This window comes from Carcharodon carcharias (assembly GCF_017639515.1).
Source record: "Carcharodon carcharias isolate sCarCar2 chromosome 35 unlocalized genomic scaffold, sCarCar2.pri SUPER_35_unloc_3, whole genome shotgun sequence".
NCBI lineage: Eukaryota > Metazoa > Chordata > Chondrichthyes > Lamniformes > Lamnidae > Carcharodon > Carcharodon carcharias.
Genome location: NW_024470719.1, coordinates 1,737,419 through 1,809,507, shown reverse-complemented (window position 1 = coordinate 1,809,507; position 72,089 = coordinate 1,737,419).

Below are 72,089 nucleotides of genomic sequence, written 5' to 3'. Positions count from 1 at the left end.
AACTAATTACATCCATCAGACACTATCCATTCAATCAGAATCTAACTAACCCCTTTCATCAGACCAAATCCAGTCAAACAGAATCTAACTAAAACCATCCATCGGACACAATCCATTCAATCAGTATCTAACTGATCTCATCCATCAGATACAATTCATTCAATCAGCATCTAACTAACCCCATCCATCAGAAACAATCCATTCAGTCAGAATCTAACCAAGCACATCCATCAGACACAATCCATTCAATCAGCATCTATCAAATCCCATCCATCAGAGAAAATCTGTTCAATCACAGTCTATCAAATCGGATCCATCAGACACAATCCATTCAATTACAATCTATCAAAAACCATCCATCAGACACAATCCATTAAATGAGAATCTAACTAATTCCATCCATCAGACACAATCCCCTCAATCAGAATATGACTAATTCCATCCATCAGACACTATCCATTCAATCAGAATCTAACTAACCCCTTTCATCAGACCCAATCCATTCAAACAGAAACTAACTAATTCCTTCCATCGGACACAATCCATTCAATCGGAATATATCTAATCCCATCTATCAGACACAATTCATTCAATCAGCATCTAACTAACCCCATCCATCAGAAACAATCCATTCAATCAGAATCTAACTAAGCACATCCATCAGGCACAATCCATTCAATCAGCACATAACTAACCCCATCCATCAGAAACAATCCATTCAATCAGAATCTAACTAAGCACATCCATCAGACACAATCCATTCAATCAGCATCTAACTAACCCGATCCATCAGACACAATCCATTCAATCAGTATCTAGCTAAACCCATCCATCGGACACATTTCATTCAATCAGCATCTAACGAACCCCATCCAACAGAAACAATCTATTCAATCAGAATCTAACTAAGCACATCCATCAGAGACTATCCATTCAATCAGAATCTAATGAACCCCATCCATTAGACACAATCTTACCCATCAAAATCTAACTAACACCATCCATCAGAAACAATCCATTCAATCAGAATCTAATTAACCCCCTTCCATTGGCCACAATCCATTCAATCGGCAATTAACTAATGCCATCCATGAGACATAATCCATGCAGCCAGAATCTATCAATTCCCATCCACTGGACACAAGCCAATCATTCAGAATCTAACTAAAACCATCCATCAGACATATTCAATGCAAAGATAATCTAACTAACACCATCCATCAGATACAATCCATGCAATCAGAATATATTAAATCCCATCCATCAGACACAATCCATTCAACCAGAAACTATCAAACCACATCCATCAGACGCAATCCATTCAATCAGAAAACATTAAATCCCATCCATCAGAAACAATCCACTCAATCAGAAACTAACTAACGCCTTCCATCAGACACAATCTATTCAATCAGCATCTAACTAATTCCATCCATCAGACATAATCCATTCAAACATAATCCATTAATTCCCATCCAACAAATGCAATCCATTCTATCTGAATCAATCAAATACCATCCATCAGACACAATCCATTCAATCAGGATCTAACTAATCCCATCCATGAGGCATAACCTAAATAATCAGTATCTAACTAATCCCATCCACCAGGTACAACCCATCCAATCAGAATCTAACTAATACCATCCATCAGACATTATCCATTCAATCACAATCTAACTAAACCCATCAATTAGACACAATCCATTCAATCAGAATCTAACAAATCCCATCCATCAGACATAATCCATTCAAACATAATCCATTAATTCCCATCCAACAAATGCAATCCATTCAATCTGAATCAATCAAATCCCATCCATCAGACACAATCCATTCAATCAGGATCTAACTAATCCCATCCATCAGGCATAACCAAAATAATCAGTATCTAACTAATCCCATCCATCAGGTACAACCCATCCAATCAGAAACTAACTAAGGCCATCCATCTGACACAATACATTCAATCACAATCTCTCAAATCCCATCCATGACACACAATCGATTCAATCAAAATCTAACTAATAACATCCATCAGACACAATCCATCCAATCAGAATCTATCAAGTCCCATCCATCAGTCACAATCCCTTCAATCAAAATCTAACTAATACCATCCATCAGACACAATACATCCAATCAGAAACTATCAATACCATCCATCAGTCACAATCCCTTCAGTCAGAATCTAACTAATGCCATCCAATCCGTTCAATCAGAATATCTCAAATCCCTTACATCAGACACATTCTACTCAATAAGAATCTATCATGTCCAATCAAACAAACACAATCCATTCATCAGAATCTATCAAATCCCTTCCATCAGACACATTCCATTCAATCAGAAACTATCAAATCCCAAGCTAGAGACACAATCCATTAAATCAGAATATAACAAATCCCTTCCATCAGACACAATCCATTCAATCAGAATCTACCAAATTCCATCATTCAGACACAATCCATTCAATCGAAATCAATCAAATCCCCTCCATCTGAAGCAATCCAGTCAATGACAATCTATCAAATCCCTTCCATCAGACACATTCTATTCAATCAGAATCTATCAAATCCATTCCATCAGACACATTCTATTCAATCAGAATCTATCAAATCCCTTCCATCAAACATAATCTATTAAATCAGAGTCTATCAAATCCCTTCCATCAGACACATGCTATTCAATCAGAATCTATCAAATGCCCTCCATCTGAGACAATCCATTCAATGACAATCTATCAAATCACTTCCCTCAGACACATTCTATTCAATCAGAATCTATCAAATCCCTTCCATCAGACACAATCCAATAAATCAGAATCTATCAAATCCCTTCCATCAGACACAATCCATTCAATCAGAATCTATCAAATCCCTTCCATCAGACACATTCTATTCAATCAGAATCTATCAAACCCCACCCTTCAGACACAATCCATTCAATCAGAATCAATCAAATCCCCTCCATCAGACACAATCCATTCAATGACAATTGATCAAATCCGTTCCATCAGACACATTCTTTTCAATCAGAATCTATCAAATCCCTTCCATCAGATACAATCCATTAAATCAGAATATATCAAATCCCTTCCATCAGACACAGTCCATTCAATCAGAATCTACCAAGTCCCTTCCATCAGTCACAATCAATAAAATCAGAATCTAACTAACCCCATCCATCAGACTCAAGCCATTCTATCAGAATCTAACTGATCCCATACATCAGACAGAATCCATTCAGTCACAATCTATCAAATCCCATTCGTCAGAAACAATACATTCAATCTGAATCTATCAAACCCTAAACATCAGACACAATCCATTCAAACAGAATTCATCAAATCCCAACCATCCGACACCATCAATTCAAACAAAATCCATCAAATCACACACATCTGACACAATCCATTCAATCAGAATCGAGCTAATCACAACCATCAGACAGAATCCATTCAATCAGAATCTATCAAATCCCATCCTTCAGGAACAATCCATTCAATCAGAATCTAACTAATCCCACCCATCAGGCTCAACGCATTTAATCAGAATCTAACTAATCCCATCCATCAGGCATAACCCAAATAATCAGTATCTAACTAATCCCATCCATCAGGTACAACCCATCCAATCAGAATCTAACTAACCCCATCTATCTAATACAATACATTCAATCACAATCTCACAAATCCCATCCATGACACACAATCAATTCAATCAAAGTCTAAATAATACCATCCATCAGACACAATCCATCCAATCAGAATCTATCAAGTCCCATCCATCAGACACAATCCATGCAAACAAAATCCATCAAATCACACGCATCTGACACAATCCATTCAATCCGAATCTAACTAATCACAACCATCAGACACAATCCATTCAGTTAGAATCTATCAAACCCCATCCTTCAGAAACAATCCATCCAATCAGAATCTAACTAATCCCATCCATCAGGTACAACCCATCCAATCAGAATCTAACTAATCCCATCCATCAGACATTATCGATTCAATCACAATCTAACTAAACCCATCAATTAGACACAATCCATTCAATCAGAATCTAACAAATCCCATCCATCAGACACAATCCATTCAAACATAATCCATCAATTCCCATCCATCAAATGCAATCCATTCAATCTGAATCAATCAAATACCATCCATCAGACACAATCCATTCAATCAGGATCTAACTAATCCCATCCATCAGGTACAACCCATCCAATCAGAATCTAACTAATCCCATCCATCAGGTACAACCCATCCAATCAGAATCTAACTAATCCCATCCATCAGACATTATCCATTCAATCACAATCTAACTAAACCCATCAATTAGACACAATCCATTCAATCAGAATCTAACAAATCCCATCCATCAGACACAACACATTCAAACATAATCCATCAATTCCCATCCAACAAATGCAATCCAGTCAAACTGAATCAATCAAATCCCATCCATCAGACACAATCCATTCAATCAGGATCTAAGTAATCCCATCCATCAGGCATAACCAAAATAATCAGTATCTAACTAATCCCATCCATCAGGTAGAACACATCCAATCAGAATCTAACTAACGCCATCCATCTGACACAATACATTCAATCACAATCTCTCAAATCCCATCCATGACACACAATCCATTCAATCAAAATCTAACTAATAACATCCATCAGACACAATCCATCCAATCAGAATCTATCAAGTCCCATCCATCAGTCACAATCCCTTCAATCAAAATCTAACTAATACCATCCATTAGACACAATACATCCAATCAGAATCTATCAATCCCATCCATCAGTCACAATCCCTTCAATCAGAATCTAACTAATGCCATCCAATCCGTTCAATCAGAATATCTCAAATCCCTTACATCAGACACATTCTACTCAATAAGAATCTATCATGTCCCATCAAACAAACACGATGCATTCAATCAGAATCTATCAAATCCCTTCCATCAGACACATTCCATTCAATCAGAAACTATCAAATCCCATGCTAGAGACACAATCCATTAAATCAGAATATAACAAATCCCTTCCATCAGACACAATCCATTCAATCAGAATCTACCAAATTCCATCATTCAGACACAATCCATTCAATCAAAATCAATCAAATCCCCTCCATCTGAAGCAATCCATTCAATGACAATCTATCAAATCCCTTCCATCAGACACATTCGATTCAATCAGAAAATATCAAATCCCATCCTTCAGACAAAGTTCATTAAATCAGAATCTATCAAATCCCTTCCACCAGACACAATCCAATCAATCAGAATCTATCAAATCCCTTCCTTCAGACACATTCTATTCAGTCAGAATCTATCAAATCCCTTCCATCAGACACAATCCAATAAATCAGAATCTATCAAATCCCTTCCACCAGACACAATCCAATCAATCAGAATCTATCAAATCCCTTCCTTCAGACACATTCTATTCAGTCAGAATCTATCAAATCCCTTCCATCAGACACAATCCAATAAATCAGAATCTATCAAATCCCTTCCATCAGACACATTCTATTCAATCAGAATCTATCAAACCCCACCCTTCAGACACAATCCATTCAATCAGAATCAATCAAATCCCCTCCATCAGACACAATCCATTCAATGACAATTGATCAAATCCGTTCCATCAGACACATTCTTTTCAATCAGAATCTATCAAATCCCTTCCATCAGATACAATCCATTAAATCAGAATATATCAAATCCCTTCCATCAGACACAATCCATTCAATCAGAATCTATCAAGTCCCTTCCATCAGACACAATCAATAAAATCAGAATCTAACTAGCCCCATCCATCAGACACAAGCCATTCAATCAGAATCTAACTGATCCCATACATCAGACAGAAACCATTCAATCACAATCTATCAAATCCCATTCGTCAGAAACAATACATTCAATCTGAATCTATCAAACCCTAAACATTAGACACAATCCATTCAATCAGAACATATCAAATCCCAACCATCCGACACCATCAATTCAAACAAAATCCATCAAATCACACACATCTGACACAATCCATTCAATCAGAATCGAACTAATCACAACCATCAGACAGAATCCATCCAATCAGAATCTATCAAATCCCATCCTTCAGGAACAATCCATTCAATCAGAATCTAACTAATCCCACCCATCAGGCACAACGCATTTAGTCAGATTCTTTCTAATCCCATCCATCAGGCATAACCCAAATAATCAGTATCTAACTAATCCCATCCATCAGGTACAACCCATCCAATCAGAATCTAACTAACCCCATCTATCTAATACAATACATTCAATCACAATCTCACAAATCCCATCCATGACACACAATCAATTCAATCAAAATCTAAATAATACCATCAATCAGACACAATGCATCCAATCAGAATCTATCAAGTCCCATCCATCAGACACAATCCATTAAAACAAAATCCATCAAATCACACGCATCTGACACAATCCATTCAATCAGAATCTAACTAATCACAACCATCAGACACAATCCATTCAATTAGAATCTATCAAACCCCATCCTTCGGAAACAATCCATTCAATCAGAATCTAATTAATCCAAACCATCAGGCACAACGCATTTAAACAGAATCTAACTAATCCCATCCATCAGGTACAACCCATCCAATCAGAATCTAACTAATCCCATCCATCAGGTACAACCCATCCGATCAGAATCTAACTAATCCCATCCATCAGACATTATCAATTCAATGACAATCTAACTAAACCCATCAATTAGACACAATCCATTCAATCAGAATCTAACAAATCCCATCCATCAGACACAATCCATTCAAACATAATCCATCAATTCCCATCCATCAGATGCAATCCATTCAAACTAAATCAATCAAATCCCATCCATCAGACACAATCCATTCAATCAGGATCTAACTAATCCCATCCATCAGGCATAACCCAAATAATCAGTATCTAACTAATCCCATCCACGAGGTAAAACCCATCCAATCAGAATCTAACTAATCCCATCTATCAGACATTATCCATTCAATTACAATCTAACTAAACCCATCAATTAGACACAATCCATTCTAGCAGAATCCAACAAATCCCATCCATGAGACACAAACCATTCAAACATAATCCATCAATTCCCATCCATCAAATGCAATCCATTCAATCTGAATCAATCAAATCCCATCCATCAGACACAATCCATTCAATCAGGATCTAACTAATCCCATCTATCAGGAATAACGCAAATAATCAGTATCTAACTAATCCTATCCACGAGGTACAACCCATCCAATCAGAATCTAACTAATCCCATCCATCAGACATTATCCATTCAATCACAATCTAACTAAACCCATCAATTAGACACAATCCATTCAATCAGAATCTAACAAATCCCATCCATCAGACACAATTCATTCAAACATAATCCATCAATTCCCATCCAACAAATGCAATCCATTCAATCTGAATCAAGCAAATCCCATCCATCAGACACAATCCAATCAATCAGGATCTAACTAATCCCATCCATCAGGCATAACCCAAATAATCAGTATTTAACTAATCCCATCCATCAGGTACAACCCATCCAATCAGAATCTAACTAACGCCATCCATCTGAAACAATACATTCAATCACAATCTCTCAAATCCCATCCATGACACACAATCCATTCAATCAAAATCTAACTAATAACATCCATCAGACACAAGCCATCCAATCAGAATCTATCAAGTTCCATCCATCAGTCACAATCCCTTCAATCAAAATCAAACTAATACCATCCATCAGACACAATACATCCAATCAGAATCTATCAATCCCATCCAGCAGTCACAATCCCTTCAATCGGAATCTAACTAATGTCATCCAATCCGTTCAATCAGAATATCTCAAATCACTTACATCAGACACATTCTACTCAATAAGAATCTATCAAATTCCATCAATCAGACACAATGCATTGAATCAAAATCAATCAAATCCCTACCATCTGAAACAATCTATTCAATGACAACCTATCAAATCCGTTCCATCAGACACATTCTATTCAATCAGAATCTATCAAGTCCCTTCCATCAGACACAATCCATTAAATCAGATTATATCAAATCCCTTCCATTAGACACATTCGATTCAATGAGAAACTATCAAATCCCATCCTTCAGACACAATCCATTAAATCAGAATCTATCAAATCCCTTCCATCAGACACATTCTATTCAATCAGAATCTATCAAATGCCCTCCATCTGACCCATTCCATTCAATGACAATGTATTAAATCCCTTCCATCAGACACATTCTATTCAATCAGAATCTATCAAACCCCACCCTTCAGACACAATCCATTCAATCAGAATCTATCAAATCCCCTCCATCAGACACATTCTATTCAATCACAATCTGTCAAATCCATTCCATCAGACACAATCCATTCAATCAGAATCTATCAAATCCCTTCCATCAGACACAATCAATTCAATCAGAATCTATCAAATCCCTTCCATCAGACACAATCAATTCAATCAGAATCTAACTAACCCCATCCATCAGACACAATCCATTCAGTCGGAATCTAACTGAGCCAATACATCAGACAGAATCCATTCAATCACAATCTATCAAATCCCATTCGTCAGAAACTATACATTCAATCGGAATCTATCGAATCCTAAACATGAGACACAATCCATTCACTCAGAATCAATAAAATCACATATTTCAGATACAATCCATTCAATCAGAATCTAACTGATCCCATACATCAGGCACAATCCATTCAATCACAATCTATCGAATACCATTAGTCAGAAACAATACAGTCAATCTGAATCTATCAAATCCTATCTATCAGACACAATCCATTCAATTAGAATCTATCAAACCCCATCCTTCAGAAAAAATCCATTCAGTCAGAATCTAATTATGCCCACCCATCAGGCACAATGCATTTAATCAGAATCTAACTAATCCCATCCATCAGGTACAACCCATCCAATCAGAATCTAACTAATCCCATGCATCAGGTACAACCCATCCAATCAGAATCTAACTAATCCTATCCATCAGACATTATCCATTCAATCACAATCTAACTAAACCCATCAATTAGACACAATCCATTCAATCAGAATCTAACAAATCCCATCCATCAGACACAATCCATTCAAACATAATCCATCAATTCCCATCCATAAAATGCAATCCATTCAATCTGAATCAATCACATCCCATCCATCAGAAACAATCCATTCAATCAGGATCTAACTAATCCCATCCATCAGGCATAACCCAAATAATCAGTATATAATTATTCACATCCACCAGGTACAACCCATCCAATCAGAATCTAACTAATCCCATCCATCAGACATTATCCATTCCATCAGAATTTATCAAATCCCAACCATCAGACACAATCCATTCAATTAGAAACTATCAAATCTCATCCTTCAGGCACAATCCATTAAATCAGAATCTATCAAATCCCTTCCATCAGACACAATCCATTCAATCACAATCTATCAAATTCCTTCCATCAGACACAATCCATCCAATCAGAATCTATCAAGAACCATCCATCAGACACAATCCATTAAATCAGAATCTATCAAATCCAATCCTTCAGGAACAATCCATTCAATCAGAATCTAACTAATCACAACCATCAGACACAATCCATTCAATCAGAATCTATCAAATCCCATCCTTCAGGAACAATCCATTCAATCAGACTCTAACTAATCCCATCCATCAGGTACAACCCATCCAATCAGAATCTAACTAATCCCATCCATCAGGTACAACCCATCCAATCAGATCTAACTAATCCCATCCATCAGACATTATCCATTCACTGACAATCTAACTAAACCCATCAATTAGACACAATCCATTCAATCAGAATCTAACAAGTCCCATCCATCAGACACAATCCAATCAAACATAATCCATCAATTCCCATCCATCAAATGCAATCCATTCACTCTGAATCAATCAAATCCCATCCATCAGACACAATCCATTCAATCAGGATCTAAATAATCCCATCCATCAGGCATAACCAAAATAATCAGTATCTAACTAATCCCATCCACCAGGTACAACCCATCCAATCAGAAGCTAACTAATCCCATCCATCAGACATTATCCATTCAATCACAATCTAACTAAACCCATCAATTAGACACAATCCATTCAATCAGAATCCAAGAAATCCTATCCATCAGACACAAACCATTCAAACATAATCCATGAATTCGCATCCATCAAATGCAATCCATTCAATCTGAATCAATCAAATCCCATCCATCAGACACAATCCATTCAATCAGGATCTAACTAATCCCATCCATCATGCATAACCCAAATAATCAGTATCTAACTAATCCCATCCATCAGGTACAACCCATCCAATCAGAATCTAACTAACGCCATCCATCCGACACAATACATTCAATCACAATCTCTCAAATCCTATCCGTGACACACAATCCATTCAATCAAAATCTAACTAATAACATCCATCAGACACAATCCATTCAATGACAATCTATCAAATCCCTTCCATCAGACACATTCTATTCAATCACAATTTATCAAATCCCTTCCTTCAAACACAATCCATTCAATCAGAATCTATCAAATCCCTTCAATCAGACACAATCAATTCAATCAGAATCTAACTAACCCCATGCATCAGACACAATCCATTCAATCAGAATCTAACTGATCCCATGCATCAGACAGAATCCATTAAATCACAATCTATCAAATCTCATTCAGCAGAAACAATACATTCAATCTGAATCTATCAAATCCTAAACATCAGACACAATCCATTCACTCAGAATCAATCAAATCACATTCTTCAGACACAATCCATTCAATCAGAATTTATCAAATCCCAACCATCAGACACAATCAATTCAAACAAAATCCATCAAATCACACGCATCGGACGCAATCCATTCAATCAGAATCTAACTAATCACAACCATCAGAAACGATCCATTCAATCAGAATCTAACTAATGCCATCCATCAGACACAATCCGTTCAATCAGAATATCTCAAATCCCTTCCATCAGACACATTCTACTCAAACAGAATCTATAAAATCCCTTCCATCAGACACATTCTACTCAATCAGAATCTATCAAATCCCCTCCATCAGACACATTCTATTCAATCACAATCTGTCAAATCCATTCCATCAGACAGAATCCATTCAATCAGAATCTATCAAATCCCTTCCATCAGACACAATCAATTCAATCAGAATCTATCAAAACCCTTCCATCAGACACAATCAATTCAATCAGAATCTAACTAACCCCATCCATCAGACACAATCCATTCAATCGGAATCTAACTGAGCCAATACATCAGACAGAATCCATTCAATCACAATCTATCAAATCCCATTCGTCAGAAACTATACATTCAATCTGAATCTATTGAATACTAAACATGAGACACAATCCATTCACTCAGAATCAATCAAATCACATATTTCAGATACAATCCATTCAATCAGAATCTAACTGATCCCATACATCAGGCACAATCCATTCAATCACAATCTATCAAATACCATTAGTCAGAAACAATACAGTCAATCTGAATCTATCAAATCCTATCTATCAGACACAATCCATTCACTCAGAATCTAACTGATCCCATACATCAGACACAATCCATTCAATCAGAATCTAAGTAATGCAATCCTTCAGACACAATACATCCAATCAGAATCTATCAATCCCATCCATCAGACACAATCCCTTCAATCAGAATCTAACTAATGCCATCCAATCCGTTCATTCAGAATATCTCAAATCCCTTACATCAGACACATTCTACTCAATAAGAATCTATCATTTTCCATCAAACAAACACAATCCATTCAATCAGAATCTATAAAATCCCTTCCATCAGACACATTCCATTCAATCAGAAACTATCAAATCCCATGCTAGAGACACAATCCATTAAATCGGAATATAACAAATCCCTTCCATCAGACACAATCCATTCAGAGTCTACCAAATTCCATCATTCAGACACAATCCATTCAATCAAAATCAATCAAATCCCCTCCATCTGAAGCAATCCATTCAATGACAATCTATCAAATCCCTTCCATCAGACACATTCTATTCAATCAGAATCTATCAAATCCGTTCCATCAGACACATTCTATTCAATCATAATCTACCAAATCCCTTCCATCAGACATAATCCCTTAAATCATAATATATCAAATCCCTTCCATCAGACACATTCGATTCAATCAGAAACTATCAAATCCCATCCTTCAGACAAAATCCATTAAATCAGAATCTATCAAATCCCTTCCACCAGACACAATCCAATCAATCAGAATCTATCAAATCCATTCCATCAGACACTTTCTATTCAATCAGAATCTATCAAATGCCCTCCATCTGAGACAATCCATTCAATGACAATCTATCAAATCCCTTCCATCAGACACATTCTATTCAATCAGAATCCATCAAATCCCTTCCATCAGACACAATCCAATAAATCAGAATCTATCAAATCCCTTCCATCAGACACAATCCATTCAATCAGAATCTATCAAATCCCTTCCATCAGACACATTCTATTCAATCAGAATCTATCAAACCCCACCCTTCAGACACAATCCATTCAATCAGAATCAATCAAATCCCCTCCATCAGACACAATCCATTCAATGACAATCAATAAAATCCCTTTCTTCAGAAACATTCTATTCAATCAGAATCTATCAAATCCCTTCCACCAGACACAATCCAATCAATCAGAATCTATCAAATCCATTCCATCAGACACTTTCTATTCAATCAGAATCTATCAAATGCCCTCCATCTGAGACAATCCATTCAATGACAATTTATCAAATCCCTTCCATCAGACACATTCTATTCAATCAGAATCCATCAAATCCCTTCCATCAGACACAATCCAATAAATCAGAATCTATCAAATCCCTTCCATCAGACACAATCCATTCAATCAGAATCTATCAAATCCCTTCCATCAGACACATTCTATTCAATCAGAATCTATCAAACCCCACCCTTCAGAGACAATCCATTCAATCAGAATCAATCAAATCCCCTCCATCAGACACAATCCATTCAATGACAATCGATCAAATCCCTTTCTTCAGAAACATTCTATTCAATCAGAATCTATCAAATCCCTTCCATCAGATACAATCCATTAAATCAGAATATATCAAATCCCTTCCATCAGACACATTCCATTCAATCAGAATCTACCAAGTCCCTTCCATCAGTCACAATCAATAAAATCAGAATCTAACTAACCCCATCCATCAGACTCAAGCCATTCTATCAGAATCTAACTGATCCCATACATCAGACAGAATCCATTCAGTCACAATCTATCAAATCCCATTCGTCAGAAACAATACATTCAATCTGAATCTATCAAACCATAAACATCAGACACAATCCACTCAATCAGAATTTATCAAATCCCAACCATCAGACACAATCAGTTCAAACAAAATACATCAAATCACACACATCTGACACAATCCATTCAATCAGAATCGAACTAATCACAACCATCAGACACAATCCATTCAATCAGAATCTATCAAATCCCATCCATCAGGAACAATCCATTCAATCAGAATCTAACTAATCCCACCCATCAGGCACAACGCATTTAATCAGAATCTAACTAATCCCATCCATCAGGCATAACCCAAATAATCAGTATCTAACTAATCCCATCCATCAGGTACAACCCATCCAATCAGAATCTAACTAACCCCATCCATCTAATACAATACATTCAATCACAATCTCTCAAATCCCATCCATGGCACACAATCGATTCAATCAAAATCTAAATAATACCATCCAGCAGAAACAATCCATTCAATCAGAATCTATCAAGTCCCATCCATCAGACACAATCCATTCAAACAAAATCCATCAAATCACACGCATCTGACACAATCCATTCAATCAGAATCTAACTAACCACAACCATCAGACACAATCCATTCAATCAGAATCTATCAAATCCCATCCTTCAGAAACAATCCATTCAATCAGAATCTAATTAATCCCACCCATCAGGCACAATGCATTTAATGAGAATCTAACTGATCCCATCCATCAGACATTATCGATTAAATCAGAATCTATCAAATCCCTTCCATCAGACACATTCTATTCAATCAGAATCTATCAAATCCCGTCCATCAGACACAATCCATTAAATCAGAATCTATGAAATCCCTTCCATCAGACACAATTCATTCAATCAGAATCTATCAAATCCCTTCCATCAGACACATTCTATTCAATCAGAATCTATCAAACCCCACCCTTCAGACACAATCCATTCAATCAGAATCTATCAAATCCCCTCCATCAGACACAATCCATTCAATGACAATCTATCAAATCCCTTCCATCAGACATATTCTATTCAATCAGAATCTATCAAACCTTTTCCATCAGACACATTCTATTCAATCACAATTTATCAAATCCCTTCCATCAGACACAATCCATTCAATCAGAATCTCTCAAATCCCTTCAATCAGACACAATCAATTCAATCAGATTCTAACTAACCCCATGCATCAGACACAATCCATTCAATCAGAATCTAACTGATCCCATACAGCAGACAGAATCCATTCAATCAGAATTCATCAAATCCCAACCATCAGACACAATCAATTCAAACAAAATCCATCAAATCACATGCATCTGATGCAGTCCATTCAATCAGAATCTAACGAATCACAACCATCAGAAACAATCCATTCAATCAGAATCTAACAAATCCCACCCATCAGGCACAATGCATTTAATCAGAATCTAACTAATCCCATCCATCAGGTACAACCCATCCAATCAGAATCTAACTAATCCTATCCAACAGGTACAACCCATCCCATCAGAATCTAACTAATCCCATCCATCAGACATTATCCATTCTATCACAATCTAACTGAACCCATCAATTAGACACAATCCATTCAATCAGAATCTATCAAATTCCATCCAGCAGACACAATCCATTCAAACATAATCCATCAATTCCCATCCATCAAATGCAATCCATTCAATCTGAATCAATCAAATCACATCCATCAGGCACAATCCATTCAATCAAAATCTAACTAATACCATCCATCAGGCATAACCCAAGTAATCTGCATCGAACTAATCCCATCCATCAGGCATAAACCAAGTAATCAGTATCTAACTAATCCCATTAATCAGGTACAACCCATCCAATCAGAATCTAACACCATCCATCAGACACAATACAGTCAATCACAATCTCTCAAATCCCATCCATGACACAGAATCCATTCAATCAAAATCTAACTAATACCATCCATCAGACGCAATCCATTAAATCAGAATCTATCAAGTCCCATCCATCGGTCACTATCCCATCAATCAGAATCTAACTAATGCCATCCATCAGACACAATCCGTTCAATCAGAATATCTCAAATCCCTTCCATCAGACACATTCTACTCAATCGAAATCTATCAAATCCCTTCCATCAGACACATTCTACTCAATCAGAATCTATCAAATCCCTTCCATCAGACACATTCTATTCAATCAGAATCTATTAAACCCCACCCTTCAGACACAATCCATTCAATCAGAATCTATCAAATCCCTCCATCAGACACATTGTATTCAATCACAATCTATCAAATCCATTCCATCAGACACAATCCATTCAATCAGAATCCATCAAATCCCTTCCATCAGACACAATCAATTCAATCAGAATCTAACTAACCCCATCCATCAGACAGAATCCATTCAATCACAATCTATCAAATCCCATTCGTCAGAAACTATACATTCAATCTGAATCTATCAAATCCAAAACATCAGACACAATCCATTCACTCAGAATCAATCAAATCACATATTTCAGATACAATCCATTCAATCAGAATCTAACTGATCCCATACATCAGGCACAATCCATTCAATCACAATCTATCAAATCCCATTAGTCAGAAACAATACAGTCAATCTGAATCTATCAAATCCTATCTATCAGACACAATCCATTCAATTAGAACCTATCAAACCCCATCCTTCAGAAAAAATCCATTCAGTCAGAATCACATTAATCCCACGCATCAGGCACAATGCATTTAATCAGAATCTAACTAATCCCATCCATCAGGTACAACCCATCCAATCAGAATCTAAAAAATCCTATCCAACAGGTACAACCCATCCCATCAGAATCTAACAAATCCCATCCATCAGACACAATCCATTCAAACATAATCCATCAACTCCCATCCATCAAATGCAATCCATTCAATCTGAATCAATCAAATCCCATCCATCAGACACAATCCATTCAATCAGGATCTAACTAATCCCATCCATCAGGCATAACCCAAATAATCAGTATCTAACTACTCCCATCCACCAGGTACAACCCATCCAATCAGAATCTAACTAATCCCATCCATCAGACATTATCCATTCAATCACAATCTAACTAAACCCATCAATTAGACACAATCCATTCAATCAGAATCCAACAAATCCCATCCATCAGACACAATCCATTCAAACATAATCCATCAATTCCCATCCATCAAATGCAATCCATTCAATCTGAATCAATCAAATCCCATCCATCAGACACAATCCATTCAATCAGGATCTAACTAATCCCATCTATCAGGCATAACGCAAATAATCAGTATCTAACTAATCCCATCCACCAGGTACAACCCATCCAATCAGAATCTAACTAATCCCATCCATCAGACATTATCCATTCAATCACAATCTAACTAAACCCATCAATTAGACACAATCCATTCAATCAGAATCTAACAAATCCCATCCATCAGACACAATCCATTCAAACATAATCCATCAATTCCCATCCAACAAATGCAATCCATTCAAACTGAATCAATCAAATCCCATCCATCAGACACAATCCATTCAATCAGGATCTAACTAATCCCATCCATCAGGCATAACCCAAATAATCAGTATCTAACTAATCCCATCCATCAGGTACAACCCATCCAAGCAGAATCTAACTAACGCCATCCATCTGACACAATACATTCAATCACAATCTCTCAAATCCCATCCATGACACACAATCCATTCAATCAAAATCTAACTAATAACATCCATCAGACACAATCCATCCAATCAGAATCTATCAAGTCCCATCCATCAGTCACAATCCCTTCAATCAGAATATAACTAATTCCATCCATCAGTCACAATCCCTTCAATCAGAATTTAACTAATACCATCCAATCCGTTGAATCAGAATATCTCAAATCCCTTACATCAGACACATTCTACTCAATAAGAATCTATCATGTCCCATCAAACAAACACAATCCATTCAATCAGAATCTATCAAATCCCTTCCATCAGACACATTCGATTCAATCAGAAACTATCAAATCCCATGCTAGAGACAAAATCTATTAAATCAGATTATAACAAATCCCTTCCATCAGACACAATCCATTCAATCAGAGTCTACCAAATTCTATCATTCAGACACATTCCATTCAATCAAAATCAGTCAAATCCCCTCCATCTGATGCAATCCATTCAATGACAATCTATCAAATCCCTTCCATCAGACACATTCTATTCAATCAGAATCTCTCAAATCCGTTCCATCAGACACATTCAATTCAATCAGAATCTATCAAATCCCTTCCATCAGACATAAACCATTAAATCAGAATATATCAAATCCCTTCCATCAGACACATTCGATTCAATCAGCAACTATCAAATCCCATCCTTCAGACAAAATCCATTAAATCAGAATCTGTCAAATCCCTTCCACCAGACACAATCCAATCAATCAGAATCTATCAAATCCCTTCCATCAGACACATTCTATTCAATCAGAATCTATCAAACCCCACCCTTCAGACACAAACCTTCAATCAGAATCAATCAAATCCCCTCCATCAGACACAATCCATTCAATGACAATCGATGATCAAATCCCTTCCATCAGACACATTCTATTCAATCAGAATCTATCAAATCCCTTCCATCAGATACAATCCATTAAATCAGAATATATCAAATCCCTTCCATCAGACACAATCCATTCAATCAGAATCTACCAAGTCCCTTCCATCAGACACAATCAATAAAATCAGAATCTAACTGATCCCATATATCAGACAGAATCCATTCAATCACAATCTATCAAATCCCATTCATCAGAAACAATACATTCAATCTGAATCTATCAAACCCTAAACATCAGACACAATCCATTCAGTCAGAATTTATCAAATCACAACCATCAGACACAATCAGTTCAAACAAAATCCATCAAATCACACACATCAGAAACAATCCATTCAATCAGAATCTATCAAAACCCATCCTTCAGGAACAATCCATTCAATCAGAATCTAACTAATCCCATCCATCAGGTACAACCCATCCAATCAGAATCTAACTAACCCCATCCATCTAATACAATACATTCAATCACAATCTCTCAAATCCCATCCATGACACACAATCAATTCAATCAAAATCTAAATAATACCATCCATCAGAAACAATCCATTCAATCAGAATCCATCAAGTCCCATCCATCAGACACAATCCATTCAATCAGAATCTAACTAATCACAACCATCAGACACAATCCATTCAATTAGAATCTATCGAAACCCCATCCTTCAGAAACAATCCATTCAATCAGAATCTAATTAATCCAACCCATCAGGCACAACACATTTAATCAGTATCTAACTAATCCCATCCATCAGGTACAACCCATCCAATCAGAATCTAACTAATCCAATCCATCAGGTACAACCCATCCAATCAGAATCTAACTAATCCCAAACATCAGACATTATCCATTCAATGACAATCTAACTAAACCCATGAATTAGACACAATCCATTCAATCAGGATCTAACTAATCCCATCTATCAGGCATACCGCAAATAATCAGTACCTAACTAATCCCATCCCCCAGGTACAACCCATCCAAACAGAACCTAACTAACCCCATCCATCTAATACAATACATTCAATCACAATCTCTCAAATTCCATCCATGACATACAATCGATTCAATCAAAATCTAAATAATACCATCCATCAGAAACAATCCATTCAATTAGAATCTATCAAACCCCATCCTTCAGAAACAATCCATTCAATCAGAATCTAATTAATCCAACCCATCAGGCACAACGCATTTAATCAGAATCTAACTAATCCCATCCTCAGGTACAACCCATCCAATCAGAATCGAACTAATCCCATCCATCAGGTACAACCCATCCAATCAGAATCTAACTAATCCCAACCATCAGACATTATCCATTCAATGACAATCTAACTAAACCCATCAATTAGACACAATCCATTCATTCAGGATCTAACTAATCCCATCTATCAGGCATAACGCAAATAATCAGTATCTAACTAATCCCATCCACCAGGTACAACCCATCCAATCAGAATGTAACTAATCCCATCCATCAGACATTATCCATTCAATCACAATCTAACTAAACCCATCAATTAGACACAATCCATTCAATCAGAATCTAACAAATTCCATCCATCAGACACAATGCATTCAAACATAATCCATCAATTCCCATCCAACAAATGCAATCCATTCAATCTGAATCAATCAAATCCCGTCCATCAGACACAATCCATTAAATCAGAATCTATCAAATCCCTTCCATCAGACACATTCTATTCAATCAGAATCTATCAAACCCCACCCTTCAGACACAATCCATTCAATCAGAATCTATCAAATCCCCTCCATCAGACACATACCATTCAATGACAATCTGTCAAATCCCTTCCATCAGACACATTCTATTCAATCACAATTTATCAAATCCCTTCCATCAGACACAATCCATTCAATCAGAATCTATCAAATCCCTTCAATCAGACACAATCAATTCAATCAGAATCTAACTAACCCCATGCATCAGACACAATCCATTCAATCAGAATCTAACTGATCCCATACATCAGAAAGTTTCCATTAAATCACAATCTATCAAATCTCATTCGTCAGAAACAATACATTCAATCTGAATCTATCAAATCCTAAACATCAGACACAATCCATTCACTCAGAATCAATCAAATCACATTCTTCAGACACAATCCATTCAATCAGGATCTAACTAATCCCATCCATCAGGCATAACCCAAATAATCAGTATCTAACTAATCCCATCCATCAGGTACAACCCATCCAATCAGAATCTATCAAACCCCACCCTTCTGACACAATCCATCCAATCAGAATCTATCAAGTCCCATCCATTAGTCACAATCCCTTCAATCAGAATCTAACTAATACCATCCTTCACACACAATACATTCAATCAAAATCTATCAATCCCATCCATCAGTCACAATCCCTTCAATCAGAATCTAACTAATGTCATCCAATCCGTTCAATCAGAATATCTCAAATCCCTTACCTCAGACACATTCTACTCAATAAGAATCTATCATGTCCAATCAAACAAACACAAACCATTAAATCAGAATAAATCAAATCCCTTCCATCAGACACAATCCATTCAATCAGAGTCTATCAAATTCCATCATTCAGACACAATGCATTGAATCAAAATCAATCAAATCCCCTCCATCTAAAACAATCCATTCAATGACAATCTATCAAATCCCTTCCATCAGAGACATTCTATTCAATCAGAAACTATCAAATCCATTCCATCAGACACATTCTATTCAATCAGAATCAATCAAATCCCTTCCATCAGACACAAACCATTAAATCAGAATATATCAAACCCCACTCTTCAGACACAATCCATTCAATCAGAATCTATCAAATCCCCTCCATCAGACACAATACATTCAATGACAATCTATCAAATCCCTTCCATCTGACACATTCTATTCAATCACAATTTATCAAATCCCTTCCATCAGACACAATCAGTTCAATCAGAATCTAACTAAACCCATGCATCAGACAGAATCCATTCAATCAGAATCTAACTGATCCCATACATCAGACAGAATCCATTAAAGCACAATCTATCAAATCTCATTCGTCAGAAACAATACATACAATCTGAATCTATGAAATCCTAAACATCAGACACAATCCATTCACTCAGAATCAATCAAATCACATTCTTCAGACACAATCCATTCAATCAGGATCTAACTAATCACATCCATCAGGCATAACCCAAATAATCAGTATCTAACTAATCCCATCCATCAGGTACAACCCATCCAATCAGAATCTAACTAACGCTATCCATCTGACACAATACATTCAATCACAATCTCTCAAATCGCATCCATGACACACAATCCATTCAATCAAAATCTAACTAATAACATTCATCAGACACAATCCATCCAATCAGAATCTATCAAGTCCCATCCATCAGTCACAATCCCTTCAATCAAAATCTAACTAATACCATCCATCAGACACAATACATCCAATCAGAATCTATCAATCCCATCCATCAGTCACAATCCCTTCAATCAGAATCTAACTAATGCCATCCAGTCCGTTCAATCAGAATATCTCAAATCCCTTACATCAGACACATTCTACTCAATAAGAATCTATCATGTCCCATCAAACAAAAACAATCCATTCAATCAGAATCTATCAAATCCCTTCCATCAGACACATTCCATTCAATCAGAAACTATCAAATCCCATGCTTCAGGCACAAACCATTAAATCAGAATATATCAAATCCCTTCCATCAGACACATTCTATTCAATCAGAACCTATCAAATCCCTTCCATCAGACACAATCCATTAAATCAGAATCTATCAAATCCCTTCCATCAGACACAATCCAATCAACCAAAATCTATCAAATCCCTTCCATCAGACACATTCTATTCAATCAGAATCTATCAAATCCCTTCCATCAGACATAATCCATTCAATCAGAATCTATCAAATCCCCTCCATCAGACACAATCCACTAAATCAGAATATATCAAATCCCATCCATCAGACACATTCGATTCAATCAGAAACGATCAAATCCCTTCCATCAGACACAATCCAATCAATCAAAATCTATCAAATCCCTTCTATCAGACACGTTCTATTCAATCAGAATCTATCAAATGCCCTCCATCTGACACAATCCATTCAATGACAATCTATCAAATCCCTTCCATCAGAGACATTCTATTCAATCAGCATCTATCAAATCCCTTCCATCAGAGACATTCTATTCAATCAGAATCTATCAAAACCCTTCCATCAGACACAATCCATTCAATCAGAATCTATCAAATCCCCTCCATCAGACACAATCCATTAAATCAGAATATATCAAATCGCTTCCATCAGACACATTCGATTCAATCAGAATCTATCAAATCCCGTCCATCAGTCACAATCCATTAAATGAGAATCTATCAAATACCATCCTTCAGACACAATCCATCCAATCAGAATCTATCAATCCCATCCATCAGTCACAATCCCTTCAATCAGAATCTAACTAATGTCATCCAATCCGTTCAATCAGAATATCTCAAATCCCTTACCTCAGACACATTCTACTCAATAAGAATCTATCATGTCCCATCAAACAAACACAAACCATTAAATCAGAATAAATCAAATCCCTTCCATCAGACACAATCCATTCAATCAGAGTCTATCAAATTCCATCATTCAGACACAATGCATTGAATCAAAATCAATCAAATCCCCTCCATCAGAAACAATCCATTCAATGACAATCTATCAAATCCCTTCCATCAGACACATTCTATTCAATCAGAATCAATCAAATTCCTTCCATCAGACACAATCCATTAAATCAGAATATATCAAATCCCTTCCAACAGACACATTCGATTCAATCAGAAACGATCAAATCCCATCCTTCAGACACAATCCATTAAATCAGAATCTATCAAATCCCTTCCATCAGACACAATCCATTCAATGACAATCTATCAAATCCCTTCCATCAGACACATTCTATTCAATCAGAATCTATCAAATCCCTTCCATCAGACACATTCTATTCAATCAGAATCTATCAAATCCCATCCATCAGACACAATCCATTAAATCAGAATCTATCAAATCCCTTCCATCAGACACAAACCATTCAATCAGAATCTATCAAATCCCTTCCATCAGACACATTCTATTCAGTCAGAATCTATCAAACCCCACCCTTCAGACACATTCCATTCAATCAGAATCAATCAAATCCCCTCCATCAGACACAATCCATTCAATGACAATCTATCAAATCCCTTCCATCAGACACATTCTATTCAATCACAATTTATCAAATCCCTTCCATCAGACACAATCCATTCAATCAGAATCTATCAAATCCCTTCAATCAGACACAATCAATTCAATCAGAATCTAGCTAACCCCATGCATCAGACACAATCCATTCAATCGGAATCTAATTGATCCCATACATCAGACAGAATCCATTAAATCACAATCTTTCAAATCTCATTCGTCAGAAACAATATGTTCAATCTGAATCTATCAAATCCTAAACATCAGACACAATCCATTCACTCAGAATCAATCAAATCACATTCTTCAGACACAATCCATTCAATCAGGATCTAACTAATCCCATCCATCAGGCATAACCCAAATAATCAGTATCTAACTAATCCCATCCATCAGGTACAACCAATCCAATCAGAATCTAACTAACGCCATCCATCTGAAACAAAACATTCAATCACAATCTCTCAAATCCCATCCATGACACACAATCGATTCAATCAAAATCTAACTAATAACATCCATCAGACACAATCCATCCAATCAGAATCTATCAAGTCCCATCCATCAGTCACAATCCCTTCAATCAGAATCTAACTAATGCCAACAAGTCCGTTCAATCAGAATATCTCAAATCTCTTACATCAGACACATTCTACTCAAAAAGAATCTATCATGTCCCATCAAACAAAAACAATCCATTCAATCAGAATCTATCAAATCCCTTCCATCAGACACATTCTATTCAAGCAGAATTTATCATATCCCATGCTTCGGACACAAACCATTAAATCAGAATATATCAAATCCCTTCCATCAGACACAATCCATTCAATCAGAGTCTATCAAATTCCATCATTCAGGCACAATGCATTGAATCAAAATCAATCAAATCCCCTCCATCTGACACAATCCATTCAATGACAATCTATCAAATCCCTTCCATCAGACACATTCTATTCAATCAGAATCTATCAAATCCGTTCCATCAGACAAACTCTATTCAATCAGAATCTATCAAATCCCTTTCATCAGACACAATCCATTAAATCAAAATATATCAAATCCCTTCCATCAGACACAATCCAAACAATCAAAATCTATCAAATCCCTTCCATCAGACACATTCTATTAAATCAGTATCTATCAAATGCCCCCCATCTGACACAATCCATTCAATGACAATCTATCAAATCCTTTCCATCAGACACATTCTATTCAATCAGAATCTATCAAACCCCACCCTTCAGACACAATCCATTCAATCAGAATCTATAAAAACCCCTCCATCAGACACAATCCATTAAATCAGAATATATCAAAGCCCTTCCATCAGACACATTCGATTCAATCAGAATCTATCAAATCCCGTCCATCAGACACAATCCATTAAATCAGAATCTATCAAATCCCTTCCATCAGACACAAGCCATTCAATCACAATCTATCAAATCCCTTCCATCAGACACATTCTATTCAATCAGAATCTATCAAATGCCCTCCATCTGACACAATCCATTCAATGACAATCTATCAAATTCCTTCCATCAGACACATTCCATTCAATCACAATCTATCAAATCCCTTCCATCAGACACAATCCATTCAAAGACAATCTATCAATTTCCTTCCATCTGACACATTCTATTCAATCAGAACCTATCAAATCCGTTCCATCAGACACATTCGATTCAATCAGAATCAATCAAATCCCTTCCATCAGACACAATCCATTAAATCAGAATATATCAAATCCCTTCCATCAGACACAATCCATTCAATCAGAATCTATCAAATCCCTTCCATCAGACACAATCCATTCAATCAGAATCTATCAAATCCCTTCCATCAGACACAATCCATTCAAAGACAATCTATCAATTTCCTTCCATCTGACACATTCTATTCAATCAGAACCTATCAAATCCGTTCCATCAGACACATTCGATTCAATCAGAAACTATCAAATCCCTTCCATAAGACACAATCCATTCAATCACAATCTATCAAATCCCTTCCATCAGACACAATCCATTCAATCAGAATCTATCAAATCCCCTCCATCAGACACAATCCATTCAATGACAATCTATCAAATCCCTTCCATCAGACACATTCTATTCAATCACAATTTATCGAATCCTTTCCATCAGACACATTCTATTCAATCACAATTTATCAAATCCCTTCCATCAGACACAATCCATTCAATCAGAATCTATCAAATCCCTTCAATCAGACACAATCAATTCAATCAGAATCTAACTAACCCCATGCATCAGACACAATCCATTCATTCAGAATCTTACTGATCCCATACATTAGACAGAATCCATTAAATCACAATCTATCAAATCTCATTCTTCAGAAACAATACATTCAATCTGAATCAATCAAATCCTAAACATCAGACACAATCCATTCACTCAGAATCAATCAAATCACATTCTTCAGACACAATCCATTCAATCAGAATTTATCAAATCCCAACCATCAGACACAATCAATTCAAACAAAATCCATCAAATCACATGCATCTGACGCAATCCATTCATTCAGAATCTAACTAATCACAGCCATCAGAAACAATCCATTCAATCAGAATCTAACTAATTCCACCCATCAGGCACAATGCATTTAATCAGAATCTACCTAATCACATCCATCAGGTACAACCCACCCAATCAGAGTCTAACTAATACTATCCAACAGGTACAACACATCCCATCAGAATCTAACTAATCCCATCCATCAGACATTATCCATTCTATCACAATCTAACTGAACCCATCAATTAGACACAATCCATTCAGTCAGAATCTATCAAATCCCATCCATCAGACACAATCCATTCAAACATAATCCATCAATTCCCATTCATCAAATGCAATCCATTCAATCAGAATCTAACTAATTCCACCCATCAGGCACAATCCATTCAATCAGAATCTAACTAATACCATCCATCAGGTACAACCTATCCAATAAGAATCTACCTAAACCCATCCATCAGACACAATCCATTCAATCAGAACCAAACTGATCCCATACTTCAGGCACAATCCATTCAATCACAATCTATCAAATCCCATTAGTCAGAAACAATACAGTCAATCAGAATCGATCAAATCCTATCTATCAGACACAATCCATTCCATCAGTATCTATCAAAACCCTTCCATCAGACACATTCGATTCAATCAGAAACTATCAAATCCCATCCTTCAGACACAATCCATTCAATCAGAATCTATTAAATCCCTTCCATCAGACAAAATCCATTCAATTAGAGTCAATCAAATTCCGTCACTCAGACACAACCCATTCAATCAAAATCAATCAAATCCCCTCCATCTGACACAATCCATTCAATGACAATCTATCAAATCCTTTCCATCAGACACATTCTATTCAATCAGAATCTATCAAATCCCTTCCATCAGACACAATCCATTCAATCAGTATCTATCAAATTGCTTCCATCAGAAACATTCAATTCAATCAGAATCTATCAAATCCCGTCCATCAGACACAATCCATTCAATCACAATCTATCAAATCCCTTCCATCAGACACATTCTATTCAATCAGAATCTATCAAACCCCACCTTCAGACGCATTCCTTTCAATCAGAATCAATCAAATCCCCTCCATCAGACACAATCCATTCAATGACAATCTATCAAACCCCTTCCATCAGACACATTCTATTCAATCACAATTTATCAAATCCCTTCTATCAGACACAATCCATTCAATCAGAATCTATCAAATCCCTTCAATCAGACACAATCAATTCAATCAGAATCTAACTAACCCCATGCATCAGACACAATCCATTCAATCAGAACCTAACTGATCCCATACATCAGACAGAATCCATTCAATCACAATCTTTCAAATCTCATTCATCAGAAACAATACATTCAATCTGAATCTATCAAATCCTAAACATCAGACACAATCCATTCACTCAGAATCAATCAAATCACATTCTTCAGACACAATCCATTCAATCAGGATCTAACTAATCCCATCCATCAGGCATAACACAAATAATCAGAATCTAACTAACGCCATCCATCTGACACAAAACATTCAAACACAATCTCTCAAATCCCATCCATGACACACAATCCATTCAATCAAAATCTAACTAATACCATCCATCAGACACAATACATCCAATCAGAATCTATCAATCGCATCCATCAGTCACAATCCCTTCAATCAGAATCTAACTAATGCCAACCAGTCCGTTCAATCAGAATATCTCAAATCTCTAACATCAGACACATTCTACTCAAAAAGAATCTATCATGTCCCATCAAACAAACACAATCCATTCAATCAGAATCTATCAAATCCCTTCCATCAGACACATTCTATTCAAGCAGAATTTATCAAATCCCATGCTTCGGACACAAACCATTAAATCAGAATATATCAAATTCCTTCCATCAGACACAATACATTCAATCAGAGTCTATCAAATTCCATCATTCAGACACAATGCATTGAATCAAAATCAATCAAATCCCCTCCATCTGACACAATCCATTCAATGACAATCTATCAAATCCCTTCCATCAGACACATTCTATTCAAACAGAATCTATCAAATCCGTTCCATCAGACACATTCTATTCAATCAGAATCTATCAAATCCCTTCCATCAGACACAATCCAATCAATCAAAATCTATCAAATCCCTTCCATCAGACACATTCTATTAAATCAGAATCTATCAAATGCCCTCCATCTGACACAATCCATTCAATGACAATCTATCAAATCCTTTCCATCAGATACATTCTATTCAATCAGAATCTATGAAATCCCTTCCATCAGACACATTCTATTCAATAAGAATCTATCAAACCCCACCCTTCAGACACAATCTATTCAATCAGAATCTATCAAATGCCCTCCATCTGACACAATCCATTCAATGACAATCTATCAAATTCCTTCCATCTGACATATTCTATTCAATCAGAACCTATCAAATCCGGTCCATCAGACACATTCGATTCAATCAGAATCAATCAAATCCCTTCCATCAGACACAATCCATTAAATCAGAAGATATCAAATCCCTTCCATCAGACACATTCGATTCAATCAGAAACTATCAAATCCCTTCCATCAGACACAATCCATTCAATCACAATCTATCAAATCCCTTCCATCAGACACAATCCAAAAAATCAGAATCTATCAAATCCCCTCCATCAGACACAATCCATTCAATGACAATCTATCAAATCCCTTCCATCAGACACATTCTATTCAATCACAATTTATCGAATCCCTTCCATCAGACACAATCCATTCAATCAGAATCTATCAAATCCCTTCAATCAGACACAATCAATTCAATCAAAATCTAACTAACCCCATACATCAGACACAATCCATTCATTCAGAATCTAACTGATCCCATACATTAGACAGAATCCATTAAATCACAATCCATCAAATCTCATTCTTCAGAAACAATACATTCAATCTGAATCAATCAAATCCTAAACATCAGACACAATCCATTCACTCAGAATCAATCAAATCACATTCTTCAGACACAATCCATTCAATCAGAATTTATCAAATCCCAACCATCAGACACAATCAATTCAAACAAAATCCATCAAATCACATGCATCTGACGCAATCCATTCAATCAGAAGCTAACTAATCACAACCAACAGAAACAATCCATTCAATCAGAATCTAACTAATTCCACCCATCAGGCACAATGCATTTAATCAGAATCTACCTAATCACATCCATCAGGTACAACCCACCCAATCAGAATCTAACTAATACTATCCAACAGGTACAACACATCCCATCAGAATCTAACTAATCCCATCCATCAGACATTATCCATTCTATCACAATCTAACTGAACCCATCAATTAGACACAATCCATTCAGTCAGAATCTACCAAATCCCATTAGTCAGAAACAATACAGTCAATCTGAATCTATCAAATCCTATCTATCAGACACAATCCATTCAATCAGTATTTATCAAAACCCTTCCATCAGACACATTCGATTCAATCAGAAACTATCAAATCCCATCCTTCAGACACAATCCATTCAATCAGAATCTATCAAATCCCTTCCATCAGACAAAATCCATTCAATCAGAGTCAATCAAATTCCATCACTCAGACACAACCCATTCAATCAAAATCAATCAAATCCCCTCCATCTGACACAATCCATTCAATGACAATCTATCAAATCCTTTCCATCAGACACATTCTATTCAATCAGAATCTATCAAATCCCTTCCATCAGACACAATCCATTCAATCAGTATCTACCAAAACCCTTCCATCAGACACATTCGATTCAATCAGAAACTATCAAATCCCATCCTTCAGACACAATCCATTCAATCAGAATCTATCAAATCCCTTCCATCGGAACAATCCATTCAATCAGAATCTATCAAATCCCTTCCATCAGACACAATCCATTCAATCAGAGTCAATCAAATTCCATCACTCAGACACAATCCATTCAATCAAAATCAATCAAATCCCTTCCATCTGACACAATCCATTCAATGACAATCTATCAAATCCTTTCCATCAGACACATTCTATTCAATCAGAATCTATCAAATCCCATCCATCAGACACAATCAATTCAATCAGAATCTAACTAACCCCATGCATCAGACACAATCCATTCAATCAGAATCTAACTGATCCCATATATCAGACAGAATCCGTTCAATTAAAATCTATCAAATACCATCCGTCAGAAACAATACTTCAATCTAAATCTATCAAATCCTAAACATCAGACACAATCCATTCAATCAGTATCTACCTAAACCCTTCCAATAGACACAATCCATTCCATTAGAATCTAACTGATCCCATACATCAGGCACAATCCATTCAATCACAATCTATCAAATCCCATTAGTCTGAAACAAAACAGTCAATCTGAATCTATCAAATCCTATCTATCAGACACAATCCATTCATTCAGAATCTAACTGATCCCATACATCAGACACAATCCATTCAATCAGACTCTAACTAATGCAATCCATCAGACACAATCCATTCAACAACAACCTCTCAAACCCCATCCATCAGGCACAATACAATCAATCAGAATGCAACTAACCCCATCCATCAGTCCCAATCCCTTCAATCAGAATCAAACTAATGCCATCCATCAGAAACATTCTATTCAATCAGAAACTATGAAATCCCTTCCATCAGACACATTCTATTCAATCAGAATCTATCAAATCCCATGCTTCAGACACAATTCATTCAATCACAATCTATCAAATCCCTTCCATCAGACACAATCCATTCAATCAGTATCTATCAAAACCCCTCCATCAGACACATTCGAATCAATCAGAAACTATCAAATCCCATCCTTCAGACACAATCGATTAAATCAGAATCTATCAAATCCCTTCCATCAGACACAATCCATTCAATCAGAGTCTATCAAATTCCATCACTCAGACACAATCCATTCAATCAAAATCAATCAAATCCTCTCCATCTGACACAATCTATTCAATGACAATCTATCAAATCCTTTCCATCAGACACATTCTATTCAATCAGAAACTATCAAATATCATCCATCAGACACAATCCGTTCAATCAGAATATCTCAAATCCCTTCCTTCAGACACATTCTACTCAATCAGAACCTATCAAATCCCTTCCATCGGACACATTCTATTCAATCAGAATCCATCAAACCCCACCCTTCAAACACAATCCATTCAATCAGAAACTAACAAATCCCCTCCATCAGACACATTCTATTCAATCACAATCTATCAAAACCCTTCCATCAGACACAATCAATTCAATCAGAATCTAACTAACCCCATCCATCAGACACAATCCATTCAATCAGAATCTAACTGATCCCATACATCAGACAGAATCCATTCAATCACAATCTATCAAATCCCATTCGTCAGAAACAATACATTCAATCTGAATCTATCAAATTCTAAACATCAGACACAATCCATTCACTCAAAATCAATCAAATCACATTCTTCAGACACAATCCATTCAATCAGAATTCATCAAATCCCAACCATCAGACACAATCAATTCAAACAAAATCCATCAAATCACTCACATTTGACACAATCCATTCATTCAGAATCTAACTAATCACAACCATCAGAAAAAATCCATTCAATCAGAATCTAACTAATACCACCCATCAGGCACAATGCATTTAATCAGAATCTAACTAATCCCATCCTTCAGGTACAACGCATCCAATCAGAATCTAACTAATCCCATCCATCAGGGACAACCCATCCAATCAGAATCTAACTAATCCCAGCCATCAGACATTCTCCATTCAATCACAATCTAACTGAACCCATCAATTAGACACAATCCATTCAATCAGAATCTATCAAATCCCATCCATCAGACACAATCCATTCAAACATAATCCATCAATTCCCATTCATCAAATGCAATCCAGTCAATCTGAATCAAACAAATCTCATCCAACAGACACAAGCCATTCAATGAGAATCTAACTAATCCGATCCATCAGGCATAACGCAAATAAGCAGTATCTAACTAATCCCATCCATCAGGTACAACCCATCCAATCAGAATCTAACTAACCCCATTCATCAGACAGAATATATTCAATCACAATCTCTCAAATCCCATCCATGACACACAATCCATTCAATCAAAATCTAACTAATACCATCCATCAGACACAATCCATCCAATCAGATTCTATCAAGTCCCATCCATCAGACACAATCAATTCAATCAGAATATCTCAAATCACCTCCATCAGACACAATCCATTCAATCAGAATCTAACTGATCCCATACATCAGGCACAATCCATTCAATCAAAATACATCAAATCCCATTAGTCAGAAACAATACAGTCAATCTGAATCTATCAAATCCTATCTATCAGACACAATCCAGTCACTCAGAATCTAACTGATCCCATACATCAGAAACAATCCATTCAATCAGAATCTAACTAATGCAATCCATCTGACACAATTCATTCAAAAAGAATCTTTCAAACCCCATCCATCAGGCACAATACAATCAATCAGAATGCAACTAACACCATCCAACAGTCCCCATCCCTTCAATCAGAAACAAACTAATGCCATGCAACAGAAACATTCCATCCAATCAGAAACTATCAAATCCCTTCCATCAGACACATTCTATTCAATCAGAATCTATCAAATCCCATCCTTCAGACACAATCCATTCAATCACAATCTATCAAATCCCTTCCATCAGAAACAATCCATTCAATCAGTACCTATCAAAAGCCTTCCATCAGACACATTCGATTCAATCAGAAACTATCAAATCCCATCCTTCAGACACAATCCATTCAATCAGAATCTATCAAATCCCTTCCATCAGACACAATCCATTAAATCAGAGTCAATCAAATTCCATCACTCAGACACAATCCATTCAATCAAAATCAATCAAATCCCCTCCATCTGACACAATCCATTCAATGACAATCTATCAAATCCTTTCCATCAGACACATTCTATTCACTCAGAATCTATCAAATCCCTTCCATCAGACACATTCTACTCAATTAGAATCTATCAAATCTCTTCCATCAGACACATTCTATTCAAACAGAACCTATCAAACCCCACCCTTCAGACACAAACCATTCAATCAGAATCTATCAAATCCCTTCCATCAGACACAATCCATTCAATCAGAATCAATCAAATCCCTTCCATCAGACACAATCAATTCAATCAGAATCTAACTAACCCCATCCATCAGGCACAATCCATTCAATCAGAATCTAACTGATCCCATAGATCAGACAGAATCCATTCAATCACAATCCATCAAATCCCATTCATCAGAAACAATACATTCAATTTGAATCTATCAAATCCTAAACATCAGGCACAATCCATTCACTCAGAATCAATCAAATCACATTCTTCAGACACAATCCATTCAATCAGAATTCATCAAATCCCAACCATCAGACACAATCAATTCAAACAAAATCCATCAAATCACACGCATTTGACACAATCCATTCAATCAGAATCTAACTAATCACAACCATCAGAAACAATCCATTCAATCAGAATCTAACTAATCCCACCCATCAGGCACAATGCATTTAATCAGAATCTAACTAATCCCATCCATCAGGTACAACCCATCCAATCAGAATCTAACTAATCCCATCCATCAGGAACAACCCATCCAATCAGAATCTAACTAATCCCATCCATCAGGTACAACCCATCCAATCAGAATCTAACTAATCCCATCCATCAGACATTATCCATTCAATCACAATCTAATTGAACCCATCAATTAGACACAAACCATTCAATCAGAATCTATCAAATCCCATCCATCAGACACAATCCATTCAAACATAATTCATCAATTTCCATCCATCAAATGCAATCCATTCAATCTGAATCAAACAAATCCCATCCATCAGACACAATCCATTCAATGAGAATCTATCTAATCCGATCCATCAGGCATAACACAAATAATCAGTATCTAACTAATCCCATCCATCAGACACAACCCATCCAATCAGGATCTAACTAACCCCATCCATCAGACACAATATATTCAATCACAATCTCTCAAATCCCATCCATGACACACAATCCATTCAATCAAAATCTAACTAATACCATCCAGGAGACACAATCCATCCAATCAGAATCTATCAAGTCCCATCAATCAGACACAATCCGTTCAATCAGAATATCTCAAATCCCTTCAATCAGACACAATCCATCCAATCAGAATCTATCAAGACCCATCCATCAGTCACAATCCCTTCAATCAGAATCTAACTAATGCCATCTATCAGACACAATCCGTTCAATAAGAATATATCAAATCCCTTCAATCAGACACATTCTACTCAATCAGAATCTATCATGTCCCATCAAACAAAACCAATCCATTCAATCAAAATCTATCAAATCCCTTCCATCAGCCACATTCTATTCAATCAGAATCTATCAAATCCCATCCTTCTCACAAAATCTTTTCAATGACAATCTATCAAATCCATTCCAGCAGCCACAGTCTATTCAATCAGAATCTATCAAATCCTATCCTTCAGACACAATCCATTAAATCAGAATCTATCAAATCCCTTCCATCAGACAAAATCCATTCAATCACAATCTCTCAAATCCCATCCATGACACACAATCCATTCAATCAAAACCTAACTAATACCATCCATCAGACACAATCCATCCAATCAGAATCTATCAAGTCCCATCCATCAGACACAATCCATTCAATCAGAATATCTCAAATCCCTTCCATCAGACATAATCCATTCAATCAGTATCTACCTAACCCCATACATCAGACACAATCCATTCAATCAGAATCTAACTGATCCCATACATCAGGCACAATCCATTCAATCACAATCTATCACATCCCATAAGCCAGAAACAATAGTCAATCTGAATCTATCAAATCCTATCTATCAGACACAATCCATTCACTCAGAATTGAACTAATCCCATACATCAGACACAATCCATTCAATCAGAATCTAACTAATGCAATCCATCAGTCACAATCCATTCAACATGAATCTCTCAAACCCCATCCATCAGGCACAATACAATCAATCAGAATGCAACTAACCCCATCCATCAGTCCCAATTCCTTCAATCATAATCAAACTAATGCCATCCATCAGAAACATTCGATTCAATCAGAAACTATCAAATCTCATCCTTCAGACAAAATCCATTCAATCAGAATCTATCAAATCCCTTCCATCAGACACAATCCATTCAATCAGAGTCTATCAAATTCCATCACTCAGACACATTCCATTCAATCAAAATCAATCAAATCCCCTCCATCTGACACAATCCATTCAAAGACAATCTATCAAATCCCTTCCATCAGACAAATTTGATGCAATCACAATCTATCAAATCCCTTCCATCAGACACAATCCATTCAATCAGAATCTATCAAATCCCTTCCATCAGACACAATCAATTCAATCAGAATCTAACTAACCCCATCCATCAGACACAATCCATTCAATCAGAATCTAACTGATCCCATACATCAGACGGAATCCATTCAATCACAATCTATCAAACCTCATTCGTCAGAAACAATACATTCAATCTGAATCTATCAAATCACATTCTTCAGCCACAATCCATTCAATCAGAATTCATCAAATCCAAACCATCAGACACAATCAATTCAAACAAAATCCATCAAATCACACTCATTTGACACAATCCATTCAATCAGAATGTAACTAATGCCACCCATCAGGCACAACGCATTTAATCAGAATCTAACTAATCCCATCCATCAGGTACAACCCATCCATTCAGAATCTAACTAATCCCATCCATCAGACATTATCCATTCAATCACAATTTAACTGAACCCATCAATTAGACACAATCCATTCAATCAGAATCTATCAAAACTCATCCATCAGACACAATCCATTGAAACATAATTCATCAATTACCATCCATCAAATGCAATCCATTCAATCTTAATCAAACAAATCCCATTCTTCAGACACAATCCATTCAATGAGAATCTATCTAATCTGATCCATCAGGCATAACCCAAATAATCAGTATCTAACTAATCCCATCCGTCAGAAACAACCCATCCAATCAGGATCTAACTAACCCCATCCATCAGACACAATATATTCAATCACAATCTCTCAAATCCCATCCAGGACACACAATCCATTCAATCAAAATCTAACTAATACCATCCATGAGACACAATCCATCCAATCAGAATCTATCAAATCCCATCGATCAGACACAACCCGTTCAATCAGAATATCTCAAATCCCTTCAATCAGACACAATCCATTCAATCAGTATCTACCTAAACCCATCCATCGGACACAATCCATTCAATAAGAATCTAACTGATACCATACATCAGGCACAATCCATTCAATCACAGCACATCAAATCCCATTAGTCAGAAACAATACAGTCAATCTGAATCTATCAAATCCTATCTATCAGACACAATCCATTCACTCAGAATCTAACTGATCCCATACATCAGACACAATTCATTCAATCAGAATCTAAATAATGCAATCCATCAGACACAACCCATTCAACAAGAATCTCTCAAACCCCATCCATCAGGCACAAAATAATCAATCAGAATGCAACTGACCCCATCCATCAGTCCGAATCCCTTCAATCAGAATCAAACTAATGCCATCCATCAGAAACATTCTATTCAATCAGAAACTATCAAATCCCTTCCATCAGAAACATTCTCTTCAATCAGAATCTATCAAATCCCATCCTTCAGACACAATTCATTCAATCACAATCTGTCAAATCCCTTCCATCAGACACAATCCATTCAATCAGAGTCAATCAAATTGCATCATTCAGACACAATCCATTCAAACAAAATCAATCAAATCCCCTCCATCTGACAGAATCCATTCAATGACAATCTATCAAATCCCTTCCATCAGACACAATCGATTCAATCAGAAACGATCAAATCCCATCCTTCAGACCCAATCCATTAAATCAGAATCTATCAAATCCCTACCATCAGACACAATCCATTCAATCAGAGTCTATCAAATTCCATCACTCAGAAACAATCCATTCAATCAGAATCTATCAAATCCAATCCTTCAGACACAATCCATTCAATCACAATCTATCAAATACCTTCCATCAGAACAATCCATTCAATCAGTATCTATCAAAACCCTTCCATCAGACACATTCGATTCAATCCGAAACTATCAAATCCCTTCCTTCAGACACAATCCATTCAATCAGAATCTATTAAATCCCTTCCATCAGACACAATCCATTCAATCAGAATCAATCAGATCCCCTCCATCTGACACAATCCATTCAATGACAATCTATCAAATCCTTTCCATCAGACACATTCTATTCAATCAGAATCTATCAAATCCAATCCATCAGACACAATGTATTAAATCAGAATATATCAAATCCCTTCCATCAGACACAATCCATTCAAAAAGAATCTATCAAATCCCTTCCATCAGACACATTCTATTCAATCAGATTCTATCAAACCCCACCCTTCAGACACAATCCATTCAATCAGAATCTATCAAATCCCCTCCATCAGACACAATCCATTCAATCACAGTCTCTCAAATCCCATCCATGACACAATCCATTCAATCAAAATCTAACTAATACCATCCATCAGACACAATCCATCCAATCAGAATCTATCAAGACCCATCCATCAGTCACAATCCCTTCAATCAGAATCTAACTAATGCCATCCATCAGACACAATCCGTTCAATCAGAATATCTCAAATCCCTTCCATCAGACACATTCTAATCAATCAGAATCTATCATGTCCCATCAAACAAACACAATCCATTCAATCAAAATCTATCAAATCCCTTCCATCAGACACATTCTATTCAAGCAGAAACTATCAAATCCCATGCTTCAGACACAATCCATTAAATCAGAATATATCAAATCCCATCTTTCAGACACAATCCATTTAATGACAATCTATCAAATCCCTTCCATCAGCCACATTCTATTCAATCAGAATCTATCAAATCCCATCCTTCTGACACAATCCATTAAATCAGAATATATCAAATCCCATCCTTCAGACACAATCTTTTCAATGACAATCTATCAAATCCATTCCAGCAGCCACATTCTATTCAATCAGAATCTATCAAATCCTATCCTTCAGACACAATCCATTAAATCAGAATCTATCAAATCCCCTCCATCAGACACAATCCATTCAATCAGAATCTAACAAATCCATTCCATCAGACACAATCCATTCAATCAGTATCTACCTAAACCCATCCAACAGACACAATCCATTCACTCAGAATCTAACTGATCCCATACATCAGACACAATCCATTCAATCACAATCTATCAAATCCCATTAGTCAGAAACAATACAGTCAATCTGAATCTATCAAATCCTATCTATCAGACACAAGCCATTCACTCAGCATCTAACAGATCCCATATTACAGACACAATTCATTCAATCAGAATCAAACTAATGCAATCCATCAGACACAATCCATTCAACAGGAATCTCTCAAACCCCATCCATCAGACACAATCCATTCAATCAGTATCTAACTAACCCCATCCATCAGGTGCATCACATTCAAACAGAATGTATCTCATCCCATCCATCAGACACAATCCATCCAATCATAATCTATCAAATCCAATCCATCAGTCACAATCCCTTCAATCAGAATCTAACTAATGCCATTCATTAGACACGATCCATTCAACCAGAATCTATCAAACCCCATCCATCAGGCACAATACAATCAATCAGAATGAAATTAACCCCATTCATCAGTCCCAATCCCTTCAAGCAGAAACAAACTAATGCCATCACAAACATTCTATTCAATCAGAATCTATCAAATCCCATCCTTCAGACACAATCCAATCAATCACAATCTACCAAATCCCTTCCATCAGACAGAATCCATTCAATCAGTATCTATCAAAACCCTTCCATCAGACACATTCGATTCAATCAGAAACTATCAAATCCCATCCTTCAGACACAATCCATTCAATCACAATCTATCAAATCCCTTCCATCAGACACATTCGATTCAATCTGAAACCATCAAATCCCATCCTTCAGACACAATCCATTCAATCACAATCTATCAAATCCCATTAGTCAGAAACAATACAGTCAATCTGAATCTATCAAATCCTATCTATCAGACAAAATCCATTCACTCAGAATCTAACTGATCCCATACATCAGACACAATCCATTCAATCAGAATCTAAGTAATGCAATCCATCAGACACAATCCATTCAACAAGAATCTCTCAAACCCCATCCATCAGGCACAATACAATCAATCAGGATGCAACTAACCCCATCCATCAGTCCCAATCCCTTCAATCAGAATCAAAGTAATGCCATCCATCAGAAACATTATATTCAATCAGAAACTATCAAATCCCTTCCATCAGCCACATTCTATTCAATCGGAATCTATCAAATCCCATCCTTCAGACACAATCCATTCAATCACAATCTATCAAATCCCTTCCATCAGACACATTCGATTCAATCAGAAACTATCAAATCCCATCCTTCAGTCACAGTCCATTAAATCAGAATCTATCAAATCCCTTCCATCAGACACAATCCATTCAATCAGAATATCTCAAATCCCTTCCATCAGACACAATCCATTCAATCAGTATCTACCTAAACCCATCCATCAGACACAATCCATTCAATCAGAATCTAACAGCTCCCATACATCAGGTACAATCCATTCAATCACAATCTATCAAATCCCATTAGTCAGAAACAATACAGTCAATATGAATCTATCAAATCCTATCTATCAGACAAAATCCATTCACTCAGAATCTAACTAATACCATACATCAGACACAATCCATTCAATCAGAATCTAACTAATGCAATGCATCAGACACAATCCATTCAACAAGCATCTCTCAAACCCCATCCATCAGGCACAATACAATCAATCAGAATGCAACTAACCCCATCCATCAGTCCCAATCACTTCAATCAGAATCAAACTAATGCCATCCATCAGAAACATTCTATTCAATCAGAAACTATCAAATCCCTTCCATCAGACACATTCTATTCAATCAGAATCTATCAAATCCCATCCTTCAGACACAATTCATTCAATCACAATCTATCAAATCCCTTCCATCAGACACATTCCATTCAATCAGAGTCTATCAAATTGCATCATTCAGACACAATCCATTCATACAAAATCAATTAAATACCCTCCATCTGACAGAATCCATTCAATGACAATCTCTCAAATCCCTTCCATCAGACACATTCTATTCAATCAGAATCTATCAAATCCCTTCCATCAGACACAATCCATTAATTCAGAATATAACACATCCCTTCCATCAGACACAATCCATTCAATCACAATCTATCAAATCCCTTCCATCAGACACATTCTATTCAATCAGAAACTATCAAAGCCCACACTTCAGACACAATCCATTCAATCGGAATTCATCAAATCCCAACCATCAGACACAATCAATTCAAACAAAATCCATCAAATCACACGCATCTGACACAATCCATTCAAACAGAATCTAACTAATCACAACCACCGGAAACAATCCATTCAATCGGAATCTAACTAATCCCACCCTTCAGGCACAACGCATTTAATCTGAATCTAACTAATCCCATCCATCTGGTACAACCTATCGAATCAGAATCTAACAAATCCCATCCATCAGACATAATCCATTCAAACTTAATCCATCAATTCCCATCCATCAAATGCAATCCATTCAATCTGAATCAATCAAATACCATCCATCAGAAACAATCCATTCAATCAGAATCTAACTAATCCCATCCTTCAGGTATAACCCAAGTAATCAGTATCTAACTAATCTCATCCATCAGGTACAACCCATTCAATCAGAATCTAACTAACCCCATCCATCAGACACAATATATTCAATCACAATCTCTCACATCCCATCCATGACACACAATCCATTCAATCAAAATCTAACTAATACCATCCATTAGACACAATCCGTTCAATCAGAACCTCTCAAATCCCATCCATCAGACACATTCTACTCAATCAGAATCTATCATGTCCCATCAAACAAACACAATCCATTCAATCAGAATCTATCAAATCCCTTCCATCAGACACATTCTATTCAACCAGAAACTATCAAATCCCATGCTTCAGACACAATCCATTAAATCAGAATATATCAAACCCCATATTTCAGACACAATCCACTCAATGACAATCTATCAAATTCCTTCCATCAGCCACAATCCATTGAATCAGAATATATCAAATCCAATCCTTCTGAAACAATCCATTCAAATACAATCTATCAAATCCCTTCCATCAGCCACATTCTATTCAATCAGAATCTATCAAATCCCATCCTTCAGACACAATCCATTAAATCAGTACCTATCAAATCCCTTCCATCAGACACAATCCATTGAATCAGAATATATCAAATCCAATCCTTCTGAAACAATCCATTCAAATACAATCTATCAAATCCCTTCCATCAGCCACATTCTATTCAATCAGAATCTATCAAATCCGATCCTTCAGACACAATCCATTAAATCAGAATCTATCAAATCCCTTCCATCAGACACAATCCATTAAATCAGAATCTGTCAAATCCCTTCCATCAGACACAACCTACTGAATCAGCATATATCAAAACCCTTCCATCAGACACAATCCATTCAATCAGAATCTATCAAATCCCTTCCATCAGACACAATCCATTCAATCAGTATCTGCCTAAACCCATCCATCAGACACAATCCATTCAATCAGAATCTAACTGATCCCATACATCAGGCACAATCCATTCAATCACAATCTATCACATCCCATAAGCCAGAAACAATAGTCAATCTGAATCTAACAAATCCTATCTATCAGACACAATCCATTCACTCAGAATCTAACTGATCCCATACATAAGACAGAATCCATTCAATCAGAATCTAACTAATGCAATCCGTCAGACACAATCCATTCAACAAGAATCTCTCAAACTCCTTCCATCGGACACAATCCATTCAATCAGTATCTAACTAACCCCATCCATCAGGTGCATACCATTCAACCAGAATATATCTCATCCCATCCATCAGTCACAATCCCTTCAATCAGAATCTAACTAATGCCATTCATTAGACACAATCCATTCAACCAGAATCTATCAAACCCCATCCATCAGGCACAATACAATCAATCAGAATGCAACCTACCCCATCCTTCAGTCCCAAACACTGCAATCAGAATCAAACTAATGCCATCCATCAGAAACATTCTATTAAATCAGAAACTATCAAATCCCTTCCATCAGACACAATCCATTCAATCAGAATCTATCAAATCCCTTCCATCAGACACAATCCATTCAATCAGAATCTAACTGATCCCATACATCAGACGGAATCCATTCAGTCACAATCTATCAAATCTCATTCGTCAGAAACAATACATTCAATCTGAATCTATCAAATCCTGAACATCAGACACAATCCATACACTCAGAATCAATCAAATCACATTCTTCAGCCACAATCCATTCAATCAGAATTCATCAAATCCAAACCATCAGACACAATCAATTCAAACACAATCCATCAAATCACACTCATTTGACACAATCCATTCAATCAGAATGTAACTAATCACAACCATCAGAAACAATCCATTCAATCAGAATCTAACTAATGCCACCCATCAGGCACAACGCATTTAATCAGAATCTAACTAATCCCATCCATCAGGTACAACCCATCCATTCAGAATCTAACTAATCCCATCCATCAGACATTATCCATTCAATCACAATTTAAATGAACCCATCAATTAGACACAATCCATTCAATCAGAATCTATCAAATCCCATCCATCAGACACAATCCATTGAAACATAATTCATCAATTACCATCCATCAAATGCAATCCATTCAATCTTAATCAAACAAATCCCATTCTTCAGACACAATCCATTCAATGAGAATCTATCTAATCTGATCCATCAGGCATAATCCAAATAATCAGTATCTAACTAATCCCATCCATCAGAAACAACCCATCCAATCAGGATCTAACTAACCCCATCCATCAGACACAATATATTCAATCACAATCTCTCAAATCCCATCCAGGACACACAATCCATTCAATCAAAATCTAACTAATACCATCCATGAGACACAATCCATCCAATCAGAATCTATCAAATCCCATCCATCAGACACAACCCGTTCAATCAGAATATCTCAAATCCCTTCAATCAGACACAATCCATTCAATCAGTATCTACCTAAACCCATCCATCGGACACAATCCATTCAATAAGAATCTAACTGATACCATACATCAGGCACAATCCATTCAATCACAGCACATCAAATCCCATTAGTCAGAAACAATACAGTCAATCTGAATCTATCAAATCCTATCTATCAGACACAATCCATTCACTCAGAATCTAACTGATCCCATACATCAGACACAATTCATTTAATCAGAATCTAAATAATGCAATCCATCAGACACAATCCATTCAACAAGAATTTCTCAAACACCATCCATCAGGCACAATACAATCAATCAGAATGCAACTGACCCCATCCATCAGTCCCAATCCCTTCAATCAGAATCAAACTAATGCCATCCATCAGAAACATTCTATTCAATCAGAAACTATCAAATCCCTTCCATCAGAAACATTCTCTTCAATCAGAATCTATCAAATCCCATCCTTCAGACACAATTCATTCAATCACAATCTGTCAAATCCCTTCCATCAGACACAATCCATTCAATCAGAGTCTATCAAATTGCATCATTCAGACACAATCCATTCAAACAAAATCAATCAAATCCCCTCCATCTGACAGAATCCATTCAATGACAATCTATCAAATCCCTTCCATCAGACACATTCGATTCAATCAGAAACTATCAAATCCCATCCTTCAGACACAATCCAGTAAATCAGAATCTATCAAATCCCTTCCATCAGACACAATCCATTCAATCACAATCTATCAAATCCCTTCCATCAGACACATTCGATTCAATCAGAAACGATCAAATCCCATCCTTCAGACACAATCCATTAAATCAGAATCTATCAAATCCCTACCATCAGACACAATCCATTCAATCAGAGTCTATCAAATTCCATCACTCAGAAACAATCCATTCAATCAGAATCTATCAAATCCAATCCTTCAGACACAATCCATTCAATCACAATCTATCAAATACCTTCCATCAGAACAATCCATTCAATCAGTATCTATCAAAACCCTTCCATCAGACACATTCGATTCAATCAGAAACTATCGAATCCCTTCCTTCAGACACAATCCATTCAATCAGAATCTATTAAATCCCTTCCATCAGACACAATCCATTCAATCAGAATCAATCAGATCCCCTCCATCTGACACAATCCATTCAATGACAATCTATCAAATCCTTTCCATCAGACACATTCTATTCAATCAGAATCTATCAAATCCAATCCATCAGACACAATGTATTAAATCAGAATATATCAAATCCCTTCCATCAGACACAATCCATTCAAAAAGAATCTATCAAATCCCTTCCATCAGACACATTCTATTCAATCAGATTCTATCAAACCCCACCCTTCAGACACAATCCATTCAATCAGAATCTATCAAATCCCCTCCATCAGACACAATCCATTCAATCACAATCTCTCAAATCCCATCCATGACACAATCCATTCAATCAAAATCTAACTAATACCATCCATCAGACACAATCCATCCAATCAGAATCTATCAAGACCCATCCATCAGTCACAATCCCTTCAATCAGAATCTAACTAATGCCATCCATCAGACACAATCCGTTCAATCAGATTATCTCAAATCCCTTCCATCAGACACATTCTACTCAATCAGAATCTATCATGTCCCATCAAACAAACACAATCCATTCAATCAAAATCTATCAAATCCCTTCCATCAGACACATTCTATTCAAGCAGAAACTATCAAATCCCATGCTTCAGACACAATCCATTAAATCAGAATATATCAAATCCCATCTTTCAGACACAATCCATTTAATGACAATCTATCAAATCCCTTCCATCAGCCACATTCTATTCAATCAGAATCTATCAAATCCCATCCTTCTGACACAATCCATTAAATCAGAATATATCAAATCCCATCCTTCAGACACAAAATTTTCAATGACAATCTATCAAATCCATTCCAGCAGCCACATTCTATTCAATCAGAATCTATCAAATCCTATCCTTCAGACACAATCCATTAAATCAGAATCTATCAAATCCCCTCCATCAGACACAATCCATTCAATCAGAATCTAACAAATCCATTCCATCAGACACAATCCATTCAATCAGTATCTACCTAAACCCATCCAAAAGACACAATCCATTCACTTAGAATCTAACTGATCCCATACATCAGACACAATCCATTCAATCACAATCTATCAAATCCCATTAGTCAGAAACAATACAGTCAATCTGAATCTATCAAATCCTATCTATCAGACACAATCCATTCACTCAGCATCTAACAGATCCCATATTACAGACACAATTCATTCAATCAGAATCAAACTAATGCAATCCATCAGACACAATCCATTCAACAGGAATCTCTCAAACCCCATCCATCAGACACAATCCATTCAATCAGAATCTAACTAACCCCATCCATCAGGTGCATCACATTCAAACAGAATGTATCTCATCCCATCCATCAGACACAATCCATCCAATCATAATCTATCAAATCCAATCCATCAGTCACAATCCCTTCAATCAGAATCTAACTAATGCCATTCATTAGACACGATCCATTCAACCAGAATCTATCAAACCCCATCCATCAGGCACAATACAATCAATCAGAATGAAACTAACCCCATTCATCAGTCCCAATCCCTTCAAGCAGAAACAAACTAATGCCATCACAAACATTCTATTCAATCAGAATCTATCAAATCCCATCCTTCAGACACAATCCAATCAATCACAATCTACCAAATCCCTTCCATCAGACAGAATCCATTCAATCAGTACCTATCAAAACCCTTCCATCAGACACATTCGATTCAATCAGAAACTATCAAATCCCATCCTTCAGACACAATCCATTCAATCACAATCTATCAAATCCCTTCCATCAGACACATTCGATTCAATCTGAAACCATCAAATCCCATCCTTCAGACACAATCCATTCAATCACAATCTATCAAATCCCATTAGTCAGAAACAATACAGTCAATCTGAATCTATCAAATCCTATCTATCAGACAAAATCCATTCACTCAGAATCTAACTGATCCCATACATCAGACACAATCCATTCAGTCAGAATCTAAGTAATGCAATCCATCAGACACAATCCATTCAACAAGAATCTCTCAAACCCCATCCATCAGGCACAATACAATCAATCAGAATGCAACTAACCCCATCCGTCAGTCCCAATCCCTTCAATCAGAATAAAAGTAATGCCATCCATCAGAAACATTATATTCAATCAGAAACTATCAAATCCCTTCCATCAGCCACATTCTATTCAATCGGAATCTATCAAATCCCATCCTTCAGACACAATCCATTCAATCACAATCTATCAAATCCCTTCCATCAGACACATTCGATTCAATCAGAAACTATCAAATCCCATCCTTCAGACACAGTCCATTAAATCAGAATCTATCAAATCCCTTCCATCAGACACAATCCATTCAATCAGAGTCTATCAAATTCCATCACTCATAAACAATCCATTCAATCAAAATCAGTCAAATCCCCTCCATCTGACACAATCCATTCAATGACAATCTATCATATCCTTTCCATCAGATATATTCTATTCAATCAGAATCTATCAAATCCCATCCATCAGACACAATCCGTTCAATCAGTATATCTCAAATCCCTTCCATCAGACACAATCCATTCAATCAGAATCTAACTAACCCCATCCATCAGTTGCATCACATTCAAACAGAATGTATCTCATCCCATCCATCAGACACAATCCATCCAATCATAATCTATCAAATCCAATCCATCAGTCACAATCCCTTCAATCAGAATCTAACTAATGCCATTCATTAGACACAATCCATTCAACCAGAATCTATCAAACCCCATCCATCAGGCACAATACAATCAATCAGAATGAAACTAACCCCATCCATCAGTCCCAATCCCTTCAAGCAGAAACAAACTAATGCCATCAGAAACATTCTATTCAATCAGAATCTATCAAATCCCATCCTTCAGACACAATCCAATCAATCACAATCTATCAAATCCCTTCCATCAGACACATTCGATTCAATCTGAAACCATCAAATCCCATCCTTCAGACACAATCCATTCAATCACAATCTATCAAATCCCATTAGTCAGAAACAATACAGTCAATCTGAATCTATCAAATCCTATCTATCAGACACAATCCATTCACTAAGAATCTAACTGATCCCATACATCAGACACAATCCATTCAATCAGAATCTAAGTATTGCAATCCATCAGACACAATCCATTCAACAAGAATCTCTCAAACCCCATCCATCAGGCACAATACAATCAATCAGAATGCAACTAACCCCATCCATCAGTCCCAATCCCTTCAATCAGAATCAAAGTAATGCCATCCATCAGAAACATTATATTCAATCAGAAACTATCAAATACTTTCCATCGGACACATTCTATTCAATCGGAATCTATCAAATCCCATCCTTCAGACACAATCCATTCAATCACAATCTATCAAATCCCTTCCATCAGACACATTCGATTCAATCAGAAACTATCAAATCCCATCCTTCAGACACAGTCCATTAAATCAGAATCTATCAAATCCCTTCCATCAGACACAATCCATTCAATCAGAGACTATCAAATTCCATCATTCAGACACAATCCATTCAATCAAAATCAGTCAAATCCCCTCCATCTGACACAATCCATTCAATGACAATCTATCAAATCCTTTCCATCAGATATATTCTATTCAATCAGAATCTATCAAATCCCATCCATCAGACACAATCCGTTCAATCAGAATATCTCAAATCCCTTCCATCAGACACAATCCATTCAATCAGTATCTACCTAAACCCATCCATCAGACACAATCCATTCAATCAGAATCTAACAGCTCCCATACATCAGGTACAATCCATTCAATCAGAAACTAAATAATGCAATCCATCAGACACAATCCATTCAACAAGCATCTCTCAAACCCCATCCATCAGGCACAATACAATCAATCAGAATGCAACTAACCCCATCCATCAGTCCCAATCACTTCAATCAGAATCAAACTAATGCCATCCATCAGAAACATTCTATTCAATCAGAAACTATTAAATCCCTTCCATCAGACACATTCTATTCAATCAGAATCTATCAAATCCCATCCTTCAGACACAATTCATTCAATCACAATCTATCAAATCCCTTCCATCAGACACATTCCATTCAATCAGAGTCTATCAAATTGCATCATTCAGACACAATCCATTCATACAAAATCAATCAAATACCCTCCATCTGACAGAATCCATTCAATGACAATCTATCAAATCCCTTCCATCAGACACATTCTATTCAATCAGAATCTATCAAATCCCTTCCATCAGACACAATCCATTAATTCAGAATATAACACATCCCTTCCATCAGACACAATCCATTCAATCACAATCTATCAAATCCCTTCCATCAGACACATTCTATTCAATCAGAAACTATCAAAGCCCACACTTCAGACACAATCCATTCAATCGGAATTCATCAAATCCCAACCATCAGACACAATCAATTCAAACAAAATCCATCAAATCACACGCATCTGACACAATCCATTCAAACAGAATCTAACTAATCACAACCACCGGAAACAATCCATTCAATCGGAATCTAACTAATCCCACCCTTCAGGCACAACGCATTTAATCTGAATCTAACTAATCCCATCCATCTGGTACAACCTATCGAATCAGAATCTAACAAATCCCATCCATCAGACATAATCCATTCAAACTTAATCCATCAATTCCCATCCATCAAATGCAATCCATTCAATCTGAATCAATCAAATACCATCCATCAGAAACAATCCATTCAATCAGAATCTAACTAATCCCATCCTTCAGGTATAACCCAAATAATCAGTATCTAACTAATCTCATCCATCAGGTACAACCCATTCAATCAGAATCTAACTAACCCCATCCATCAGACACAATATATTCAATCACAATCTCTCACATCCCATCCATGACACAATCCATTCAATCAAAATCTAACTAATACCATCCATTAGACACAATCCGTTCAATCAGAACCTCTCAAATCCCATCCATCAGACACATTCTACTCAATCAGAATCTATCATGTCCCATCAAACAAACACAATCCATTCAATCAGAATCTATCAAATCCCTTCCATCAGACACATTCTATTCAACCAGAAACTATCAAATCCCTTCCATCAGACACATTCTATTCAAGCTGAAACTATCAAATCCCATGCTTCAGACACAATCCATTAAATCAGAATATATCAAACCCCATATTTCAGACACAATCCACTCAATGACAATCTATCAAATTCCTTCCATCAGCCACATTCTATTCAATCAGAATCTATCAAATCCCATCCTTCAGACACAATCCATTAAATCAGTACCTATCAAATCCCTTCCATCAGACACAATCCATTGAATCAGAATATATCAAATCCAATCCTTCTGAAACAATCCATTCAAATACAATCTATCAAATCCCTTCCATCAGCCACATTCTATTCAATCAGAATCTATCAAATCCGATCCTTCAGACACAATCCATTAAATCAGAATCTATCAAATCCCTTCCATCAGACACAATCCATTAAATCAGAATCTGTCAAATCCCTTCCATCAGACACAACCTACTGAATCAGCATATATCAAAACCCTTCCATCAGACACAATCCATTCAATCAGAATCTATCAAATCCCTTCCATCAGACACAATCCATTCAATCAGTATCTGCCTAAACCCATCCATCAGACACAATCCATTCAATCAGAATCTAACTGATCCCATACATCAGGCACAATCCATTCAATCACAATCTATCACATCCCATAAGCCAGAAACAATAGTCAATCTGAATCTATCAAATCCTATCTATCAGACACAATCCATTCACTCAGAATCTAACTGATCCCATACATAAGACAGAATCCATTCAATCAGAATCTAACTAATGCAATCCGTCAGACACAATCCATTCAACAAGAATCTCTCAAACTCCTTCCATCGGACACAATCCATTCAATCAGAATCTAACTAACCCCATCCATCAGGTGCATACCATTCAACCAGAATATATCTCATCCCATCCATCAGTCACAATCCCTTCAATCAGAATCTAACCTAATGCCATTCATTAGACACAATCCATTCAACCAGAATCTATCAAACCCCATCCATCAGGCACAATACAATCAATCAGAATGCAACTAACCCCATCCTTCAGTCCCAAACCCTGCAATCAGAATCAAACTAATGCCATCCATCAGAAACATTCTATTAAATCAGAAACTATCATATCCCTGCCATCAGACACATTCTATTCAATCATAATCTATCTAAACCCATCCTTCAGACACAATCCATTCAATCACAATATATCAAATCCCTTCCATCAGACACAATCTATTAAATCTGAATATATCAAATCCCTTCCATCAGAAACAATTGATTCAATCTGAAACCATCAAATCCCATCCTTTGGACACAATCCATTAAATCAGAATCTATCAAATCCCTTCCATCAGACACAATCCATTCAATCAGAGGCTATCAAATTCCATCACTCAGAAACAATCCATTCAATCAAAATCAGTCAAATCCCCTCCATCTGACACAATCCATTCAATAACAATCTATCAAATCCTTTCCATCAGATATATTCTATTCAATCAGAATCTTTCAAATCCCATCCATCAGACACAATCCGTTCAATCAGAATATCTCAAATCCCTTCCATCAGACACAATCCATTCAATCAGTATCTACCTAAACCCATCCATCAGACACAATCCATTCAATCAGAATCTATCAAATCCAATCCATCAGTCACAATCCATTCAATCAGAATCTAACTAATGCCATTCATTAGACACAATGCATTCAACCAGACTCTATCAAACCCCATCCATCAGGCACAATACAATCAATCAGAATGAAACTAACCCCATCCATCAGTCCCGATCCCTTCAAGCAGAAACAAACTAATGCCATCAGAAACATTCTATTCAATCAGAATCTATCAAATCCCATCCTTCAGACACAATCCAATCAATCACAATCTACCAAATCCCTTCCATCAGACAGAATCCATTCAATCAGTATCTATCAAAACCCTTCCATCAGACACATTCGATTCAATCAGAAACTATCAAATCCCATCCTTCAGACACAATCAATTCAATCACAATCTATCAAATCCCTTCCATCAGACACATTCGATTCAATCTGAAACAATCAAATCCCATCCTTCAGACACAATCCATTCAATCACAATCTATCAAATCCCATTAGTCAGAAACAATACAGTCAATCTGAATATATCAAATCCTATCTATCAGACACAATCCATTCACTCAAAATCTAACTGATCCCATACATCAGACACAATCCATTCAATCAGAATCTAAGTAATGCAATCCATCAGACACAATCCATTCAACAAGAATCTCTCAAACCCCATCCATCAGGCACAATACAATCAATCAGAATGCAACTAACCCCATCCATCAGTCCCAATCCCTTCAATCAGAAACAAAGTAATGCCATCCATCAGAAACATTATATTCAATCAGAAACTATCAAATCCCTTCCATCAGACACATTCGATTCAATCAGAAACTATCAAATCCCATCCTTCAGACACAGTCCATTAAATGAGAATCTATCAAATCCCTTCCATCAGACACAATCCATTCAATCAGAGTCTATCAAATTCCATCACTCAGAAACAATCCATTCAATCAAAATCAGTCAAATCCCCTCCATCTGACACAATCCATTCAATGACAATCTATCAATTCCTTTCCATCAGATATATTCTATTCAATCAGAATCTATCAAATCCCATCCATCGGACACAATCCGTTCAATCAGAATATCTCAAATCCCTTCCATCAGACACAATCCATTCAATCAGTATCTACCTAAACCCATCCATCAGACACAATCCATTCAATCAGAATCTATCAAATCCCATTAGTCAGAAGCAATACAGTCAATCTGAATCTATCAAATCCTATCTATCAGACAAAATCCATTCACTCAGAATCTAACTAATACCATACATCAGACACAATCCATTCAATTAGAAACTAAATAATGCAATCCATCAGACACAATCCATTCAACAAGCATCTCTCAAACCCCATCCATCAGGCACAATACAATCAATCAGAATGCAACTAACCCCATCCATCAGTCCCAATCACTTCAATCAGAATCAAACTAATGCCATCCATCAGAAACATTCTATTCAATCAGAAACTATCAAATCCCTTCCATCAGACACATTCTTTTCAATCAGAATCTATCCAATCCCATCCTTCAGACACAATTCATTCAATCACAATCTATCAAATCCCTTCCATCAGACACATTCTATTCAATCAGAAACTATCAAAGCCCACGCTTCAGACACAATCCATTCAATCAGAATTCATCAAATCCCAACCATCAGACACAATCAATTCAAACAAAATCCATCAAATCACACGCATCTGACACAATCCATTCAAACAAAATCTAACTAATCACAACCACCGGAAACAATCCATTCAATTGGAATCTAACTAATCCCACCCTTCAGGCACAATGCATTTAATCTGAATCTAACTAATCCCATCCATCTGGTACAACCTATCCAATCAGAATCTAACTAATCCCATCCATCAGACATTATCCATTCAAACTTAATCCATCAGTTCCCATCCATCAAATGCAATCCATTCAATCTGAATCAATCAAATACCATCCATCAGAAACAATCCATTCAATCAGAATCTAACTAATCCCATCCTTCAGGTATAACCCAAATAATCAGTATCTAACTAATCTCATCCATCAGGTACAACCCATTCAATCAGAATCTAACTAACCCCATCCATCAGACACAATATATTCAATCACAATCTCTCACATCCCATCCATGACACACAATCCATTCAATCAAAATCTAACTAATACCATCCATTAGACACAATCCGTTCAATCAGAACCTCTGAAATCCCATCCATCAGACACATTCTACTCAATCAGAATCTATCATGTCCCATCAAAAAAACACAATCCATTCAATCAGAATCTATCAAATCCCTTCCATCAGACACATTCTATTCAACCAGAAACTATCAAATCCCATGCTTCAGACACAATCCATTAAATCAGAATATATCAAACCCCGTCTTTCAGACACAATCCACTCAATGACAATCTATCAAATCCCTTCCATCAGCCACATTCTATTCAATCAGAATCTATCAAATCCCATCCTTCAGACACAATCCATTAAATCAGAATCTATCAAATCCCTTCCATCAGAAACAATCCATTGAATCAGAATATATCAAATCCCATCCTTCTGAAACAATCCATTCAAATACAATCTATCAAATCCCTTCCATCAGCCACATTCTATTCAATCAGAATCTATCAAATCCGATCCTTCAGACACAATCCATTAAATCAGAATCTATCAAATCCCTTCCATCAGACACAATCCATTAAATCAGAATCTGTCAAAACCCTTCCATCAGACACAAACTACTGAATCAGCATATATCAAAACCCTTCCATCAGACACAGTCCATTCAATCAGAATCTATCAAATCCCTTCCATCAGACACAATCCATTCAATCAGTATCTACCTAAACCCATCCATCAGACACAATCCATTCAATCAGAATCTAACTGATCCCATACATCAGGCACAATCCATTCAATCACAATCTATCACATCCCATAAGCCAGAAACAATAGTCAATCTGAATCTATCAAATCCTATCTATCAGACACAATCCATTCACTCAGAATCTAACTGATCCCATACGTAAGACAGAATCCATTCAATGAGTATCTAACTAATGCAATCCGTCAGACGCAATCCATTCAACAAGAATCTCTCAAACTCCTTCCATCGGACACAATCAATTCAATCAGAATCTAACTAACCCCATCCATCAGGTGCATACCATTCAACCAGAATATATCACATCCCATCCATCAGACACAATCCCTTCAATCAGAATCTAATTAATGCCATTCATTAGACACAATCCATTCAACCAGAATCTATCAAACCCCATCCATCAGGCACAATACAATCAATCAGAATGCAACCTACCCCATCCTTCAGTCCCAATCCCTTCAATCAGAATCAAACTAATGCCATCCATCAGAAACATTCTATTAAATCAGAAACTATCAAATCCCTGCCATCAGACACATTCTATTCAATCATAATCTATCAAATCCCATCCTTCAGACACAATTCATTCAATCACAATCTGTCAAATCCCTTCCATCAGACACAATCCATTCAATCAGAGTCTATCAAATTGCATCATTCAGACACAATCCATTCAAACAAAATCAATCAAATCCCCTCGATCTGACAGAATCCATTCAATGACAATCTATCAAATCCCTTCCATCAGACACATTCGATTCAATCAGAAACTATCAAATCCCATCCTTCAGACACAATTCAGTAAATCAGAATCTATCAAATCCCTTCCATCAGACACATTCGATTCAATCAGAAACTATCAAATCCCATCCTTCAGACACAATCCAGTAAATCAGAATCTATCAAATCCCTTCCATCAGACACAATCCATTCAATTACAATCTATCAAATCTATTCCATCAGACACATTCGATTCAATCAGAAACGATCAAATCCCATCCTTCAGACACAATCCATTAAATCAGAATCTATCAAATCCCTTCCATCAGATACAATCCATTCAATCAGAGTCTATCAAATTCCATGACTCAGAAACAATCCATTCAATCAGACTCTATCAAATCCCATCCTTCAGACACAATCCATTCAATCACAATCTATCAAATCCCTTCCATCAGACACAATCCATTCAATCACAATCTATCAAATCCGTTCCATCAGACACATTCGATTCAATCAGAAACTATCAAATCCCATCCTTCAGACACAATCCAGTCTATCAGAATCTATCAAATCCCTTCCATCAGACACAATCCATTCAATCACAATCTATCAAGTTCCATCACTCAGACACAATCCATTCAATCAAAATCAATCAAATCCCCTCCATCTGACACAATCCATTCAATGACAATCTATCAAATCCTTTCCATCAGACACATTCTATTCAATCAGAATCTAACTAATCCAATCCATCAGACACAATCTATTAAATCTGAATATATCAAATCCCTTCCATCAGACACAATCGATTCAATCTGAAACCATCAAATCCCATCCTTCAGACACAATCCATTAAATCAGAATCTATCAAATCCCTTCCATCAGACACAATCCATTCAATCAGAGGCTATCAAATTCCATCACTCAGAAACAATCCATTCAATCAAAATCAGTCAAATCCCCTCCATCTGACACAATCCATTCAATGACAATCTATCAAATCCTTTCCATCAGATATATTCTATTCAATCAGAATCTATCAAATCCCATCCATCAGACACAATCCGTTCAATCAGAATATCTCAAATCCCTTCCATCAGACACAATCCATTCAATCAGTATCTACCTAAACCCATCCATCAGACACAGTCCATTCAATCAGAATCTAACTGCTCCCATACATCAGGTACAATCCATTCAATCACAATCTATCAAATCCCATTAGTCAGAAACAATACAGTCAATCTGAATCTATCAAATCCTACCCATCAGACAAAATCCATTCACTCAGAATCCAAATGATCCCATACATCAGACACAATCCATTCAATCAGAATCTAAATAATGCAATCCATCAGACACAATCCATTCAACAAGCATCTCTCAAACCCTATCCATCAGGCACAATACAATCAATCAGAATGCAACTAACCCCATCCATCAGTCCCAATCCCTTCAATCAGAATCAAAATAATGCCATCCATCAGAAACATTCTATTCAATCAGAAACTATCAAATCCCTTCCATCAGACAAATTCTCTTCAATCAGAATCTATCAAATCCCATCCTTCAGACACAATTCATTCAATCACAATCTGTCAAATCCCTTCCATCAGACACAATCCATTCAATCAGAGTCTATCAAATTGCATCATTCAGACACAATCCATTCAAACAAAATCAATCAAATACCCTCCATCTGACAGAATCCATTCAATGACAATCTATCAAATCCCTTCCATCAGACAAATTCGATTCAATCAGAAACGATCAAATCCCATCCTTCAGACATAATCCATTAAATCAGAATCTATCAAATCCCTTCCATCAGACACAATCCATTCAATCACAATCTATCAAATCAGTTCCATCAGACACATTCGATTGAATCAGAAACGATCAAATCCCATCCTTCAGACACAATCCATTAAATCAGAATCTATCAAATCCCTTTCATCAGACACATTCGATTCAATCAGAAACTATCAAATCCCATCCTTCAGACACAATCCAGTAAATCAGAATCTATCAAATCCCTTCCATCAGACACAATCCATTCAATCAGAATCTATCAAATTCCATCACTCAGACACAATCCATTCAATCAAAATCAATCAAATCCGCTCCATCTGACACAATCCATTCAATGACAATCTATCAAATCCTTTCCATCAGACACATTCTATTAAATCAGAATCTATCAAATCCAATCCATCAGACACAATCTATTAAATCTGAATATATCAAATCCCTTCCATCAGACACAATCCATTCAAAAAGAATCTTTCAAATCCCTTCCATCAGACACATTCTATTCAATCAGATTCTATCAAACCCCACCCTTCAGACACAATCCATTCAATCAGAATCTATCAAATCCCCTCCATCAGACACAATCCATTCAATCACAATCTCTCAAATCCCATCCATGACAAACAATCCCTTCAATCAGAATCTAACTAATGCCATCCATCAGACACAATCCGTTCAATCAGAATATCTCAAATTCCTTCCATCAGACACATTCTACTCAATCAGAATCTATAATGTACCATCAAACAAACACAATCCATTCAATCAAAATCTATCAAATCCCTTCCATCAGACACATTCTATGCAAGCAGAAACTATCAAATCCCATGCTTCAGACACAATCCATTAAATCAGAATATATCAAATCCCATCCTTCAGACACAATCCTTTCAATGGCAATCTATCAAATCCATTCCAGCAGCCACATTCTATTCAATCAGAATCTATCAAATCCTATCCTTCAGACACAATCCATTAAATCAGAATCTAACAAATCCAGTCCATCAGACACAATCCATTCATTCAGAATCTAACTGATCCCATACATCAGACACAATCCATTCAATCAGAATCTATCAAATCCCATTAGTCAGAAACAATACAGTCAATCTGAATCTATCAAATCCTATCTATCAGACACAATCCATTCACTCAGAATCTAACAGATCCCACACATCAGACACAATTCATTCAATCAGAATCTAACTAATGCAATCCATCAGACACAATCCATTCAACTGGAATCTCCAAAACCCCATCCATCAGACACAATCCATTAAATCAGAATCTATCAAACCCCATCCATCAGGCACAATACAATCAATCAGAATGAAACTAACCCCATCCATCAGTCCCAATCCCTTCAAGCAGAAACAAGCTAATGCCATCCATCAGACACATTCGATTCAATCAGAAACTATCAAATCCCATCCTTCAGACACAACCATTCAATCACAATCTATCAAATCCCTTCCATCAGACACATTCGATTCAATCAGAAACTATCAAATCCCATCCTTCAGACACAATCCATTCACTCAGAATCTAACTGATCCCATACATCAGACACAATTGATTCATTCAGAATCTAAGTAATGCAATCCTTCAGACACAATCCATTCAACAAGAATCGCTCAAACCCCATCCATCAGGCACAATACAATCAATCAGAATGCAACTAACCCCATCCATCAGTCCCAATCCCTTCAATCAGAATCAAACTAATGCCATCCATCAGAAACATTATATTCAATCAGAAACTATCAAATCCCTTCCATCAGACACATTCTATTCAATCAGAATCTATCAAATCCCATCCTTCAGACACAATCCATTAAATCAGAAACCATCAAATCCCATCCTTCAGACACAATCCATTCAATCAGAATCTATCAAATCCCTTCCATCAGGCACAATCCATTCAATCAGAGTCCATCAAATTCCATCACTCAGACACAGTCCATTCAATCAAAATCAATCAAATCCCCTCCATCTGACACAATCCATTCAATGACAATCTATCAAATCCTTTCCATCAGACACATTCTATTCAATCAGAATCTATCAAAATCCCATTCTTCATACACAATCCATTCAATCAGAATATCTCAAATCACTTCCATCAGACATAATCCATCCAATCAGAATCTCACTGATCCCATACAACAGGCACAATCCATTCAATCACAATCTATCAAATCCCATAAGTCAGAAACAATACAGTCAATCTGAATCTATCAAATCCTATCTATCAGACACAATCCATTCACTCAGAATCTAACTGAACCCATACATCAGACACAATCCATTAAATCAGAATCTAACTAATGCAATCCATCAGACACAATCCATTCAATCAGAATCTATCAAATCCTTTCCATCAGACACATTCTATTAAATCAGAATCTATCAAACCCCACCCTGCAGACACAATCCAATCAATCAGAATCTATCAAATCCCCTCCATCAGACACAATCCATTCAATCACAATCTCTCAAATCCCATCCGTGACACACAATCCATTCAATCAAAATCTAACTAATACCATCCATCAGACACAATCCATCCAATCAGAAACTATCAAGACCCATCCATCAGTCACAATCCCTTCAATCAGAACCTAACTAATGCCATCCATCAGACACAATCCGTTCAATCAGAATATCTCAAATCCCTTCCATTAGACACATTCTACTCAATCAGAATCTATCATGTCCCATGAAACAAACACACTCCATTCAATCAAAATCTATCAAATCCCTTCCATCAGACACAGTCTATTCAAGCAGAAACTATCAAATCCCATGCTTCAGACACAATCCATTAAATCAGAATATATCAAATCCCATCCTTCAGACACAATCCTTTCAATGACAATCTATCAAATCCATTCCAGCAGCCACATTCTATTCAGTCAGAATCTATCAAATCCTATCCTTCAGACACAATCCATTAAATCAGAATCTATCAAATCCCTTCCATCAGACACAATCCATTCAATCAGAATCTAACAAATCAATTCCATCAGACACAATCCAATCAATCAGTATCTACCTAAACCCATCCAACAGGTACAATCCATTCACTCAGAATCTAACTGATACCATACAACAGACACAATCCGTGCAATCAGAATCTAACTAATGCAATCCATCAGACACAATCCATTCAACAAGAATTTCTCAAACACCATCCATCAGGCACAATACAATCAATCAGAATGCAACTAACCCCATCCATCAGTCCCAATCCCTTCAATCAGAATCAAACTAATGCAATCCATCAGAAACATTCTATTCAATCAGAATCTATCTAATCCCATCCTTCAGACACAATCCATTCAATCACAATCTATCAAATCCCTTCCATCAGACACAATCCATTCAATCAGTATCTATCAAAACCCTTCCATCAGACACATTCGATTCAATCAGAAACTATCAAAACCCATCCTTCAGACACAATCCAGTGAATCAGAATTGATCAAATCCCTTCCATCAGACACAATCCATTCAATCAGAGTCTATCAAATTCCATCACTCAGAAACAATCCATTCAATCAGAATCTATCAAACCCCATCCTTCAGACACAATACATTCAATCACAATCTATCAAATCCCTTCCATCAGACACAATCCATTCAATCACAATCTATCAAATCCCTTCCATCAGACACAATCCATTCAATCAGAGTCCATCTAAGTCCATCACTCAGACACAATCCATTCAATCAAAATCAATCAAATCCCCTCCATCTGACACAATCCATTCAATGACAATCTATCAAATCCTTTCCATCAGACACATTCTATTCAATCAGAATCTATCAAATCCCATCCATCATACACAATCCATTCAATCAGAATATCTCAAATCACTTCCATCAGACACAATCCATACAATCAGAATCTAACTGATCCCATACAACAGGCACAATCCATTCAATCACAATCTATCAAATCCCATAAGTCAGAAACAATACAGTCAATCTGAATCTATCAAATGCTATCTATCAGACACAATCCAGTCACTCAGAATCTAACTGAACCCATACATCAGACACAATCCATTAAATCAGAATCTAACTAATGCAATCCATCAGACACAATCCATTCAATCAGAATCTATCAAATCCCTTCCATCAGACACATTCTATTAAATCAGAATCTATCAAACCCCACCCTGCAGACACAATCCATTCAATCAGAATCTATCAAATCCCCTCCATCAGACACAATCCATTCAATCACAATCTCTCAAATCCCATCCGTGACACACAATCCATTCAATCAAAATCTAACTAATACCATCCATCAGACACAATCCATCCAATCAGAAACTATCAAGACCCATCCATCAGTCACAATCCCTTCAATCAGAACCTAACTAATGCCATCCATCAGACACAATCCGTTCAAACAGAATATCTCAAATCCCTTCCATTAGACACATTCTACTCAATCAGAATCTATCATGTCCCATCAAACAAACACAATCCATTCAATCAAAATCTATCAAATCCCTTCCATCAGACACAGTCTATTCAAGCAGAAACTATCAAATCCCATGCTTCAGACACAATCCATTAAATCAGAATATATCAAATCCCATATTTCAGACACAATCCATTTAATGACAATCTATCAAATCCATTCCAGCAGCCACATTCTATTCAGTCAGAATCTATCAAATCCTATCCTTCAGACACAATCCATTAAATCAGAATCTATCAAATCCCTTCCATCAGACACAATCCATTCAATCAGAATCTAACAAATCCATTCCATCAGACACAATCCAATCAATCAGTATCTACCTAAACCCATCCAACAGGTACAATCCATTCAATCTCAATCTAACTGATACCATACTACAGACACAATCCGTTCAATCAGAATCTAACTAATGCAATCCATTAGACACAATCCATTCAACAAGAATCTCTCAAACACCATCCATCAGGCACAATACAATCAATCAGAATGAAACTAACCCCATTCATCAGTCCCAATCCCTTCAATCAGAATCAAACTAATGCCATCCATCAGACACAATCCGTTCAATTAGAATATCTCAAATCCCTTCCATCAGCCACATTCTACTCGATCAGAATCTATCATGTCCCATCAAACAAACACAATCCATTCAATCAAAATCTATCAAAACCCTTCCATCAGACACATTCGATTCAATCAGAAACTATCAAATCCCCTCCATCTGACACAATCCATTCAATGACAATCTATCAAATCCTTTCCATCAGACACATTCTATTCAATGAGAATATATCAAATCCCTTCCAACAGACACAATCCATTCAAAAAGAATCTATCAAATTCCTTCCATCAGACACATTCTATTCAATCAGAATCTATCAAAGCCCACCCTTCAGACACAATCCATTCAATCAGAATCTATCAAATCTCCTCCATCAGACACAATCCATTCAATCACAATCTCTCAAATCCCATCCATGACACAAAATCCATTCAATCAAAATCTAACTAATACCATCCATCAGACACAATCCATCCAATCAGAATCTATCAAGACCCATCCATCAGTCACAATCCCTTCAATCAGAATCTAACTAATGCCATCCATAAGACACAATCCGTTCAATCAGAATATCTCAAATCCCTTCCATCAGCCACATTCTACTCGATCAGAATCTACCATGTCCCATCAAACAAACACAATCCATTCAATCAAAATCTATCAAATACCTTCCATCAGACACATTCTATTCAAGCAGAAACTATCAAATCCCATGCTTCAGACACAATCCATTAAATCAGAATATATCAAATCCCATATTTCAGACACAATCCACTTAATGACAATCTATCAAATCCCTTCCATCAGCCACATTCTATTCAATCAGAATCTATCAAAACCATTCCTTCAGACACAATCCAATCAATCACAATCTACCAAATCACTTCCATCAGACACAATCCATTCAATCCGTATCTATCAAAACCCTTCCATCAGACACATTCGATTCCATCAGAAACTATCAAATCCCATCCTTCAGACACAATCCATTCAATCACAATCTATCAAATCCCTTCCATCAGACACATTCGATTCAATCTGAAACCATCAATACCCATCCTTCAGACACAATCCATTCAATCACAATTTATCAAATCCCATTAGTCAGGAACAATACAGTCAATCTGAATCTATCAAATCCTATCTATCGGACACAATCCATTCACTCAGAATCTAACTGATCCCATACATCAGACACAATCCATTCAATCAGAATCTAAGTAATGCAATCCTTCAGACACAATCCATTCAACAAGAATCTCTCAAACCCCATCCATCAGGCACAATACAATCAATCAGAATGCAACTAACCCCATCCGTCAGTTCCAATCCCTTCAATCAGAATCAAACTAATGCCATCCATCAGAAACATTATATTCAATCAGAAACTATCAAATCCCTTCCATCAGACACATTCTATACAATCAGAATCTATCAAATCCCATCCTTCAGACACAATCCATTCAATCACAATCTATCAAATCCCTTCCATCAGACACATTCGATTCAATCAGAAACGATCAAATCCCTTCCATCAGACACAATCCATTCAATCAGAGTCTATCAAATTCCATCACTCAGAAACAATCCATTCAATCAAAATCAGTCAAATCCCCGCCATCTGACACAATCCATTCAATGACAATCTATCAAATCCTTTCCATCAAATATATTCTATTCAATCAGAATCTTTCAAATCCCATCCATCAGACACAATCCATTCAATCAGAATATCTCAAATCCCTTCCATCAGACACAATCCATTCAATCAGTATCTACCTAAACCCATCCATCAGACACAATCCATTCAATCAGAATCTAACTGCTCCCATACATCAGGTACAATCCATTCAATCACAATCTATCAACTCCCATTAGTCAGAAACAATACAGTCAATATGAATCTATCAAATCCTATCTATCAGACAAAATCCATTCACTCAGAATCTATATGATCCCATACATCAGACACAATCCATTCAATCAGAATCTAAATAATGCAATCCATCAGAACAAATCCATTCAACAAGCATCTCTCAAACCCCATCCATCAGGCACAATACAATCAATCAGAATGCAACTAACCCCATCCATCAGTCCCAATCCCTTCAATCAGAATAAAACTAATGCCATCCATCAGAAACATTCTATTCAATCAGAAACTATCAAATCCCTTCCATCAGACACATTCTATTCAATCAGAATCTATCAAATCCCATCCTTCAGACACAATTCATTCAATCACAATCTATCAAATCCCTTCAATCAGACACAATCCATTCAATCAGAGTCTATCAAATTGCATCATTCAGACACAATCCATTCAAACAAAATCAATCAAATCCCCTCCATCTGACAGAATCCAATCAATGACAATCTATCACTCCCTTCCATCAGACACATTCGATTCAATCAGAAACTATCAAATCCCATCCTTCAGACACAATCCAGTAAATCAGAATCTATCAAATCCCTTCCATCAGACACAATCCATTCAACACAATCTATCAAATCCCTTCCATCAGACACACTCGATTCAATCAGAAACGATCAAATCCCATCCTTCAGACACAATCCATTAAATCAGAATCTATCAAATCCCTTCCATCAGACACAATCCATTCAATCACTATCTATCAAATCCCTTCCATCAGAAACATTCTATTCAATCAGAATCTATCAAATCCCATCCTTCAGACACAATCCAATCAATCACAATCTATCAAATCCCATCCTTCAGACACAATCCATTCAATCACAATCTATCAAAACCATTCCATCAGACACATTCGATTCAATCTGAAACCTACAAATCCCATCCTTCAGACAAAATCCATTCAATCACAATCTATCAAATCCCTTCCATCAGACACATTCGATTCAATCAGAAACGATCAAATCCCATCCTTCAGACACAATCCATTAAATCAGAATCTATCAAATCCCTTCCATCAGACACAATCCATTCAGAGTCTATCAAATTCCATCACTCAGAAACAATCCAATCAATCAGAATCTATCAAATCCCATCCTTCAGACACAATCCATTCAATCACAATCTATCAAATCCCTTCCATCAGACACAATCCATTCAATCAGTATCTATCAAAACCCTTCCATCAGACACATTCGATTCAATCAGAAACTATCAAATCCCATCCTTCAGACACAATCCAGTAAATCAGAATCTATCAAATCCCTTCCATCAGACACAATCCATTCAATCAGAATCTATCAAATTCCATCACTCAGACACAATCCATTCAATCAAAATCAATCAAATCCCCTCCATCTGACACAATCCATTCAATGACAATCTATCAAATCCTTTCCATCAGACACATTCTATTCAATCAGAATCTATCAAATCCAATCCATCAGACACAATCTATTAAATCAGAATATATCAAATCCCTTCCATCAGACACAATCCATTCAAAAAGAATCTATGAAATCCCTTCCATCAGACACATTCTATTCAATCAGATTCTATCAAACCCCACCCTTCAGACACAATCCATTCAATCAGAATCTATCAAATCCCATCCATGACACACAATCCATTCAATCAAAATCTAACTAATACCATCCATCAGACACAATCCATCCAATCAGAATCTATCAAGACCCATCCATCAGTCACAATCCCTTCAATCAGAATCTAACTAATGCCTTCCATCAGACACAATCCGTTCAATCAAAATATCTCAAATCCCTTCCATCAGACACATTCTACTCAATCAGAATCTATCATGTCCCATCAAACAAACACAATCCATTCAATCAAAATCTATCAAATCCCTACCATCAGACACATTCTATTCAAGCAGAAACTATCAAATCCCATGCTTCAGACACAATCCATTAAATCAGAATATATCAAATCCCATCTTTCAGACACAATCCATTTAATGACAATCTATCAAATCCCTTCCATCAGCCACATTCTATTCAATCAGAATCTATCAAATCCCATCCTTCTGACACAATCCATTAAATCAGAATATATCATATCCCATCCTTCAGACACAATCTTTTCAATGACAATCTATCAAATCCATTCCAGCAGCCACATTCTAATCAATCAGAATCTATCAAATCCTATCCTTCAGACACAATCCATTAAATCAGAATCTATCAAATCCCCTCCATCAGACACAATCCATTCAATCAGAATCTAACAAATCCATTCCATCAGACACAATCCATTCAATCAGTATCTACCTAAAGCCATCCAACAGACACAATCCATTCAATCAGAATCTAACTGATCCCATACATCAGACACAATCCATTCAATCACAATCTATCGAATCCCATTAGTCAGAAACAATACAGTCAATCTGAATCTATCAAATCCTATCTATCAGACACATTCCATTCACTCAGCATCTAACAGATCCCATACATCAGACACAATTCATTCAATCAGAATCTAACTAATGCAATCCATCAGACACAATCCATTCAACAGGAATCTCTCAAACCCCATCCATCAGACAGAATCCATTCAATCAGAATCTAACTAACCCCATCCATCAGGTGCATCACATTCAAACAGAATGTATCTCATCCCATCCATCAGACACAATCCATCCAATCATAATCTATCAAATCCAATCCATTAGTCACAATCCATTCAATCAGAATCTAACTAATGCCATTCATTAGACACAATCCATTCAACCAGAATCTATCAAACACCATCCATCAGGCACAATACAATCAATCAGAATGAAACTAACCCCAACCATTCGTCCCAATTCCTTCAAGCAGAAACAAACTAATGCCATCAGAAAGATTCTATTCAATCAGAATCTATCAAATCCCATCCTTCAGACACAATCCAATCAATCACAATCTATCAAATCCCATCCTTCAGACACAATCCATTCAATCACAATCTATCAAAACCCTTCCATCAGACACATTCGATTCAATCTGAAACCTACAAATCCCATCCTTCAGACACAATCCATTCAATCACAATCTATCAAATCCCATTAGTCAGAAACAATACAGTCAATCTGAATCTATCAAATCCTATCTATCAGACACAATCCATTCACTCAGAATCTAACTGATCCCATACATCAGACACAATCCATTCAATCAGAATCTAAGTAATGCAATACTTCAGACACAATCCATTCAAGAAGAATCTCTCAAACCCCATCCATCAGGCACAATATAATCAATCAGAATGCAACTAACCCCATCCATCAGTCCCAATCAATTCAATCAGAATCAAACTAATGCCATCCATCAGAAACATTATATTCAATCAGAAACTGTCAAATCCCTTCCATCAGACACATTCTATTCAATCAGAATCTATCAAATCCCATCCTTCAGACACAATCCATTCAATCACAATCTATCAAATCCATTCCAGCAGCCACATTCTATTCAATCAGAATCTATCAAATCCTATCGTTCAGACATAATCCATTAAATCAGAATCTATCAAATCCCTTCCATCAGACACAATCCATTCAATCAGAATCTAACAAATCCATTCCATCAGACACAATCCATTCAATCAGTATCTACCTAAACCCATCCAACAGACACAATCCATTCAATCAGAATCTAACTAATCCCATACATCAGACACAATCCATTCAATCACAATCTATCAAATCCCATTAGTCAGAAACAATACAGTCAATCTGAATCTATCAAATCCTATCTATCAGACACAATCCATTCACTCAGCATCTAACAGATCCCATACATCAGACACAATTCATTCAATCAGAATCAAACTAATGCAATCCATCAGACACAATCCATTCAACAGGAATCTCTCAAACCCCATCCATCAGACACAATCCATTCAATCAGAATCTAACTAACCCCATCCATCAGGTGCATCACATTCAAACAGAATGTATCTCATCCCATCCATCAGACACAATCCATCCAATCATAATCTATCAAATCCAATCCATCAGTCACAATCCATTCATTCAGAATCTAACTAATGCCATTCATTAGACACAATCCATTCAACCAGAATCTATCAAATGCCATCCATCAGGCACAATATAATCAATCAGAATGAAACTAACCCCATCCATCAGTCCCAATCCCTTCAAGCAGAAACAAACTAATGCCATCAGAAACATTCTATTCAATCAGAATCTATCAAAACCCAGCCTTCAGACACAATCCAATCAATCACAATCTACCAAATCCCTTCCATCAGACACAATCCATTCAATCAGTATCTATCAAAACCCTTCCATCAGACACATTCGATTCAATCAGAAACTATCAAATCCCATCCTTCAGACACAATCCATTCAATCACAATCTATCAAATCCCTTCCATCAGACACATTCGATTCAATCTGAAACCATCAAATCCCATCCTTCAGACACAATCCGTTCAATCACAATCTATCAAATCCCATTAGTCAGAAACCATACAGTCAATCTGAATCTATCAAATCCTATCTATCAGACACAATCCATTCACTCAAAATCTAACTGATCCCATACATCAGACACAATCCATTCAATCAGAATCTAAGTAATGCAATCCTTCAGACACAATCCATTCAACAAGAATCTCTCAAACCCCATCCATCAGGCACAATACAATCAATCAGAATGCAACTAACCCCATCCATCAGTCCCAATCCCTTCAATCAGAATCAAACTAATGCCATCCATCAGAAACATTATATTCAATCAGAACTAATCAAATCCCTTCCATCAGACACATTCTATTCAATCAGAATCTATCAAATCCCATCCTTCAGACACAATCCATTCAATCACAATCTATCAAAACCCTTCCATCAGACACATTCGATTCAATCAGAAACTATCAAATCCCATCCTTCAGACACAATCCATTCAATCAGAATCTATCAAAACCCTTCCATCAGACACAATCCATTCAATCAGAGTCTATCAAATTCCATCACTCAGAAACAATCCATTCAATCAAATTTATTCAAATCCCCTCCATCTGACACAGTCCATTCAATGACAATCTATCAAATCCTTTCCATCAGATATATTCTATTCAATCAGAATCTTTCAAATCCCATCCATCAGACACAATCCGTTCAATCAGAATATCTCAAATCCCTTCCATCAGACACAATCCATTCAATCAGTATCTACCTAAACCCATCCATCAGACACAATCCATTCAATCAGAATCTAACTGCTCCCATACATCAGGTACAATCCATTCAATCACAATCTATCAAATCCCATTAGGCAGAAACAATACAGTCAATCTGAATCTATCAAATCCTATCTATCAGAGAAAATCCATTCACTCAGAATCTAAATGATCCCATACATCAGACACAATCCATTCAATCAGAATCTAAATAATGCAATCCATCAGACACAATCCATTCAACAAGCATCTCTCAAACCCCATCCATCAGGCACAATACAATCAATCAGAATGCAACTAACCCCATCCATCAGTCCCAATCCCTTCAATCAGAATCAAACTAATGCCATCCATCAGAAACATTCTATTCAATCAGAAACTATCAAATCCCTTCCATCAGACACATTCTATTCAATCAGAATCTATCAAATCCCATCCTTCAGACACAATTCATTCAATCACAAGCTATCAAATCCCTTCCATCAGACACAATCCATTCAATCAGAGTCTATCAAATTGCATCATTCAGACACAATCCATTCGAACAAAATCAATCAAATCCCCTCCATCTGACAGAATCCATTCAATGACAATCTATCAAATCCCTTCCATCAGACAAATTCTATTCAATCAGAATCTATCAAATCCCTTCCATCAGACAAAATCCATTAATTCAGAATATAACACATCCCTTCCATCAGACACAATCCATTCAATCAGAATCTATCAAATCCCTTCCATCAGACTCATTCTATTCACTCAGAAACTATCAAACCCCACGCTTCAGACACAATCCATTCAATCAGAATTCATCAAATCCCAACCATCAGACACAATCAATTCAAACAAAATCCATCAAATCACACGCATCTGACACAATCCATTCAATCAGAATCTAACTAATCACAACCACCGGAAACAATCCATTCAATCAGAATCTAACTAATCCCACCCTTCAGGCACAACGCATTTAATCTGAATCTAACTAATCCCATCCATCCGGTACAACCCATCCAATCAGAATCTAACTAATCCCATCCATCCGGTACAACCCATCCAATCAGAATCTAACTAATCCCATCCATCAGACATTGTCCATTCAATAACAATCTAACTAAACCCATCAATTAGACACAATCCATTCAAACTTAATCCATCAATTCCCATCCATCAAATGCAATCCATTCAATCTGAATCAATCAAATACCATCCATCAGAAACAATCCATTCAATCAGAATCTAACTAATCCCATCCATCAGGTATAACCCAAATAATCAGTATCTAAATAATCCCATCCATCAGGTAGAACCCATTCTACAGGCAGAATCTAACTAACCCCATACATCAGACACAATACATTCAATCACAATCTCTCACATCCCATCCATGACACACAATCCATTCAATCAAAATCTAACTAATACCATCCATTAGACAAAATCCGTTCAATCAGAACATCTCAAATCCCTTCCATCAGCCACATTCTATTCAATCAGAATCTATCAAATCCCATCCTTCAGACACAATCCATTAAATCAGAATATATCAATTCCCATTCTTCTGAAACAATCCATTCAAAGACAATCTATTACATCCCTTCCATCAGCCACATTCTATTCAATCAGAATCTATCAAGACCCATCCTTCAGACACAATCCATTAAATCAGAATCTATCAAATCCCTTCCATCAGACACAATCCATTAAATCAGAATCTGTCAGATCCCTTCCATCAGACACAATCTATTGAATCAGCATATATCAAAACCCTTCCATCAGACACAATCCATTCAATCAGAATCTATCAAATCCCTTCCATCAGACACAATCCATTCAATCAGTATCTACCTAAAGCCATCCATCAGACACAATCCATTCAATCAGAATCTAACTGATCCCATACATCAGGCACAATCCATTCAATCACAATCTATCACATCCCATAAACCAGAAACAATAGTCAATCTGAATCTATCAAATCCAATCTATCAGACACAATCCATTCACTCAGAATCTAACTGATCCCATACATCAGTCACGATCCCTTCAATCAGAATCTAACTAATGCCATTCATTAGACACAATCAACTCAACCAGAATCTGTCAAACCCCATCCATCAGGCACAATACAATCAATCAGAATGCAACTAATCCCATCCATCAGTCCCAATCCCTTTAATCAGAATCAAACTAGTGCCATCCATCAGAAACATTCTATTCAATCAGAAACTATCAAATCCCTGCCATCAGACACATTCTATTCAATCAGAATCTATCTAATCCCATCCTTCAGACACAATCCATTCAGTCAGAATCTATCAAATCCCTTCCATCAGACACATTCTATTCAATCAGATTCTATCAAACCCCACTCTTCAGACACAATCCATTCAATCAGAATATATCAAATCCCCTCCATCAGACACAATCCATTCAATCACAATTTCTCAAATCCCATCCATGACACACAATCCATTCAATCAAAATCTAACTAATACCATCAATCAGACACAATCCATCCAATCAGAATCTATCAAGACCCATCCATCAGTCACATTCACGTCAATCAGAATCTAACTAATGCCATCCATCAGACACAATCCGTTCAATCAGATTATCTCAAATCCCTTCCATCAGACACATTCTACTCAATCAGAATCTATCATGTCCCATCAAACAAACACAATCCATTCAATCAAAATCTATCAAATCCCTTCCATCAGACACATTCTATTCAAGCAGAAACTATCAAATCCCATGCTTCAGACACAATCCATTAAATCAGAATATATCAAATCCCATCTTTCAGACACAATCCATTTAATGACAATCTATCAAATCCCTTCCATCAGCCACATTCTATTCAATCAGAATCTATCAAATCCCATCCTTCTGACACAATCCATTAATTCAGAATATATCAAATCCCATCCTTCAGACACAATCTTTTCAATGACAATCTATCAAATCCATTCCAGCAGCCACATTCTATTCAATCAGAATCTATCAAATCCTATCCTTCAGACACAATCCATTAAATCAGAATCTATCAAATCCCTTCCAACAGACACAATTCATTCAATCAGAATCTAACAAATCTATTCCATCAGACACAATCCATTCAATCAGTATCTACCCAAAGCCATTCATTAGACAGAATCCATTCAACCAGAATCTATCAAACCCCATCAATCAGGCACAATACAATCAACTAGAATGAAA